Source organism: Zosterops lateralis, assembly GCF_965231275.1.
Source record: "Zosterops lateralis genome assembly, contig: HAP1_HAP1_SCAFFOLD_64, whole genome shotgun sequence".
Lineage (NCBI taxonomy): Eukaryota > Metazoa > Chordata > Aves > Passeriformes > Zosteropidae > Zosterops > Zosterops lateralis.
In genome coordinates this window covers 28,636-100,724 of record NW_028154604.1, presented here as the reverse complement: position 1 = coordinate 100,724, position 72,089 = coordinate 28,636, and positions in this window count along the sequence as shown.

The window sequence follows — 72,089 nt, the reverse complement described above, 5'->3', positions numbered from 1 at the left end:
GGGCCGGGAATGGCGGGTCAGGGTCCCGGGGCCGGGGGTCCCACTCCCCCTGGCCCCCCCAGGAGCGCCCCCAGCCCCAGCCCTGGAGCCATCCCGCTGCTCCTGCTCACTCCCAGCAGGATCCCAGTAGGATCCCAGTACAGCCCAGTCACTCCCACTCCTGGCATTCCCCCCGAGCCCCCGGGGATCCGGGGGATTCCTGGTGCCCACGGCGCTGCCCAGGTCACCAAGAGGCGCCGGGAACAGGAGGAGATCCAGGCTGAGGAACTGACAAATGCCCTGGGGCACTCCTGCCTGGAATGGCTCCGGAAATGTGTCAGATATGGGCGGGAGGCACTGGAGCATAAAGAGGGGGAGGGCAGAATTCCCGTGGGAATGTGGGACTGGGAAATGTGGGATTTGGGAGGGAAAAATTTGGGAACATGGGAATTCCCGTGGGGCCTCCAAGGATGGACCCCACTGCTGTCCCATTCCCATGGGAATTCTGTAGCTGGATCTCACTGCCATCCCATTCTCATGGGAATTCCATGGGCAGATCCCATCCCCATCCCACTGCCAGGGAAGCTCCAGTCCAGATCCCCCCCAAACCCATCCTGGGGGTCGCCCTGTTCTTTGCCCTCCCCACCCCCCACAAGACTCCTGGGGGTCCCCCCATGACCCCCCCGGCCCCCCCAAACTCCTCCTGGGTCCCCCCTCATCCCCCCACGGGGATTCCTGGGAGTCCCCCCGTGTCCCCTCCCCCAGGACTTTGGGGGTCCCCCCGACCTGTCCGTGCCCCTCCCCCGTTTCTGCCCCCCTGTGATGGTGGGGGGTGGGGGCCGAGTGCTGGTGCCCCCCTGCCTGCAGCAGATCCAGCGCTGGGGGCACTGCAGGGGCTCCCTGGCCATTTGGGCTCCCCTGGGATTTGGGGTGACCCCCCGGGCCCCAGGATCTCCCTGAACACGCTGACGCTGCCCGGGCACAGTGAGAAGGTTCAGACCCGGCTCGGGGTCCCAGCTCTGTCACCGGCCCCGCCCAGGGACCCCCAAACCCTCCCGGGACCCCCAAATCCCCCCTGGGACCCCCAAACCCTCCCGGGACCCCCAAACCCTCCCGGGACCCCCAAATCCCCCCTGGGACCCCCAAACCCTCCTGGGACCCCCAAACCCTCCCGGGACCCCCAAATCCCCCCTGGGACCCCCAAATCCCCCCTGGGACCCCCAAACCCTCCCGGGACCCCCAAATTCCCCCTGGGACCCCCAAATCCCCCCTGGGACCCCCAAACCCTCCCGGGACCCCCAAATCCCCCCTGGGACCCCCAAATCCCCCCTGGGACCCCCAGCCCCCCCCGGGGCTCCGCTGCCGGAATCACCGGGAGTGGTGTTGCCCTTTGAACGGGAGTTTTCCTGGGAACCCAAAACAGGCACCTCTTCAAGCGGCCATGGCAGAGAGAATCCCAAAAATCCACCCCGGGGGGGCGGGGGGCAAAACATCCCCCAGAGGGGCTTGGAATGGGGGTCCCCTATAAAATGTCACCTGCCGGGGGTGATGAGGTGCTCCCAGCACAGCCCAGTCACTGCCAGTCCTGGCCTCCCCCTGGGCCCTCTCTGCCTTCCGACCTTTCCCGGCTCCATCCCCGCTCGTCCCGCGGGCTGCGAGGGGTTCGGGAACGGGGCAGGAGGAGGAGGGAGGGAGGAAGAGGCGGAGCGGCCGCGGGAAGCGGGAGGAAGAAGAGCAGAGGAGGGAGCGGGCGGCTCCAGCGCTCCCTGAAGCCGCAGCAGCCCCGGGACCATCGGCCCCATCCCGCAGGTGCCCGGGGAGGGGGAGCTCGCCCCAAATATCCCGGGTTTGGGCTCCCTGGGCTTGGGGTTTTTGCGGGGATGTTTGGAGCTGGCAGGGCTCCAAAGGCGAGGCGCAGATGGCCCTCGGGGGGACATGGGGGGGTCCCCGGGAGGTGGTTTTGTTTGTTTGTTTGTTTGTTTTGGTTTTGTTTTGGTTTGGTTTTTTTTTGGGTTTGTTTGTTTGTTTGGGTTGGGTTGTTGTTTTTTGGGGAGGAAGGAGGTTTATTAGTAACCACACACCCCCGTGTGGTTCCAGTTTCCTTGGCACTCCCAGTATGAGCCAAATCATTCCCAATTATTCCCCAGTATGGTACAATTTGCCCCCAGCAGGGTCCCAATTGCTCCCAGTTCCTCCTTCTTTCGTCTGCTGTGTTCCCAGTTCTCCCAGTTACCCCTAGAAAACCCCCATCACTCCCAGTATGATGCCAGTCTCTCCCAGCAGGGCCCCAGTCACTCACAATTGCTCCCAGTTCCCACCAGCACATTCCCAGTGGCTCCCAGTGTGATCCCAGTCACCACCTGCATGGTCTCAGGCACTCCCAGTATATCCCAGTTGCCCTTGTAGTCATTGCCAGGCACTCCCAGTTCCCTCAGCATGGTTCAGTTGCCCCCAGTTTTATCCCAGTCCCTGCCAGAACCTCCCAGTTGTCACCAGTATGCATCCTGTCATTCCCAGTTTTTCCCAGTGTGTTCCCAGTTGACTCTCAGTATGGCTCTGGTGGCTCCCAGTAACCCCAGTCAGGGTCCCATCACAGAATCACAGAATGTGTAGGTTGGAAGAGACCTTCAAGATCATCGAGTCCAACCCAGCCCTGACACCTCAACTGGATCAGGGCATCGAGTGCCACATCCAGTCTCTTCTTAAACACATCCAGGGATGGTGACTCCACCACCTCCCCGGGCAGACTATTCCAGTATTTAATCACTCTTTCTGTGAAAAACTTCTTCCTACTATCCAACCTATATTTCCCTTGTCACAGCTGAAGACTGTGTCCTGTCCTTCTGTCAGTTGCTGCCTGGACAAAGAGACCAACCCCCAGCTGTCTGCAACCCCCCTTCAGGAAGTTGTAGAGAGTGATAAGGTCACCTCTGAGTCTCCTTTTCTCCAGGCTAAACACCCCCAGCTCCCTCAGTCGTTCTTCCTCTGGCTTGTTTTCCAAGCCCCTCACCAGCCTCGTTGCCTCCTCTGGACACGTTCAAGCGTCTCAAGGTCCTTCCTAAACTGAGGGGCCAGAACTGGACACAGCACTCAAGGTGTGGCCTCACCAGTGCTGAGTCCAGGGGAAGAATGAGCTCCCTGCTCCTGCTGGCCACACCATTCCTGATCCAGGCCAGGTGCCATTGGCCCTCTTGGCCACCTGGGCACACTGCAGGCTCATGTTCAGCCGCTGCTGAGCAGAACCCCCAGGTCCCTTTCTGCCTGGGCACTGTCCAGCCACACCATCCCCAGCCTAGAGCACTGCAGGGGTTATTGTGGCCAAAGTGCAGGACTTGGCACTTGGACTCATTAAACTCCATCTTGTTGCACTCTGCCCACCCATCCAACCATTCCAGGTCTCTCTGCAGAGCCCTCCCACCTGCCAACAGATCAACAAATGTTCCCAGCTTAGTGTCATCTGCAAATTTACTAATGAAAGACTCAATACCCTCATCCATGTTGTCAATACAAATACTGAACAGAGCTGGCCCCAGCACAGACCCCTGAGGAACACCCCTGGTGACTGTCCCCAGCTGGATGCAGCACCATTCCCCACCACTCTCTGGGCCTGGCCATGCAGCCAGTTCCTAACCCAGCAAAGAGGGCTCCTGTCCAAGCCCCGGGCTGCCAGCTTATCCAGGAGTGTGCTGTGGGAGACAGTGTCAAAGGCGTTGCTGAAGTCCAGACAGACATCCAGAGCCCTTCCTGCATCCACCAGGCAGGTCACCTGGTCATCAAAGGAGACCAGGTTGGTCAAACACGACCCACCTCTCCTAAACCCGTGCTGGCTGGCTCTGACACCCTGGCCATCCTGTAGGTGCTGTGTGATGACACTCAATATAAACTGCTCCATTACCTTTACCAGGTACTGAGGTCAGCCTGACTGGGCTATAATTACTGGGATCCTCCTTCCCACCCTTCTTGTGAATGGGTGTCACATTGGCAGCTTCCAGTCACCTGGAACCTCAGCAGTGAGCCAGGACTGTTGGTAAATGATGGAGTTGAATAATGTTTTAATGTTTGGGAAAGTTGTATCACAACTGTGACCAAATTCGAAGTTTTAAGAACAAAAACCAAATCTCATTATGTTGATTTGTTAACATGATGATGGAATTCTGATACCATGACAACTTTTGTTGCATGCAATATTAATCCAGATAACAGTTAAAAAACACTACTATAAGATTAAAAAAAACACCTGACAAACTCTACTATATCAATGACTCAGATGTAAAACATCAGATACCTTTCCATCCAGCAATGACCCAAATTATTCAAAATGTCATTCTGACTCCTTTTTACACAGCTTCTTACTTTTGCATGCCACCTGATAATGAGCTACTCAGGAAAGCAAGGAGGTAGCTCAAAGAATGTGTTGCAGAAAGAATAAAGATGTCATTAGCCATGAAAAAGCAACAGAAATTATATTAGTGCTCTAAGATGTCTCAAGATGACCTGTATTTTAGCCTTGACTCACTGCACCAAATCCTGAATTCCAGCTATTGATCTGGGAAAATGAAATTAAAACCACTAAAGACAAATCCTCTCTTCTCCAAAAAGGAAACAACCAAGCCCAAACCCTAACACATAATAACACTCCAACACTCACCTTAAATTTTCTGTAGTATCAACAGACAGAGTTAAGTTATTTAACATTCTCTTAACTTAGTTAATGTTCTGTTAATTCCTGTCCTGTTCATCCAAAACTGATACGATTATTTATTCCTCTTCTACCTACCCAATAAAAAATGCAAGTTATGGACTGAGTTGCCTTTGTCCCCTATTTCTTACTGATTTATTCAGCATTCTTAAAGCTTTCTGTCACACTTCAGAAGAGTTTGACACATATTTGGAATTTCTTGGGTGTATTTTGTCTTTCCACTAGGATATTTCTAGTCCACATATTATGTGTGTTCAACACATCTCATGTATCTGAGACACAACAGTATCACTGTTAACTGTAAATATATGAATGTGTACTTATTTCCAGCCAAGAAATCCCAAAGAACAACATGCCATCTTAGGGAATTAGGAATGGGATGATATTTTTCTGGCTACAAAGCACCATATACACAGAGCAACATATTACACTTTATCTCAAAATAACAGTGGCAGAGAACTGAACCATTTGTGCCAAGCAACTCTCCAGCTGAGTAGAGTTAGAGAGAGTGAAGACAGCCATGTAAATCTCTACCCAGAAAGCCTTCAGAGAGGAGCACAGGTATAGGTTGCACTAATTGCTAAGGTTCCTGAGGTTCCAAGTAACAAGGCACAACACGGTGAGAGAACAGACAGGGTGGAAAGAAAGTCTGTCATAAAGTCAGTTCAGTGATGCTCAAGAGTAGTCTTGGGCTACATGTATATGCATTTGTCTGTCTGTACCTTGCGTGTGATCCTCTCTGTTGTGAAAAAAGTAATAACTCCACCAGCCCTAGGGAAGATTAGTCAAACAATAAGAGAAAGACAATCACTTTTCCCCACTATAGGTGGCACCATCAGCTTGAAGGAAGGCAATATTTTTGTCATTGCTTCTGCAGAATCCAAATTTTCCTCTGACACTCTGTATGGTCAGCAATTGCCTTATTATCAGTGCTCAAAGAGTAGAAGAGAAGCTGTAGAACTGTTGAAAATACATGAGCCATAGACAGGGACCAAATGAATGAATGCTATGTATAAAGCATGAGATTTGACAGATCTGTAGACACTGCTGCTAAATGATTCACAACCTTAAGAGAACCAAACTGACAACTTCAGCAGTCTTTCTGAGAAATACTACTTTTGTCAGCCAAATTTCAAGAATTTCTAAAGCCTTTCTAAAAAAAAAAGAGTAGAGTTCCTCAAGACCAAACAATAGTAAGAGCTACATGAGTAATACTTCAGGATTAAAAAGGTAAAAAAACAAATTTAAAGGTAAAACCTTAAACATGACAGATTTAAATCCACTTAGCCAATAACCAGAGGGCGATAATAAACATAAACAGAAAAACATAAATAAAAAAGCTCCATCCCTCTGGCTCTTTGGGTTAAGGCTTAATAAAACTGAGATGACAGCAGAACTAGAACAGTTACTCATCGCTAAAGGCAAAGTTATGTATGTTAAAACAACAGTCAAAATGCCATCACCTAAAACGTGTCACAAGCAATGTTCCTCAGCAACTGGTTTTATAATCCACTCTACTGAAAGGGGCTTCTCTGAGTGCAGCAATGCATAAAACATCTCCTAAATTGTGAGCTAGCATGACAGCTTTGTTACCACGGGCAGTATTTGCTTGCATATGAGGGTAAGGGCTGTAGATACTGGGAGCACGTGGTTCTTTAGATACCTGCTTTTGAAAGAGTGTCTCAGTCTGTTGTCTCTAGGCAGAAAGGCTTATGAATATATTTGCCAAGACTAATAAAAGAAAAAAAGGAAATAGTCTTTCATTCCATGTTTAACTACTGATACCTTTCCCTAAAACAGAATATTAACATGTAAGAGTCCCAGCTAATCTTGTATTTAGAAATGTGCATGGAAATATGCATGCCTTTGAAATCCACATTGCCTCTCCTTCCTTCAACATCAAAAGCAGAAACAGAGCCCCAATTTAGCATTGGATTTGGTGCATTTATATGCATTATTTATACTTGCTATCTCTGGGAATCAATATGTCACTCCTTCAGCCAATCAAACATCCAGATCACTTTTCAATGAACCCTTCCTGCCATGATTCAGCTGACAAGAACACAGCTGCATTCAAATTTAAGGGACATCCTAGGTAAATGCTTGCTTGAAGACCTATGCAGAGAACTGGGGAAATTATGCTAATTGCACTCACAGCAATCACTTCTGCCCATCTTCAACTTTAGGTAAAACAGTCAAATATTTCCATTTTTAATGAAAAAAAGAGTAAACAAGGCAAGTGAACAGAATAACAAGAATTAATTCCTAGAATATAACTAAACCCACTCTAAACCCATTTCAGAGTCTTTCCCTCTGGAGAAGCAAATGTTCATCCAGCTCGTTGCTTTCCCTTCACCCCAGTAACCACCATTCAAAGTTTGACACAAAAGTGTTCTAGAGATAGCAAGGTCTGACTTCAGCAGAATTGATCTGTTGATGCAACTCACCTCAGCCACTTGCCCATAATTTTTTGCAAGCCATCCTCACGCCACCATTGCCATTAGCAGCTTCCATCAGTTATGCCTTGCATCCAAAGCTTGTCCAAACCTTGCAGAGTCCCATCTGAATTTCTTCTTTCTTTTCTAGACTGTTTCCTTTCCACATTTAGATGAGTGGCCTACAGTTTTTCATTTTTCTTTTTGCTAGAAACGCATCTTAAATATGTCACTGCATCTTGAGCAATGCAGTAACGTTTCAGGCCTTTTGCCAATCCTTTCACTGCATCTCCTCCTCTTCCCTAGATACATCAACTGTATCTTCCATCACCACTTCTCTTCCAGTCTCCTTGGGAGAGCTGAAGACAAATTTTGCTTTTTGCTCCATCAGCTTGGTTCCAAGTCTTTCAGCCATTGCTCTTAAAACATTTATCCCTCCTTTTGTCATCCAGGGCTTCCACATGAAGGAGACCAATGTGCTGCAGAGAAAGCATCTGGTTCAACAATCCATGTGCATTTGCATTCATATCCAGATTCCTAAATATTTTTTCTAAAACAAAAAGACTATTTTTATTAGGTATGAACAGACTAATCCCTGCCTGGCTCATTATGAACTTGGAATGACCCTCTTTCACCCATTAAGTCTTCTTCATTTTTACATTGGTCAAAATAAAATAGGTATACAAAAGCGTCTTCAAGAATTCAGATAACTTGTTTGGTGTGATAACTGGTTAAAACGCTGACACCCGTTTCTGTCACTAATATGATAATTCCTGTTTTATTGAGGAAACAGAAATACAATTCTTTAAAGCCTGTTTCAAAAGGTAGTGAAGTTGTGAAAGGTAAAGAAGAAGCACTGTATAATCTGTAAAAGCATTTAGGAATGGAAGAACATGCTCTTTTGCATAATAGAATTCCTATTCAGTATTAGGAAAAAGCAACTATTTCTATGAACTTTTAAATTTTTCATTCATCAGTATTTCCCAGTTATCACATAAACAGGCTAGCAAGATTTCTAATTGAGAAAATTATGTATTAATTACCATTAGTTACACATTTCAAAGACATGTGTAACTACTGGTAATTAGTTATTATTAGTTATTATTAGTTATAGTTAATGGTAATTAAAGACAAAAGTAAATATTTTGGCTTATTTTAAGTTCCTGAAATGGCAATGGGATAGAGGAAACACTGGAGAAAAAAAAAACAAAACCAAAAACTTAAGCCAAAAAGGAGGGTTTGAGGGCAGGGGGAAAGGGTAAGATCATTGCAACCCAAACTGCCATCAAAAACAAGCCAACTTTGCCAGTTGTTGGCAATGGTATGGAATAACCAGTTTAGTAACCATTATTTGATGTTTATCATCAGAGACTCAAAGGAAAATTCACCATGGATATTTGAATCTCCTTTTGTTTCTCTTAAACTTGTCAGTGAAGAAACATACCTCACATTTTTAGCCACCATCAACACAAAGATAAAATTGAATACATCCAGCTCACTCCTAGCAAATGCAATCTTGAGAACAAATGTTCCTTCTCTTCCATACATGTACATTTATCCCTGGTGACAGCAATACAAAAAAACGCATTTGAGCATGCTTACGGAAGCAAGAACAAATTATTTAGTAAGCAAAGTTAAAAGCTATCTAATATGCAAAATTGCCTTGTCTGAATCACATACAAAAGCCATTTTAAAAACTAGCAATATAAAATATGCCTAGGTTTCCACACATAAGCACAAACAGGAGCACTGGCTAATTGTACATATACATATTTATCTTTGCATGTGGAAGTTTGTTGAGAGTTTTCTTTTTCTGCAATAAATTTAAATATATGACACAATATTCAATTATGATATACTTGGTTACAAGGACTACAGTAGAATTGTGCCTTGTACATTGAAGTTATGAGACACACAAGATACCAATTCGGTAAGCTGAAAAAGATATAACAAAAATTGGCGCTTTTTTTTTTTTTTTTTTTTTTTTTTAACAGCTGTGTGAAGGAAGCAGCAAACAGATTTATTTGCTAATAAATAAATTATCTACTGATGGTGGGGGAAAGAGTATTGACTTAAAGAACAACATCACTAACAGCAGTCATTTCTTCTAGACAAAAACAGAATTTCAAACCCTTATTATTGCAAAGAGTCCAGGAAGCAAGCCTGTTCCCAAAATTATTTATGCCAAATAGAAAACTATTCCACTACAGCCAAATTTCATAAAAATGGAAATTTAAAAATCACAATTTGAGATGTACATTTTTCAATAAAATAACCTGACATGTTTAAAAATACCTTCCTTTTAAAAATATAAGGACATAAACATTCATTTGGTTACAAAAATGCAAGACAAAATAAGGACCGGTTCACATTTCCCCAGCTAGAGAACTACAAGCAAAAAACACAAGTATGTGTCTGTGAAAGGTTGACAGGTGTTTCCCATTTTCTAGTTCAATTTAAGACAAATTTTTTGCACAAAGCTCTCTCCACCAGTTTATTCTTTCATTTTTCACCCTCATATATAAACCAACATCCTTGACCTTACTGGTTATGTTCTGTCCAATTTCCTAAGCCAGTGGTCTGGAACTGGGGAGCTGGATCCTTACTTCTGTAATAAGTTTCTAACAAATAGGTGAATCAAGTAATAGTAACTCATTAGGTGAATTAATCCCACACTTTACAGAAATCTATTAGAAGAACTCTGTAAATTTTGTTGCCATGTAAATTAATACATATCATCCTGGGCTTAATCCTTGTCAGCTGAGAAACAGGAATATGGGCTGGACTTTGGAGCAACACCATTCCAGTGGTCATGCAGGACTAAATGCTCTTCACATTTCCTTCTTTCTAGAAGGATTTAATCTGAGAGGCATGCACAATGGATGTTTCATGCACACTTCAAGAATTAAGCATTTTAAAACTTTTCAGACACAAATGCTTCTGTTTCCCAGGGGCTGGAGTACTTCTTTTATCCAATAGCCCAGTGGCTAAATCACTTTTTTGGGAAAGCACTGAACAATGTTGTCTCTTCAGCCTGAGGAGGCTGAAATATACAAATTTCCCTGCTGAAAGTACATCCCTGGCATACACAGAGTGTCTAGTGTGACATAATTCACCTTCCTGCTAAAGCCACACCACTGAGCAAACCATGATTTGTCATTTACTGGACCAGAAACAGAACTGATTCATGGCATGACTGTAACCCTCTCCCCCTGGGGATAAAGGTGTCCTCTTGGGAAAATACCTCAACCTCTTCACCCAGATTTTCTGCAGAATCTCATTCAAATGAGCAAGCATATGACAGCAGTGTGCTGTCAACATATACTAGATCTTACTTAGGTCTGTATGAGGTCAAGAGCTAACTAAGCTTGATCTTAACAGTCAAAAATATAAGCTGAGTGTGTAATACTACAGCTAATAATACAGTTACAAGAAAGAAAAATGAAGGATTCATAAAGTGATACTGACCACTAAATGTAAAAGAGCCCTCAATAGTCTCATTCTCAAATCACAGTGCTTGTGGTAGGTTGACCACAGCTGCCAGGTAAATCACTTAACCCCCAAGAGAAAAGGGGGAGAGAATTGGAAGGGCAAAAAGTACATAAAGGGTCAAGATACAGACAGTTGAATAAGTGATGAAAAAGAAAGGAAGAAAAGCAACTTCTCACTAGTGGATTCATGCCCAGCCAGAGTGATGCCCCAGAAACAGCTATCCTGGAAAAAACTCTCCCCCTCTTCCTACACCCCTCACCCAAACTCACACATTTTATTGCTAAGCATAACATCATATGCCATGAGACATCCATTTGGTCAGCTGGGGTCAGCTGTCCCAGCTCCATCCCCTCCTAGCATCTTGCCCACGCCCAGAGTTCTCACTGAGGTGGCAAAGTGAGAAAGAGAGAAAGCCTTGATGCTGTGCAAGGACTGTTCATCAATAGCAAAAACAGTGATTTGTTACCAACATTGGTTTGGTCACCAGCCTAAAATACAGCACTGTGTGGACTGCCATGAAGAAAATCAGCCAAAGTTTCCACTCTCAGCTGAACCCAGTACATGCTGAATCAGCTCAGACTTCCTTCACACTCCTTTTAATTTCCAGGCCTCTCCATTTGTCTTCTTTCACAGAACTAAATGTGCAAACAAGCAGAAACACCTTAGCATCCTCAGCTCAGGAAACAGATTTTTCTCTCCCACTTATGAAGATTTGGATGTTTAGGAGCTGGCTTGAGATGCTGCATCCAGCTGCTATAAATCAAGATTTCCTTTTAGTAATTTCCCCTGTTATTCAGCCAGTACCCGTGGGAGCACAGGGATGCCATGAGATGAGAAATACTAACATGTGGAAAAGTTAAAGGTGTATTAGCACACCTGCTGCTATCACGACAGCACACGGAGAGCAAATGAACTCATTTCTTCACTTTCCATATGGGTATAAATAGTCCATTCGGGGGGAAAAGTATATATCTCTAAACAGAAGATTAATATGTTCTAGGAAGGCTATACTTTATAGGAGGGACAAGGAAAGGTCTCATTCTGAACTAAATGAATACCTATAGAAAAATCACTTGTCTCCAAACCCTGAGAGTATTTACAGTTGGAAACAACACTGCACCTTCCAACATTCAACTTACTTGTAGGGTACCCCAAGACCTTGCTAAGTGCATCCTACAGCTGCAAAACATGACAAGTTATTTACACCGTTACAAAATGTTCCACAACAGTTGCAGCTTAACAGCAGTGACTCAAATCTGTCAGCACAGGCTGCAGAACAAATGCTCACCCCAGCTCGGTTCCTTCAGAGGCATTTTGGCACTGCCACCAGGCTGACAGCTGCTCTGGCTGGGGGTTTGTAGCACATAAGGAAGCCTTGCGTGGCACCAGCACATCCCAATGGGAGCAGGGACAGCCCTCCTCCCTGGAGGAGGAAGGAGAGAGCATTGTCACACACAGCTGATCTCTGCTTGCTCCACCAGCCCTAAGGCGTTTTTAATACCAGAGGGAAAGGCACCCCAGCCTGTGACACAGAGTTATTTACAGTGGTAACTTCCCATGGCTGCAGCCAGCCAGACAAGCATGGCACAGATCTGCTGTTTGCTTGTCATTCCTAAGCAAGCTATGGCTGGATTAGATCTACAAGTGTATTCTAACTCCATAAACAATAAGCCCCCTTTCACCTCTTGCCAAAGAGGAGAACCAGGAAGACTGCAGTTAGTAATCATTCTGGCATACATCTGCAGAAGGGACTTCCTCTTTCAACCTAGAAATCTTTCCTGGATTTCAGTATCTTTTTATAGAAGATATGACATAGACTTCAACCCATGTGATGCTACTGTGCTATTCAAGCGAATTTGAATTTTTCAAGTATGATTTCCTGCTACAAGCTACCATGTATTTCAAGATATATTGAGGATGTACCCATCATTCCTTGTTGCTGTCATCAGTAAAACTAATTTTTTTCTTGGCAAAAATTTTCTGCCTATATTATAGAGCATGTTGATTAAATACATCATGTAGAAAATTAAATGGGCAGTGAAAATATAGATGGCTCTTTTCTAGAACAAAATGTTTTCAAAAGACATTATTTTATGCTGATTTAACTTAGTTACAAAGACAAACATTTGCAAATTTACTTGATTGGTACCTCCTAAGCTACGTTAGTAAAGACATTTTTTCATCATTACTTATGGGATGCATCTATGAACATAAGGTGGGATGCATCTATGAACATAAGGTAGGATGCACAGAACACCCTCTGTGAGATGATACACTCCTAGCTGAGTGAAGTTTTAGTAAAGGATACTGGATTTTTCCAATTACAGAAGCAAGATGGGTTTCTTGAGCACAGGAATGCTAATACTACTGACTAGATCCAGCCCAGCCTCATATTTTTGTTGGATTTCTGTACCAGGTGCCCTGGTATCTCTCTGCCCCAGAATCTCTCCTGTAACCCTTTTCGAAGTGAATACCAGCTGCCTATACTTTGCACACAGGAGGAGAGGAGACAGAGGTGCCCAGCCTGCAGAGGTGTTTGTGAAGAGAGCACGGAGTTCCTTTTATGCTTCTTGCCCCAAAGCAGGAGGCAGAGCTGACTGTGCAGCCACCATCCCTAGGGCCTGATTGTCCACTCCATTTCACATGTCATGGCTGTGCAGTGGAAATCAATGAAGTTATACAGCCAGAAAATTGCTGAAACAGAGACTGGCCCTCACCCCCTGAAGGGCTTTCAGTTCACTGGTGGGAGAAACAATCCTCGTACATACATTTGTCAATCTGGTCCCATTTATGTCAATTAAAAGTATTGCTTTTGACTTCAAGGGAGTCTAGTCACACTTGTGTACTGTTCAGAACGTGCTCTGGAGACTTTTCAAGAGAAAGGCCTTTTTTCAGGTAGAGGTTAAAACCTGTACACACTAATAATGAATGGTATTTAAATAAAGTTAGCAATATTCTTGAAATTTGAAGATGCAAGGTATTCAAGTGTTCAATATAAACCAGCAGATTTCTGCTCAATAACATTTTTTGAATGGCTATCATTAATCCTCTACATCTGACAGAAATAAAGAGAAGACCTTTAATCTAAGGTTGATAATTTATACAGGGTGAAATTATAGGTTGTGTGCAAATTTACACATTCTCTTTTAGAAAAATTCATAAATTCACATTAAAAAAAAAAAAAAAAAAAATGCCATGCGTGAACTGCAGTTTAACAGCAGGGAGTAAGATCCAATGAAATGATGGCTACTGACCCACACAGTGACCTTTGCTTACAGTCTCACCAAACAATCACTGCTGATGTCTGTTACATAAAGAACAGAAGAGTAACAGGGTACACCCGAGGCAAGATGGCAACATCTCCCGCCACTTAAAGTTGTTTTCAAGTTTTTCACACTGATGTAATCAAAAAGTTAATAAACTGTGGACTTTTTTTAATGCAAAACAGGAAATGTCTATAACTTTAATAAAGAAGATGATAATAACACTATTTTTTTCCCTCTTGACTTAAAATAGAAAAGATCATGTGCCAGGCATGTAAACTCAACCTAGGAGCTCAGTTAACTGAGGAATGCAGCATAGGAGTAACATTAAAAACACATCATGTGATTCACCCTAAAACAAACAACAAAGAAGTTAAACATTTTGCAACAAAAATAAAAAAGAGAGATGGATGTAGAATAAAATTAAGTTTTGGATTAGGAAAGGGTATGAAAACTTCCACAACAGGCATAGTATACACATATAAGAACCAAAACAAATACACACTGAGTGTTTTTCATTATGTCATTATTTCAGGTTCTTCCTAAAAGGAGAATCAGTCCTGCCAGAAGAAATACCTGGTGGGTTTTTATTCAGGGGAAAAAAACCTGTTAAAAAAGCATCTCAACTCTTTTAAGCATAGAAATATGGTAATTATAATGCGTGCTTTTGATTTCCAAAAATAACTATTTCACTAGCCTGGAGAGTTTTAAAATTAAGTACTACAGCATTCTCATTTTGAAAAGAAATCCTTCTATGTCAAAACATAAGACTCCATTCTATCTTTATGAAGTCTTAGTCCATGGTTTTTCTGTGTATTAAATAAGACTTTAAAGTTATAAGAGTACAGGGAACATTGTGTGGGTTTTTTACACTCACCTGTGATGGTTTAGGAATGGTATCCCTCAATTTAGTACTCCCACTAAAAAGAAAACCACAAGCCACTTCCCTCTTCTTCCCCTAAGAAACACAAAGGGAAGAGATTGCAGGTTGAAAGAAGACAACTCCTGGAAACAGGATTAAATAAGGAGAACATCATTTTTTTTAAGGTGCCTCAGATTAGAAAGGTTACTTCAGTAAAAACTGAGTGTTCAGACCCCTGCCAGCCAAAGTTGTATCCCCTATCAGCCATGTCCAGCCTGAAGCAAAGTTACACTAAAATAGAGAGCTTGAGAAGTTAAAATGGTTTTAAATGGGAAGTGATTCTCTTTTTTTTAAAAAGTGTATATATATTTTGCAAGACTCCAGCATATTACAGAAGTTCTCAGAAATAAACCTTTAACAGCTAATTAACCACTGAAGTTTATACTTTTCAGGAGGATGGAGCATCTGCTGAGCATGTAGCTTACAAAGATCGTGATGAAAATTAAAAATACCATAGAATGCAGTATGTGAAGAGAAGCCACATACACTTAAACAAATTAGCATATATAACAGCTCAATTTTCTTCTTTTTTTTTTTTTTTTTTTTTTTTTTTTAGGAAGAGCACTGCACACGTGCCACATGGCAGCATACACTTGTCTGTGTACCAAACGCCTTCTGCTTCCCCTGACTGGAACATCAGCAGCACCCAGGCTGCATCCCAAAAGAGAGCTCAGTGCAGGTCTGAGTGCCCAGTGAATTACTGTCTTCATCTAATGAAGCACAACCACTTCATATCCTGTTTACAGGCACAACATGGTGATGTATAGACCTTGCTAAAGCCAGAATTATATAGTAACACTCTTTAAAAAAACTCAGATGAAAATATAGCTCTTATAACAAATTAGGCTGCTATTTCCTTGTGATTCTTCCACTGGTTCAACTAAGCATGACAGAATTTTATTAAAATATTAAATCTTTATATAAATCTTTACACATTTCTCTCTATCCAGCTTCATAAATGAAAGAAAGATTTTGATTAAATGTAAGAAATAAGTTACATAAGACAGCTTCTGGTCTCTCTCACACAGAAAGGATTACAAACAAGTAGTGTCTGAGCTTGCACTGTAACCTCCCACCTCTGAGCACCACCCCAGGAGACCTGCTCATCAATATAACCACTGCCCTCCTCTGAGCACAAAGGGAGATCATGGCTAGCTTGCCACAGGCAGCCTTCTCCTATGATCATTGAACTCAAAATGTTTTAGTCAGACACGAAAGAGGGAAAGATGGATAAAAACCAGCCTGACCTCCTCAGCATTCATGGGGAGACTCAGAAGCTCCATGTCATCAGCGTGAGGCAGGACTGTGATACAGATGCTGTAATGAGACTGCACAGTGGGTGGCACAGTATCAGCCTGATTTTTGACGCAGAAAAGCCCCACTGTCTGGAAAAGAAAAAACAGAGGTGACTAGAGTTGGTGAAGTCATGTACTCCTTCACATTTTACCAGGGCAAAGAGGACAATCTCTTTTCACTACTGATGCAATCCTAGAAACTGAGAGGATAAAAGGTTGTGTAGGATTCACTGTCATTGTCAACAAGGCAAAGGGATTCGGTTTTATTTTCACTATAATTAAGTACAATTTTTCTTGATAAGAATTCTGAAAAAGTACCAATGACCTGATAAAGTCCACTCTCTATGCTAGGAAATGCATCCTTGTCAGAGTTGGGATTTATTCATGGGTGCACCGATTTCAGTTTATGGGAAGAGACTTGCTGTGCACTGGCTCTGTGCTAATGTGAAAGAAAACCACCTTAAAACCTGAACTTTCTGACAACTCACAGAACTTCTGAAAACTTTTCTAACTACACTACAGTGAAAAAAAATTTAAACCTATGAAAAAGTTTAGAACATGGAGTATTGCCAATATGCCTGACACTTTATGCAGTGGGTTCCAGCTTTAGTGAAGGTATATGCATCCCAGCTTCCTTCCACCATGGAGAGAGCAAAGCTGAGATTTTTCACACAACATCTCTCTTTTTTCCTTACCAAATAAAGCACTCCTATTCAAAACACTGATTAACACTCTCCTTTTAAACAATAAAAAAAACCACTACCTGGAAGCAATCCAGTGTTTTATCTTGTAGATCTATCACTCATCTCATTCTTTGAGCCTCTTTGCTCTGAGGCATTTCAGAAGTGCTTAGATAAAACCTAGTCCAGCATAAAGATGCTACCACAATAAATGGTAGGCAGGCAGCATCAGCACCTGGGCACCAACACCACAGCAAGCCCTATGCTCCTTTGGAACAAGGAGCCCAGGTTGCAGAAGATGATTTTACCAACTGGTGTTTTGAATGCTTACTTTTGAGTGCTTGAAAATAGTGACAATTCCAAGAGTATATGTGCTTTATTAATATGCTCTTACAAGCATTTTTATATTCTTTTTCTCTCCATGCAGCCTTACAATCACTTACCAATTGCACCACTCCAGGGGCACGGTCTAGTGCTGTCTCAGTGGGAATTAGTGTTGATTGCCCCACTGTACATCACCTATGTTAGCTTTTCTTTAAAAGGTTCTCACTTTGATCCTGCTGTTTAATAGTTCAACTTAGGTCCTGCTGTTTTGTAATTCAGATATAGCACACAGAAGGGTTTGGGTTTACCCCAGGATATGTTTTACAGAATTGCATTTAAAACCAACTTTCACTTTTATTGAAATCATTTATGCTGTAAGTTTTAGTCAGCTTGAGTGAAAAAGAACATAATATTTATACAGTGATGAAATACAGGATCTTTTTCTATGCAGGAAAAAAAAAGTTGCTCCACAATAAAAAAAAAAAAAATTACTTAAATGCTTGTTCAATTTTTTTCTCTTTGTAAATGTAGAGTACATCCCTTTTCTGAGGTTCAATAGACACAGCATACACTTCGTAAAAATTAATTCTTACTGAAACTGTCCACACACAGATTAATGTTACTGAACAGCCTCACTTGGAGAGTGGAGGATTTGCTTTGTTCAACAGGCACCAGACACTGGAATCTCATTTCAAGCATGGCACTCGCTACAGAAAATTAGGAGCTGTGAAAAAAAAAAAAAAAAAATCAGTGGGCTATTATCGCATTTCACCCCGTGTTCTTACAGCATTTCATCCAATCCTTTTGCGACCCAAGATATTTTGATCCACAGCCTTCTGCCAGTCAGCTTAACACTTAACACGGTCTGCATCAACCCAGGCTCAGCTGGCCCACAGAGGTGAGCTGCAGCTGGCCCTGGGAACCCCATGCTGTATTGCACTGTTCTTCTAGTGCTATCTAATTCTCTGCCAAGAAAAAGCCATTTGAGGGAAATTTAAATGCCTTCTGCTATTTCTGGCACAGGGAAGGACTGCAAGGCATTGTTGAACCCATCTGCATTTTCAGCACTGAACAGCATGTTGTTTATTTCATGTCAAGCATCAGATTTCCCCACATGAAATGCAGGAAATACCTGTGCAGTCACAGAGACCCTTTTAGACTGGGGGAAATCTCAATAAGAGAATAAGAGTAAGACAAAATCTCAATAAGAACTCAGAGAGGAACCACGCTGGGTTGCATCTCTTTACAGATGTCTACAATGATCACAGAGTGGCTGCCATTGCTGACAGCAGGAGAGTTACCATAGCAAATTCTATAAAAATAAAGAAACAAAACAACAATTACAGTAACGCTGATAAATCCATTAGTGTCTTACCGATACATTATGCCTATGGAGCACTGAGGTACTTGATAAAGGTGCTGTCACTGCCGGAAAGATTTTCTCTCTGAGATAAAGCACGAATTAATTCATGAGATTCAACAAAAATAGACATAGCTTTTGCCAACTCGTAAAACTTCACCAAATCTATGACTGTATTTCAGCTCCTTCTAACTTCTGGGTGACTGCTTCTCATGTGTTTTTAACATATTTTGCAAAACCTTATTTTCCAAAATCCTGAACGTCTACACAAAACATCAATATAGGAGTACCGACATTAAATTAGACTTTCTAGTCTTGAGTTAGTAGATTGTACTCTACAGATTCAAAATTAAACTCACTATATGTGTTTTAGTTTCCTACCTAGGAAACTACACAGAATTACTTGGACACCTTAAATACCCTATATCCTACTACCTGAATCTGAAAGAGCTGGTATTTAACACATATTAAATTTACACATTTAGAGATCATATACATGCAATTCACGTTTTGTACATATGTGTGTGCATATACACACTGAACATATGTATGCAGTAAATGTCAGCTCAGTGCACAACTTACTTATAGAGAAATTACAGAAAAATATTTTACTGCTCCTTTACAATTATTAAGCCATATCCATGAAATTCCAGAGCCTAAAAAGAACTAGTGTGGACCTCATGCAGAGATGGCTGAGCCAAAATCCATTCAACCACTTCACCCCCCTGTCAATTCTCCCTTCATTGACATTGATTGATACATAAACAGGGAGGATGTATCCAAGCAAAGTGGCACATTACTAATTGCACCGTTTCATTAATACTGCATTATTTCTCTCTGTAGAGAATTGACAATGCAAAAAGATGTCAAGAGTTTATCAAAATGTGCATATAAATATTTGGTCCAATTTTTAACATGAACATACTAGGCAGTCTCTGCTTCAACAGCCCAAACTGGAGAAAGGGTGGTTTATCAGCTGCTAACCAGGAACAAAGGGCAAATAACCTTAATTTCCCAAACACTCAGAGCTATTTGCATCTTTCCTGTGCCCTTTGGATAACTAGGCATCACTGCAGAATAAGAAATACTCACTGTGCTGCAGAGATCTGTCTGTAAACAGAACGCTTCCATTTGTAAAAAAAAAAAAATTCTTAACAAAAAGTCAGATAAGGAAAGGTCTTTATCAGAGTCACACAGAACTTCAGGAAAATCACTGCATAAGGACCAGTCAGAAGGAAGATTTCTAGACAGGAAATACCAAAATAAATAGAAAGCCATCTTTTTGCCCAAGCGTCAGAGAAAGACTGCATCTTATATTTGGGTTGTTTGTAACTGCTTAAAAATATCTAAATAAACATCCAACCTCAGTCAGAGTGACAATAGTGTGTATTTAAATAAAAACATTTGTGGACTGTTTTCACAAGGGCAGGAGATCAGGATTAAATAAAGAGGTATTGCAGCAACTGTGAGTGCTGCAGAGTCTGCAAAGGATCACTCATTTCAGCAAGTGCAAAATGGCAAGTTCCTCACTCATGTACTGATTAACACTTTTCATCTCTGAGCAAAGCTTTATGTTTTTAGCAACGAATTACTGCAAAAAGGATAAATACAAGGAGAACGTGCAGAATCTCTTTTGTTCTTTCCACCTTTCGCTGCTTTTCTTGGAGACTAAAAATTTGGGCACTTGAGCACTGGCAGAACATATACTATTACAAGTAACACGTAAAATTGTGACCAGCCACAATATACCAAATAAATAAATATGATATTAAGTACAGTATTTTTCATCCAAGTTTAACTCTACAACTGTTTCAAAACAGAACCAGCTGCTCCTAGAACAGGAATGAAGAGCTTTCTCAGAGTCAGGATTTTTTTCTGCCTGTACTTCAAGCCTTTCTTCACTTTCCCACTTTGGCAGAAGCCTCACTGAGCACTTCTTACACAGAACTGAGATCCCAGATGGCATCCTACCATAATTTGGGTAATATTTTTTTTGTCAGAAGTACAGTTATTAATAATTAGAAATTAATAACTCAAGGGACATATTTTCCTGAGAAACCTGTCAAGCTATCTTTTAATCTTGTAATTAAAGTTCAAACACTTTCTGTCATGTAAAAATCTATGCATTCTAAGAAATATTTCAGTCATTACTGTATAATTTCAGTCATTTACAGACAGCAGTATACTAATTAAAGTCAGCATGGAATCTGGAGGTTGCCTAGTAGATTTTTTTCCCTTTTCTTCACTTATCTCTGATGGTTATCTTTTATGCTGCTAAAATGCAAATACAGATTCATGCAATCAAAGTTTCCAAAAACCTGTTTATTTTTACTGAGTTTTCTTGGAGCAAAAGTAACTTTCTTCATAGCAGCCTGTGTAAGCTGTTCCCTAGATTTGAAGGTGAAACAGTGTTTGTACCACATGAACATTTTGGCTATTGCTGAACAGTTCTTGCCAAGGCAAGAACCAAGGTTTTCTCTCCAACCTCACATACACTCAGAGGTCAGCACTTCAAGGGTGGGCAAAAGGCTAGGAGACATAGCTGGGACAAGCTGCCTCCACTTACTAAGCAGACATTCCATTCCATACAATGCCATGCTTAGCAATAAAATCTCAGGGAAATGGATAGGATGTGGGGATGTTCATGATGGCTTTCGTCTTCCCAAGAAATCATTACACATATTTGATAGGAGAGGGAGAGATGATTAGGGCAGGAGTTTTGCTGTGGGCTGGGGTCAGCCCACCACATCACTCCTGAATGTTTTCTGTAGCTATTATCTATCCTGCCTCCTGTGCATTTCGCTCACTGCATTCAAATCACCACTTAAGTGATCCAGCAAGGGCAATACCCTGCATACCTTCCACAGTGAAAATAGGTCATCTCTCCGTTCAAGTTCAGCTTGGTAACCAAGCAAAGTCATCAAAATCTCAAAACTTGGCAAATAATCTGGAACAAGGAATACATTTAATTTGATAGTCATAGAATATTCTCTGTTAGAAGGATGATCTACAAGGATCACCAACGTCCAGCTCCCAACCCTGCACAGTTAGTGCATTCCCAAAAATCACACCATGTGCTGCTTGTGAGTATTGTCCAAACCCTTCTTGAGTTCTGTAAGGCTTGGTGATGTGACCACTTCCCTGAGGAGCCTGTTCCAGCGTCCATTCAACTTCTGGGCAAAAAACCTTTTTCTAATATCCAGCCTCCTAAACCTGCCCTGACACAGCTTCAGGCCATTTCCTCAGGTCCTATCTCTGGTCACCACAGAGAAGAGATCAGTCCTGCCCCTCTGTTTCCCTGTGAGGGAGCTGTAGACCTCTTTATCTATATAAATATAGAAAAAAAATGTTTTTCAAATATTGAGCTTTTGGCATTTTTATTTTTAAGCAAATATTACATAGGAAAAATTGTGTATTTCTATTGAGGGTACCAATATCACCTTGCAATTTTGGTGCAAACTGCAAATTCTCCTGCTCATAACTAATTGATCAATATTTACTAGAAGAGTATGAAGAACTACTGAACAATTTCTGTAATACTAAACAATTTGAAGGACTACCAAAGAATGTTTTTCTGCATAGACAAGGCTTTCACAGTAGAACACTTTAATATTCCAGAAATACACAGGCAGTGATAATTCTGTTTAAACATTTACATAAGTGAGGACCCTGCTCCATCAGAGCACAACGCATTTGGAAACAAAGCTTCTCACATGATAATAGTCTTCTGCCCTACATCCCTCCGGCACAGAAGCAACAGCTTTCTTAATTGACAAGGCACCCAAGTAACTAGGCAAGATCTTGAACCCCAGTGCCTACTCTTGCAATTTTGATAGGCAGACTGTAAGGAGGGAGCAACCGATTTCCATCAGAACACAAGCAAACAGGCTGAAGAGCAGAATGTTCATAACTAAGTAAAATGCGCCAAATACTGAGCTATCATTAGTTGAAGGCAAACCTTCAAATGCTTTGAAATCCCAAGCCTTCCACATCAACAGCTGCAAGTAAGCCATTTTCTCTCAATTCCACAACAAATCCAACACCAGTGAAAAATCAATACGTGTGTTTCAGTAGTCAGAGTTACAAATTCTCACAGAAAGAAGTAGTATTATTATAAAGTCCTTGTGCAAAGCAAACAAGTGGGTCAGAAACTATTTAATCACCAAACATACAACAATTATTGAGGAAAACTGACAGCACAGGAAATGTTTCTTTGAAATTGAAGTGAGGTACTGGAAAAGAGAGTTGTGCAAAACAAATGGTTTGATCAGTCTTTGCCATTGGGGCTCAGTTTTCCTCCTCTATACTTCAGGTGTCAAAGCCTAAACAAAGAATAATAAAATCTATTTGATGGGTTCCCATCAGAGCCACAGAAATACTTGTGACTAGCATTGCCCATTATTGTTCTCTATCAGAATTGTAGTATGCTAAATCCAATGCATGCAAACAATAGGGTGGATTCTATTTCCATGCAAAAAACCCCAATTCATTATGCTGACTGCACACCGTGTGAGATGGAGGGGAGTGAGAATCAATGAAAAGCAGGGATGTTTGATTATATGCAGAGATTTAACTGCTGACACAAACACGTATCTCTTCTAAATCAGAAGCATGTTAAAAATCAGGTGTACAAAAGGCTTCAATTTATCTTTTGAATCTTTCCTGTAGTGACGAATAACAATAGAAGTGACAGTGTCTGGCAACATATAGATTATAAAGGAGCAACTACAAACACTAACATTTCAAGAGCAAAGAACAGGTTTTCAGTGTTTCTTTACTAGCAAAGAACACAGGAAAACAAAATTACAAAGACCTTTATATAACCGAACTGTATTACACTTGATGGCAATAGCTTCCACCTTTACCATATTTTCAACACATCCCAGAGGTGAGAAGTAGTGATCTAACACCTAAAATATGGAATAGAGACAAGTAATAGACACTTGTCTGCTGCATCCATTTATTGTTGCAGTAATATAATAGACAACACCACAGAAACCATAAAATTGCAAGATCTCCTCCAGGAAAAGATGCATAATGCCATAGGAAAACTCATTCACAGTATTTTATTTACCTCCCAGTTATTCCTAGAATCCCCAAATACCACTAGTTCAGGCACATGCAGAAGTGCATAACTGGACCCCAATTCACCTGGTGGATGGTGGAAAGGGGGAAGTAACACCTATATGGCCTTTTCCCAGTGAAAAAGAGTCTTCATCCTTAAAAATATCCTAAAAATAGTCCATTCTCTTCCAGCATATCTAATCCTGCCTAGACAGGGAAAACTTCAAACTGAAATTTCTGCAGTCTAAATAACATCTCACATCTTCCATCATAGTCCTACAATCTGCAGCAGAGATATGAAGTCAACCAACCAGGAGAGTGCAGACATAAAATCCCAAATTGCACATTTATCAAATATCACCCCTACTCTTCCTTTGTCTTTCATGTGGAGAATAGTTAAAAGCCCATACTAACAAAATTATGCGATTTTTCTTGAAAGTATGAGGTGAAGGGGTTAAATATGGCTTCATTTTTTTTCGTCATGTCTGCCCCTCAAACAGGAACAGAGACTCCTTACTAAGGAACAATCATCATTTTGCAAGCAGAGACAAATAGATATTGTAAAGGTTACTTTGGAGGCTGGTCCCTTTTGGAAGAAAAAATTTTTAAAAAAATCCAGAAAACTCAGTGTCTCATTCACATTTCTTAATATTCTGTATCTAATAGTGAAAAAGCTTCCATCCCTTTAAAATCTGAATAAAACCATATTAAACAAACCAGCCTCATATGTGTTTTCTAGCACAGCTGAAGTGTTTTCACATTGGCTTCAGCTCAACAGAAACACATCAAAAGTGAAGAAGCCAAACAGAGTAGTAATACATTGAGCAATTTCCAGTAATAAATAATCCCACAGTGGTTTGGTTTTGGGGTGTTCAGAGACAAGCAATTGACAAGAACTGAGAAATATCTTATTCAAACCAACAGGATTTCTAGGCTGAGCTAGATCTGGGCTAAGCTCTGACTACAGCCCTGCTTCTCAGGGTCCTTGGGTCTAATCCTTTGCTCACTTTATCTTTGTTGGCTCAGATTTGCTAGCAGTTTGCTGCTTTGTTCTGGTTTTAAAAGACTTTGAAGCTGGAACAAGCACTAATTAGAACATTTCCAGTGAAACGGGTTAAAGTTTTCACCTGGAAGATATCCAAGATACAGTGGGATAAGTTTCTAGCTAAAGCAGCTGAAATTAAAATCTTGGCTTTTCAAAATTGAAAATGGGCAACTTCTGTGCAATTTTGTCGTGTAGTATCATCAAAACACTCCAGTCTTGTTCTAATATGAAAAAAAAAAAATAAAAGGACAAAACCTGCAAACCCAAAAAACTGCTGAGAATCAGAACTGTTCCCTCTGTTCATTTTTTGAAAAATACTCAAGATACTCAAGAGTGTATGAAAATAAACTGCCTTGTTATTATAATTTTGAGGGGGTAAAGAAATGAAGGAACCCATTAAATCATTACTTAGACACTTGTTCTGCACTGCAAGTACAGAAACTGAAAGCTACTTTCAACAGCTCTTGAATTCTAAATCCTTAGCTAACACTTTGAAGTAGGACCTCCAGGACTACATTGTTTGATGTCATCCGAAAGCATGGCAGCAGCATGTTGTGAGGATGTAGCAGAGAGGGCCTCACACCAGCACACAGATGTTCTTATGCCAGAGACATCACCAGACACATGTGCTGTATCAAAATAAGGATAAAAGGAAGTATTAACTTGGGACCTTTCTTTGTTTCTTTCCTGCTTTATATCTTCCTCTATAATTTGCATAGAACTAGTTATGGGCTTTTTGAAGTAAAAGATCTTTTTGAATCAGGTCTTATGGGCTTTGCCATATATCCATTTCTTCGGACTTTAAGCCAGGCTCCACATTAGCTCAGTCACCACTTAAATATAATTGCCTAACAATCTGGAAAAGTACCAACTATATGCAATAAAAGCACAAGCATAAGAAATATTATTACTTTCAAACATAAATCAAATACCAGAGATCATTCCCCATAGTGCTGGAAGAGTATGTGTAAGAAAAGAATGATACATCCCTCAAAAATTACTGTCCTCATTTATTAAATCCTCCAGACATATGTCATAGACCTTGTCTGTCACTAATCATCTTCTTTTATGTTCCTTAATGTAACATTGCCAGATAGTCAAAGTTTCCAGTGGAGACACTGGCATGCTTTTGTTCCTGGTGTACCAAACCACATGTCCATCAGAAATTCACAAATCCCATGGAAGTGCTTACATTTGAAAACCAAACTCAGAGTCTGGAGATCAAAACAAATAATGAGCACATATGACAGTGTCTTTGCCACATTAAGTGATTTTATCATATCCTTTGATTGAAAAAGAACAGTGAGATCTGACACTGCGGGTATTTTGTAGCACATCACCTGCGAAACACGGTTTAAAAAGCTGCATTTAGAAAAACACTCCAGATTTTGCAACTTCTTTGAATTAATGCTGCATCTAGAAATTCTCTATAATCTATACATACTGCTAGTACCATAGACATGGGTAGGAATGGATCATAATATACCGAGACTTGCAATAAAAAGACCAAAGACACAACTTCAATTTGACACAGGAAGAAGAAAAAAAAAATCCATAGCACTGCCAGTGCCTTAGTCCTGCAGGAGTGCCAAGAACTTATTAATTGGGATCCCCAGGTGCTCCCAAGCAGCTGCCCATGCTGTACATTACAACACAAACTACAGCTCCCCCATGGTCTCTGCCAGACTTGGCAAATAGAACAGAAAAGGAGAAAGGATTTTGTCTCCTGATCTCAAGATCTGTACAGCAGGTTAACTCAGCAATACACCCAACCATTCCCACAAACAAACCAACCTCTATTAATTGCTAAATTTGAAACTTCACAAAAAGATTAACACTGTCATCCTGGCCGTCACTGTGGCTGAAGGCAGACACCCTTGCTCTGTATGGCTACAGGTGATAGAACTCTTACACTTTTATTCCATTACTGACTTGTGATATGATGAACACAGACTATCAGAGTTCAGGTCAGGATTTCACTGCTTTTCACCTCCCATTTCCCCTCAAGTCCTCATCTTCTCAGAACACTGTAACTGCTGACAAGACTTTGTTCTGCAGTTTCTACTACACATATATAGTTCAGTAAATACTTGTATATTCTCAGACCTTTATTCTCCTGTTTGTACTTATTGATTTCAATTCTGCTCTATTAGTGTTGTCTTGCAACTGAGTTATTGGTATGAAGTATTTTAAACTCATCTGTGTTAAAGAACCATAGAAAAGTAAACTACACTCCCTTAAAAGTTGGATGGTTTTATGTATTCACAAATGAATTTTCTGCTAAATAAAATATGAAAAGCATCCAGTAAAAGTAATGCTGGGAAAATTAATCCCATTCCACCAAAAATAACATATTCAAAAGTTAAAAATAAAGTCTTTCAAGAAAAATAATCTAACTGGGGGTACATCTTCCCCCCTTTGTATTCATGAAGTTCGAACTTTCTCTGTAGGTTTAAATCTCTTCCCACTCGTCTTTTCTTTTTCAGCCAGAAAACCAACAGCACTAATGTCCCAGTGAAGAGGAATGACTCACCAGCAAGTGCTGAGTCACAATCACACCAAATACACTCTTACATCTTGATGGAGCATCAAATTCAATAGCTTTGCTTAGTCACTTGAGCTTGCCCTAATTCCTATGATTCACTCAATTTCAAAATTTTGATTTCTGATTTCTTGTTTTTGCTTGCAAGATATATTCAGTTGTCTAACTCTTATACAACTCTTAAAGCAGAATTGTAGCAAGCCATCGCTAACCCTCAGGTCCTGGGCTTCAGACACAAGGTGTGTCATCAAATCCAAGCGGCCAATATGCCACAGGGCACATTGGATTAATTTGGAAGTGCTGATCTCCCACTCCTTGCACATCTACAAAGAATTCCAGCTGACATCGGAAGATACATGCATTAGGATTTCATCCTGCCATGACTCATGCCAGCAACAACCTACCGTCAGCTAAAAGTGTGACCTTTCTCTGGGAGGGCTCCTCAGCCTGACAAGGTAAGACACAAGAAGCGAGTGCTCAGCAGTTTATGCAGAGGGTGAGGTATTTCACCCTGATTAAACGAGCCAGTGTTGGACTGACAGATTTCCGATTCCTTAGTCATTTCGGTTTGTTACCTTTTGTTCTGTCTGAAGGTAGATAAAGCAAAATTACTTTATCCAAGTGTTTATCTTTTCATCCAACTACTTATATATAGAAGAAGCAAAGTTTGGCCTGAATTCAACTAAAGTAATAAATTTATTTCTCTTCACAGAAACTGACAACAGTGTTTTATCTAATTACTCCAAGCATTTCAGCCATAATCCAGAGAAGTTCTCTAAAAGGTTGCAGGCAGGCTAGCGTGGGGGGATGAAGAAAACTCATCACGGAGAGAGGGAAGGGCAGACTGAATAGGCTTCTGATGACTACCACGCTGCAGTACCTACAGGAGGCAATTATCACTACACTGTTATTTATTCTTCTGTCTTCAGGCACAGTTTTTGTGCTTCTTCACTGTGCATTTCTGCAGCAGCTGCACTCATAATTGTTGTGCTGGATTAGTGGTTAATAAGCCTGTTAGCACTGAAGGCATTCAGCCAGTTAGGCACATTCAGAAAAGTTTCCCTTATGAAAAGATACAGTGAGGAAGGCAGGGGTCGTTTCTGGGAATAAAACAGACCACACAAAATCATATGGAGTTCACAAAAATCCTACAATAAAGGTTACATGTTGTTGGGCATCCGTGGACGGCAGGGACAAGGAACTCTGCAGACCTGAGATATTCTAGAAACACGTGGTTTTATTGCAAGGGCTTTGCCTTCAGCCACCAGCCTCAGCTAAAGGGATGCCCCAAAGAGAGAGGGAGAGAGAGGTAAGGGAGGTAAAAAAGCTAAGAGGGGTAAGAAGAGTGCAGGAGTCAGAGCGGTAAGAGAGCACGAGGACCTTATTACCATACATGATATCTTTTTTTGTGTTGAATATTCTAATTTACAGTGACCAACCAGCGTGAGATATAAAACCTACAAACTTTGCATGCAGCCTATGAGAACTACTATATTACCATATCATCCTGTATTCTAAACTCTAAACACTACTTTTCTCATCTACTTTTTCCCTGATGCCTTGGCAGAGTGGAGAGGGGGTACGCTCCTGGGTCCTTTTGTTTTCTGTCCTTCAACCTATCTCCAGCTAATCACTGTCTTCCTGCCTGCCATGATCACATCTCAAAGCTGGCCTTCATTTCTATTTCACTCACAGGTTTTACATCTCCAGTATTTCTTACCAGGCAATCATATTCACAAGCCCTTCCTGTCCCATTTTTCCCAACAATGTCTTTACCCTTGCTGAAGGAACTACAGCTTTGAAGCTTCTTTGGCCAGTTATTCTGACTTTAAGAATAGTCAGTAGTGGTATGAAAAAAGAAAAAAAAAAAAAAAAAAAAAAAACAAAACACCAAGGAAAAAAAATTTAACATTCTGTCATAAAAATGAAGTGTAGGTCATATGTTCTCCATAGGCTGCGAGCTCCCAAGTCCTCCTCCAGGTATTTACTATGATACTACATTTTTTAAAGGCGTTCACCCTAGGTGCAAGTTCTTTTCTCTAAAAATATTGTCCTTCTCCATTATGTATTCTAATGTAAGTAAATTAAAGGCATATCTCAAACAGTCTAAAGAACTCTGCAAAAACTGCCTTTCCTACAGGTACCTGAGATTCATAAAACTATTTTGACACTATTGCTCCAGACGTCCAAGATCAAACCTAAACAGAAAGCAAAGACTGCCATGACAAAATTAATTCTAACTCTTCCACCTCCACCAAGGCTGAATTACTGAATGTCTATATCAGTGTGAGCATGAAACAAAATGCTTCAAGAGAAGAAACAGGAGATCCACCCCAAAGCAAATCATGGCTTGGTGTCTTAGCACTCACCTGATTCTGGTGACTGGTCTAATGTAGGTAGGGGATAAGCTTGAATCCAGGCCTCACACTAAAGAAAGAATGCTGTGATAGGTATAGTAAAAGCAACCTTGGCAGCTGCATGTCCTTTTAAAATTCTACTTTACTCAAAAGCTGAAAAAGTTTCATTCAAACATGACTATCTTGAAGCTTTAGACAAAAAGAACTAAATTTTTGACATAATGATTTTGTTTCTGCTTAGAACAATAATTCACCAGGAAAATACCAAGCAACTTTATCAAAAACTTCCACCTGCTTTGAATAGAAGTACACAACACCACCCTGGCCAAAGGATATGAACTTGTATTTCTAATTATCAGTGCCAGCAATGATGGGGCAGCCAATACCTCTATTCTTTTCAGAGCTTTGACATGATAAATGTTGGAGAGCTACTGCTGATATCAGAAGTGACCAGCAGGACCACAACTGGAGGGAAGAAGAGGCAGAAAATCAGGACAAAAGTAGTAAATACTATATGGATGGCGTGCTTTTATATGCCTTATTCAGGCTGTAAAAAGACACCTTCTAAAATCCTCAAATCCTATTTTTAACACTGCTGTCTGCTCATGCAGCTCAGTGACCTTGGTGCACAGCAAAAACCAATACAGTTACTGAAGACTGATTTCAATAACTTTCTGGAAAAGGTCCAAAGCAGGTTCTGCAGTCTGCATCAAAAACACCACAGAAAAAGAAAGACAGAAAGCAGCTGCTCTTAAATCTGGCATAAGACTTGCACAGTTTTCTGCAACAATTTAATTACTATATATTTTCTGTGGGCAGGTGTCCTGGTTCCAGCCAGGACAGGGTTATTTTTTTCCAGTATGCAGGAGGGGGCATGGCCAGGTTATTCTGTACCACCTCACATCACTGCCAGGGCACAGAAAAAACTCTCTTCCAGGGAGAAGTGGTTCCTTCCCTGGCACAAGTATTTTCTATTATTGATTGTATTTTCCATTGTTTCTTTTCTTGCACCCTCTGTCATTAGTACTGTTGCTGTTACTGTTTATTTTCTTGTCCCATTCCTGTTTCCAGTAAATTGTTCATATCTCAACCAATGATCTTTGCCTTTGGGCCTCCAATTCTGCTCTCCATCCCAAAGCGAGGAAGGCAAGGGCAAAAGTGGGGGGAACATGCAGCAGCTGGTTGTGGTGGGAGCACTTAATTGGGGAATACCATTCCTGAACCATGACAAGACTGAGACTGTCAGGCAACTACACCCCACCTGCTACTTACCATGGCTACAACTGGGGTTAGCAAAGAACTACCACATTTCTATTCTTGCATCAAACAGTACAATGTTTGCTTAACTACAATTTATTCTAATCAATGGAAGGGCTTTATTTCTGAGTTGTGGCATTTTTACCATTATTGTCAAGGGAAAGTTCTGCAATGCTAGTGTTTTGTTTTTTAAAACACTCCATTACTAAGTATTCGCTGGTTTAAATATAGTTATCCATTCAGCTACCAAAATATTTTATTCTACCACTGGACCCATGAAAGCAAAGAAAAAAAGAAACAACTCACACCAACCAACACTGATAATCTATGCAGTAGCCAAGTGTACCAGGATATTAGTTTATACACAGAAATGAGGATCTTCTTATTCAGAATACAAATCTCTTCAAGCCTTAAGCGCTCCATCAGGAGTCTTGGACTGCACCTCTCTGCACACAATTTAAACTGTTTTCTGCTGGATGCCAAATATATATTCACAGAGACAGAGCATAACTAAAACAAATATCAAGGCACAAACAAAACCAGACTTTAACCAATGATTGAACAGAGCCAGTTCAGTCTCTTCAGTGATAGAAATGGTCACGATGTCTCTTCATATCCCATTGGAAGCTATTCAAACAACGGTCTTTTCATATCTTTATTCACCCAGATCTTTCTGTGAAATATTTACCCATGACCAAGTGGACTATATCGCTTATTTGCGATTGGTCAAGTAGTGCTTTTTGTGTTCACTAGATGCGCAATGTTTGCAATGAGCTTGAGGTAAAGAAGCTTCTCAAAATTCTAGAGAATAAAATCTGGAAAGATCAAGGTTCACCAGTCCATTAGCAGGGGGAGAAGGAAAATTTATAAAAAAAATACAAAACAACACAGCTATTTAAGATTTCAGGCCTGGCTTCAGAGCAAACTCCTTCAGAAAGATGGACCAACAAGACTTTAGAACAAGTCCGAGAGATGTGACAAATCAAGACTTCATTATGATGCTCACGTCAGACCCTTATCAGATGTGGCCATCTAGGAGAAAAGGCACCATTACAGATAAGGTCTAAAACCTGTAGTTCATTCCCTTTAAAACTGTCAGAATTACAATACTAAGTACTCATCATTATTACTGGGGGCTTTCTGTACTGCATTTATTTTAAAAGACAAACAAAACAAGTAAACACCAAGGGGGAAAAATATAACAACAACCAAACAGAAAAACCCAAATCAAAGAAAATAACTTAAATAGGAACTCGTATTTCTGAATCAAATCACAACTTTAAATGGTGTAAAAAGGAATCTCTTTCTTTCTATATGGCCTTTTAATGAGTTTCCAAATTTTATCTTTTTGTCATCAGACTTTTCTTTTCAGGCTTTCGTGGGCCAGAGGAAAAAAGACATTTCTCAAGCAGAGACAGAGTGATGTCTAACCATGTCAGCTGATTGGCAGAATTCTGACAGATGTCACATACATATTAGCAGGTAGGAGATAGGAATTAGGGGGGAAACAAAAGTCAGGATGTTCTTTTTGAAGTAATTACCAAGAATATTGCAGCCAAAACTAACATTTTTTTTTATCTGCCCATTTATCACCTCCCTCAAGTTTTCTGTCAAGAGAGACTGCTGCGCATTTTGCAAATTTGCAGTTTGGTTTATTTTACTTAAATGGGAAGCAAATGCTACACTTAAAGAGATATCACAGAAAAATAGACAAGATGTCCCTACTCTTTTATTCTTGAAGTTGTATCTTGACTATGTCCTTTCTCTTGACCTGTCAATATCCACAGAATTCACAGAGTAACTAGGCTGGAAAAGACCTTCAAGATCATTGAGTTCAACCCATGCCCTAAAAACAAATATCAGGCAGAGAAGAGTAATCTGCGAAGGAAGCATTGCTGCAAAACTGAGGTCTTCTTGAAATAGTTACTGTAAGTGAATTGCTGGTTAGAAAAGTTTTATCAGTTCTGAGTCCACAGCTTCTCTTCCCCCCCGTTTTATTTTTCCAAATAATAATGAAGAGTAGCTAATTATAAATTGCTACATGTCTTGCATAACAACAAAGAAAATAATAATAAAAAAATCTTAAATAAAAATATGCTTAATGACGTGCTGTAAGCAGAATGTAGCCCAAGGCCAGGAGTTTCATCATGATTTTACTTTGCAAGTATAAGATCACTTATATTTTTCCACACATTTGCCCATGCATGCTCATCTTTCCCATGTTTTGAGATCAGCATTTATCACAAAAATTCAAACGTTACTGCATCTTCCAGCATGGACTCCATTGTTTCACCTTATATTAAAACAATATTAAAACAACATCCTGCCATCCTTCTTTAGGATAAAATAACATAATATTGCTCTTGCTTTCTGCAACAATGATAAAACCCTTTTTTCTTTTGATTCTGTGCTTGTTCCCTTTTATGCTCCAGATAACTCATTAAAACTTAACATGTTCTGTACTCAGTATAAACCTAACAGTCCAACTTTTCTTATTTCTCTACCTTCACTGTAGGTTAAAATATTACACAGTTAAACTCCTAAATACACTCTAGGCACCACCTAACTCATTTTTACAACAGTGCCAATGAATCCAAGTGCAACCACACTACAAATTCAGAATCCTTCCAATCCAGCAAATAAGAAGGGTGTTTTTCCACAAACAGTTCTAGACAAGAGGCAAAGGATCCCAAATCTTGCATCTTCAGCATCATGAAATAATTTTTTCCAGAATCAACATAAAGGTCCTTAAATATCTAGAGGGCACTTGATTTTTTTTTTTTCCTCCCCACAATTAAAGTTTTCCACTGAGAGGGAAAGAGAGAAAATCTTAGTTTAGGACTAAAACTTTAGGACTAAAAAACCTAAACAAATAGAAAAAAAACCCCAAAAAAAAAAAAAAAAAAAAAAAAAAAAAAAAAAAAACACAAAACAAAACCAACAACCAGCAAAAGTGACTATCTTTTGTAATAGAAAAAGTCCTAGAAAGAGTGAAGCACTACTTGAATACTTTTCCCAGTGCTGAAGATGCAACAAAAAACAAATACAGCCACAACAAACCAAACCCACAGGGGGAAAAGAAAAATAGATAGGAACATTCTTCCCAGAATTTTGAAATTAGAGAGGCATAACACAGGCTTTATTTTTCTGGCCCAACTGGAAGCAAGAAATACAAGAAGAAATTTTGAGTTAGGTAGTTTGTGTGAAACACCCAACTCAGTTTGGTACATGTTAAAGAAAAAGGTATTTATGTGAATATTGAAAATAAAACCAATAAAAAACACTTATGGGCTAATTGCACTGCTTCTATCACCCTAGAAGGATCCATTGCTGTTTATGTCACTACATTATTGCTCTCAACATGAAAGAGCAGCAACTCTTCGAGCCACCACCTAAAGCTGCGGTGGATACATTTTGTAAGTAACCAGGACAAAATCTGATGAATAGCCAAGTTACAGCAGCCTGAAAGAAGAGCAGTAATGATGACAATTCTGATGACAAGGAGACATCACTGGCAGGAGGAAATGTGCCATCATGTCACTTTCCAGCTGGGCTCTTCAGACAGTGATGCTCCTAGATTTTCTCTTGTACACAAGGTGCCATTGAGTTCTCTGATCTAATTGCTCAACCTAAGTAAAAAAGCTGATGGAGTATTTCAGCTTTTCTGTTCTCCAAGTTATTATAGAAGCATTTCAATATGCTTCAATAACAGAAGGCTATTTGCATTATTCCTGTTTCTTGTTCACCCCCAGATTTAACTGTTATTCTGATAAATCTGTTCTGCAGCTATAACAAATGGCCCAGTTACAAAAACTCCTACTTTACTGCAGGGGGCAAAACATGGCCTCTTATTCAGAAGTTGCTGTAAACACACCAGTACAGCATGTAAAACATTCATAAAATCATAGAATTATGACAGCTGTAAAAGACCTTTAGGTTCATCGAGTCAAATTGTTAACTCAGCACTACCAACTCCACCACTAAACAATGTCTCCAAGTACCACACCTAGATATTATTGAAACGCTCCCAGGGATGGTGATTCCACCACTTCCAAAGCCTGACCAATATCCCATCCAAAACTCCCCTGGAACAACTATATGTTTGAGACCTCTTTAGATAAAGATATACATCACCCTCACATAACTTTCACTTCCAACTTTCACACTTTTTACTTTTCTTCAGCAGATCATCCATCAGTCAGTCATAGCAGGTAGCAAAAGTCCTTGATCTTTCATGAACAAGGTAAGATAGCAGCAGTCAGTAAGTTTTGGGCAGAAGAAACTGATATCAAAAACAAGCTTTCTTTTTTTTTTTTTTTCAAAAGAAAAACCTATGAACTACATTGTATAAAGAAAAACCTGATAGTGTTTTCTCATGTCCACAACAGAAACAAAGTGCTGGAAATTTTTCCAGAGACCATCTAGCCTGTCTTAAACATGGATTATTTATAGCTAGAGCAGTATGTACCAAATGGCTAGTTCAACCCACTTACAGGAAGTAACCATTTCATATAATTCAGAATATATTTATACAGTATGAATGACAATGAGAAGAAGGCAACAAAGCTCTAAAAGAAATGGGGTCTTCAGAGTTAGACCATCAGGTGATATTCAGGGACAGAATTAATGCTTGCATTTCTGGAGGCTGAAGAGAAGAGCTGACAGAGTTGACAGGTATTTTCCATTCCAAAACAGACCCATTTTTTTTCTCCTCCAGTGCGGCTCCTTTATTCTCTAACTTACTCATTGGAAAAACAGAACTTTCTGAGGTGACTAAGATGTCAGTCTGATACTTCTGGCACTCCAGCCCCCTCTTAAGTTTTATCTGGAGTGGGAGGAGCAGCTTGGGATGGTGATAAGGAAGACAAGCAGTAGCAAATTAGGTATAGAAAACTAAATGTTCTGCTAAAATACCAAAGTCTGTGCACAAAACCTTTTTCAAGGAAAACCAGAAAATCTACTTACTCTAGAAGGACTTGAAATTCTTGGGTTTATTTTTCATTTACAAGCAAGAATCATAGAAGGCAATATTATTTGAAAATACACAGATTTCATAAAGCTGGTAGGGAAAGAGACAAAAGGGAGTGGATTTTCCCTTCTTACAAAATTTTCCCTCATTTTCCCCATCCCAGTCAAAAACTCTACAGCAGCCAAGCCACTTGGATTTCCATCAGCTCTAACATTGCCACATGCAACAAAGCAAGAGGCTTGGACTGGCCCAAGAGCTTAGAGAGGTACATTAGGACACTCAGCTTTCCTCAGTGGCATAGAGATATCATGCAGCAAAAACAGAAAGTGGGACTGACTTTGGAGAAGAATTAAACCAGTGGAAACTTTCCTACATAAATGCAGCTGCAGATGAACTTTCGTCAGCACCACCAAAGGGGCACTCTCACAGCTGCTAAAAGAAAATGGATCTCTCCTCATTTTGTGTCACAGAAGAAGCAGCTGTTGAAAGACAGCCTATGCCAGTCAAGCCCATCTGCTCACCACTCACTGCAGAAGGGCACACACAGTGAAATACAGAGAGAGAAATCAAGGGATCCACACAGGCCATCCTTTGCTGCAGTTATCACAGAGACTCTTGTCTCTAGACCACAGAGCAGGTCAGAAATCACTTTGGATCCTTTACTTACAACTATTGCCATACAGGGCATTATGTTCTTACAGAGATCTTGCTGTCCATACAACCCCAGACTAAAGGAAATCCTCAGCAAACAGCTCTTGTCCTACAAGGTAGCATCTGAGCTCAGGAGAGAGCACAGCAAGTGAAAACAGGTTTTTCTGCTGTCACCTTCCCAAGGCTATCTGTACCTCTCACCAGGAGCAGCAGGGTCCTTCATCCACACTAAGTACTGTTTGAGAAAATCCACACACAGTTCTGGATCCTGAGCAGCCTCTCCCCCAGCTCCTCCTTTAGGCTCTGCCACCATCCAGCATCTCTCCTGAGGTGTGTAGCAAACATCCACACAGAGTGACCCCATCACACAGAGTGACCCCATTCTCAGGAGACTCTGAGGAGCCAACTGGGTCCACGGGATGACAATCCAACCTTCCCCCCAGGAAGGTAATATTGAGTACACTTCTCCAGTGAGACAACAAATTATGGTTTTCACTGGAGATGATGATTCTGGAGACACGACCCCATGCTACAGTGAATGACTTTGCACAAGCTTTCATGCAAGCTGTCCAGAGGCTTAGTTTGCAGATGAATGCACTAGTATAAATGCATAATTAAGTCTCCTGTATACATAAAGAATTAACTCTTCCCATAGGCAAGTAGCCCAAAACTCCTAAAGAACAAACATGATTTACTTCATGAAGCTGCCTTGCTTCTTTTCTCACGCCTCTCTCAGAAATGCTGGGGTTCCTTCAAACTTTACTTCTAAAATGCACAAACTACTTTGTAAACCAAAACTAATATATTTTCCTCTCCCCATCCCCAATGAATTTAGCCTCTATCAGATAACAAGGACTCTGAAAAGAGTCCTATCTTCCAGTCTGAGCAATTAATCATCTTAGTAACAGCAGACTGGAGAAAGTCAAAGAACACATTGCATAAAGGAAAATCCTATATTTTACCATTTCTCCCTTTGGAAAACAAAGAAAAAGAGCTAAAAAACCAAAACCCAAGCCAAACCAATGAACTCTGAAACAATGCATCTTCAAAGGTTTTCTCAGCTATCAAAATAGCAAAATGTACTGAATGATTAATAAATGTGTTCTGCGGCCAGAAGGATGAACTGCTAAAGGCAGCTCCCATTTTGTGCACTAGTTTCTTATAAAGCCTTATTTAACTTATGTTAAGTAAGGACATCTTTTTATACACTTACATAAACATACTGAGGCATTGAAGACTGTAGTCAAAATAGATAGTGCTGAGATAATGTAGCTAGGACTTCCCTTTTGCTAACAGAAGCCAGACTGAAGGAACTGATAAGGAACTGATAAATCATGAGAACTGTCAAACTAGGGCTTCTGCATCCTGAATAATCAATAGACCCTATGAACACAATACAATCATAAATCAAACAGTCCTGGGAAAAACAGGATTTAGCTGTCACAAACACTAAAGGTTAAAAAGTCAGAGCTGAGGAAGACAATCTTACTTCATCATTTTGGGACCCCACCCCATTAAAAAGACCACCGACCCATTTCAAAGAACAAACTACGCATGCTTGATGGCTTTTTGGGTTAATTACCATACGAAGCGGAGAATGGGAGGTGTCAGAGCTATGAATATGCATTTGTAGTTTGTGTATTCAATACTCCTGAAGATAAAAGGCCCTGTGATGATCTGTAAATTGCGCGTGTGTTTCTGGGAGCTATCCCACACGCTGCCCGGCGTCGTAATAAACACACACTTTCTAACTTTAAACTGTTAGAGAGTCTTTGTCCGTCATAGTTGGATATTGGTATTAGATCAATGTCCATAGTTTTTTAATAAATCATTTTGGCGAGCCAGCCAGGAGAACTGCTCTTTCTGGCCGTGGGGCCGGTGGGGTCTAGGACCCCTCAGGGCGCCCACCCGGAAGTTTTCGGAGTGAGGGCTCCTCAGACCTTACCGTCCACCCGGGGAAAGACCGGAACCTCCTGGAACTACGGACAAAAGGTATGTTTAAAGAAAAATGTATTGAATGAAGGTACCTTTGAATAGAGGCGGCTTATAAGTCATAAGAGACGTCTTATGCAAAGCAGAGGCCTGGGTTTTGGAATCTCCGAGGAGTATTGTTGTTGTGTTGTTGTGTTCCAGGTAAAGCTGGTCACTTGTTGGCTGCATTCCAGGGGAGGAAAGCAGCAGCAGCATAGAGATGCTGGTATTGGGGGCGTAGTGGCTCCATCTTTGGTTTGTCCAGGTAAAGCTGGTCACTGTGGGCTGCATTCAAAGAGGAAAGCAGCGGCAGCACAGAGCTATTGATGTCGGGAGCGTAGTAGCTCCATCTTTGGTTTGTCCAGGTAACGCTGGTCACTGTAGGCTGCATTCAAGGGGGAAAGCAGCAGCAGCACAGAGCTATTGTATTGGTTCCAATTTGGCTTGTAGTTTAAAGGTGCACTTTGGTGATTCATAATCTGAGAGGCTAGCCTGAATTTTTAAGGTGAACAGGGTCCCGTTTTGAGTTGCGGTCGCGAACGCTGGATGTGTGTGTATTCGTGTCTGTTTGGGTTTTCTTTGTGATTGAGTGACTGTATGTGTGTGAATTGTGAAAGTTTGTGTTGTAAGTGTTTTTGTTTTTAAGTTTGTGTTGTGTTTTTGTTTTTAAGAGATTTTAAAACCCCCGCCGATCCACGGAAGGATATCTCTGCTGAAAAGCAGAGGAATTCAGGGGGGATGTGCTTGGGCCGTGACTGGAGGGTGTCACGGAGAGCGCTGTAATTTCTGACCGCATAACTGATAGTGTGATTTTAATCAGTGTGCTGTTCAATAGAAAAACATCTGTGGGTGAATAGGCTGTTTGTTGTTTATAAGAAAAAAAAAAAAAAAAAAAAAAAGTTTTGGGTGGTTTTTTGTGACATATCACAGTGATCAGGCAGGAATCTGGGTTGTCCCGGTAACCGGCAGGGAGCCGGGATCTGTCGCCTCCGGCTGTATCTTTGAAATTCTGAAAAGCCTGACGTGTTTGTTTTAACTATTGTTTGTTTGTGGAATACAGTTTTAATTGTAAAAAGAGCCAAAACTGCCTGACCGAGGAACCCCCCGCTTTTTCCTCAGTGCAAAAATTTGTGGAGTGTTTTTGAACCCATTGTTTTGTGAGCCTAAAAAAAAAATTGCTATCACATAAACAGGTTTTGGTGAAGGGGGACAGTGTATAAGAAGTTGATTGCAAATTTTCTTCAATTGTTAACTTTTTGTTTTAAGCACAAGAATTGAAAAGCTGGTTCAAAGAGTTCCCCTCCCCAGGGATGGAATTTCAGAAAACCTAAAAATTAATAACCAGTAATTTGAATTATGTGTCTGGGTAATCGCGTGGGTTTTTCTTTTAAATAAAAAGAATTTTTCCTTTTTTATGTAAACACAAATTCTTTCTTCAACAGCTGGTGCTTCGAGCCTTGTTTTAAAGAATACATATTGCTAACTTTTTGTTTTAAGAATAGAAGGAACAAGAATTGAAAAGCTGGTTCAAAGAGTTCCCCTGCCCAGAAACGGAATTTCAGAAACCCTAAAAATTAATAACCAGTAATTTGGATTAAGTGTCTAGGCAATTGTATGGGGTTTTTCTTTTAAGTAAAAAGAATTTTTCCTTTAAAAAAAAAAAATAAAATTCTTTCTTCAACAGCTGGTGCTTCGACAAGGAATGACCTCTAATGGAGAGTGATTTAGAGATTTGGGAAAAGGGTGCTAAAGGCTATCGAAGTGATCCAATAGGGGTTGCTAAGAAAATGAAGTTTGTAATCAAGCAGCATTTACCAGATCCCAATTGCTGCTTGATGCCATAACAGAGAAAAAGAAATAAAATTCTTGATAAGACATCGGGGCAATAAAACCCTAACACCTGTAACCAGTAACTATGTAATAGTAAAAGAAGCAGCTGGCCAACCTAAAAAAGGCTTACATTTACAAACCATTGAAGTTTAAATTGGGGAAACAATAGAGAATCCATCGATTTTATATATGCCTAATGCTCCATCTGCACTTTTGGGCAGAAATCTGCTAGAGCAGCTGGAGGCAAAAGTAATATTTAAAAATAGAAAAATTATTTTGGAGGTAAAGAATGTAAAACTGTTAAGTTTAATGTAAAAAAAAAAAAAAAATAATAATAATAATAAAAAAAGAAAATAGATTAGGTGTTTCCTGGAGTGTAGGCTCCTGACATGCCGGCAGGGCAAAGAAAACTTTTTAAAGATAAAACTACTGAAGGAGTGTCAGTTTAATTTCAACACTCCTATCGTGCCAGTAAAGAAGCCTGACAAGTCATAACTTAGCTGTTGACAAGATAACTGAAGGCTTGTATTCAGTAGTTGCTAACCCTTATATCTTGTTAACTCATTTACTGTTTTAGATGTGCAGATGCTTTCTTTTGCCTCCCTCTCCATAAAGCCAGCCAGAAAATCTTTTCATTTGAGTCTTCTGAGGTGGTCCTCGCACAGGAGAACCTCAAACTGGATAGAAGATATTTGGGGAGCAGTTTGCAAACAGTTGCTCCAGTATGCAGAAGACCTCCTAATAGCTACCCAGATCCAGAGAACATGAGTGGACCGGACGGTAAGCCTCCTAAACTTTTTGGGCTTGCAGATCCCAGAAGAAAGCCCAGCTGATGAGGCAAACAGTCATTTACCTGGGTTAAAAAAGCTATTCAGGCCTTTAACCAGCTAAAGAAGGCCGTCATGTCAGCTCCAGCCCTCGGACTTCCAGATGTGAGTACACGGCTCCTAAAGGATGGCCAGAGTGCCTCAGAATTCACTCTAGGCCAGAAGATGCCTGTGCTAGTGTCCCATACAATGTCTGCAGTCCTTGAAGAAAAGGAGGACATTAAATCTCCCCACAGAGATTCCTAATGTACCAAGCTAAGATTGTGGTAACTAACATTGTGAACCCAGCTTCCTTCCTCAGCGGGAGTATAGGAGAACCAGTGATCCACGACCGCCTGGAGACCATCAAAACCACCTACTCCAGTCACCCGGATCTGAAGGACACTCCGATTGAGGATGCTGAGACCTGGTTTACTGACAGAAGCAGCTACGTGGTTAGTGGAAAGAGGCATGCTGGGTATGCAGTTACCATCAGCAGAGAGGTAATAGAGTCTGGACCATTGCCCACCAACACCTCTGCACAGAAGGCTGGACATTTACTCAAGGTATGCCTTTGAGGTAGTCCTTGCACACGGAGCCATTTGGAAAAATCCTAAAGCTGCTAGATGCTGTGTAGCTACTTGAGAGGATGGCACAGATCGCATCAAAAAGTGAGCTCTAATTGAAAGAATATGCTGGCGGACAGAGAGGCAAAAGACGCAGCTAAAGGTGAGGTACCCGATGAGACAATTGAGGCAGCACTTATGGATTAAAGGTAAGCCAGTATATAATATAAAGGGTAAGAAACTTATTAAAGCAGAAAAAGCAAATTATAATCAGGAAGGGTGGGCCATGACAGAGAAAGAGAAGCTTGTAGTACCATCCTATTTGTTATGGCCATTAGTGCAAAGAGAACATGGGAAAACACACTGGGGAATAGACATCTTGTATAGTTATTTGAAAGAAAGAATTGTGGCCAGAAAGTTACAAGGTACAGTGATACAGGTAACCCGTCAGTATAGTCTTTACCTCCAAACTAATCCCAAAAATACACCAAAGCCTAAAATGAGACAAATTGGGAAAGGCTGTGGACCTGGGCAACAATAACAAATTGATTTTACAGAGCTGCCCGGGAAGGGAGGATATCGTTACCTATTGGTGTTAACTGATACCTTTTCAGGATGGCCAGAAGCCTTGCCTACTAGAACGGCTAAAGCCCGAGAAGTAACCAAAGCACGGTTGCAAAAATAATACCGGGGGTAGAGTTCCAGCCACCATATCCCCAGATAGAGAGCCACAAGTATATGGTGGCCCTAAATAGACAATTTAAGAAATATGTCGCTGGAGCTCAAAACAAAAAAATTAGACAACCTAGAAATTAAGTCTTTTGCAGAAAGGTTCTTGGAACCACAGTGAGAAGGAGCATTCCAGATGCTTCTTACTACTTTCACTGCAATCAAGATCAAAGAACAGAAGGCCTGGATCCATCACTCCCGAGTGAGGAAAGGCCCAGAAGGAATCTGGAAGATCACACCAGGCAAAAAGACCACCGTGAAACTCACTCGGAACCACAAATAGATGGACTAATAGCTACTATAGACACTATGTGGAAAGTTGTAATTATTGCTGTAATGTGACTGAGATAAACAGGTGCCAAAGAAAAGCTTATGATGCTTACTCTCGTAAGGCTTTAAATAAGATGCTAAGGGTTATGGGAAGGAAATGTCCTCCATTTAGACTCAAAATAGAGGGGTGTGCAATAAAAAAGTATGACTCAAATACCTGTAATAGAAAGGCTGTGATCCCCAGGTGCCATCTAGAGATCTCTCACTGGGGTGCTAGAAACAGGGTTGGGAGTATTTCACCTATAACCCTGTGACTAGTACAGTGACAGCCTTTGTTTTAACTATACATGCCAATAGTCCCCTAAAGATTAAATCATGAGGGAACTGTATTGTACCCTTCTGAACACCGAATGTGAGCACAAGAAATTGAAAGAAAATAGCAAACTGTTAATCTAGAGCCCTGTACTGCAAGAAGACAGTTAGGATCTGTCACTTTGAGACAAATAGAAAACTTCACTGGTGTATACAGGGCAAGGTTGTGTCTGTCCAAAGACAGCATGCTGCATTATAGAAATAGACAACCAAGTTGTAACCCAATTCAATTTGTGTGTTTGCAATTTTGTTAGAATTAAGGGATGTGATTTTTCCTATCAGGCTCCTGTAAGATACTGCCTGTACCCATAGGAACATCCCAGATTGAAAGAAATCATCAAAGGAAATTAAGAAAGAAGGACATTAATTACAATTAACTGTAACACAGAAACCATCAAAAGAGTATTTAAGAGGCTTGAGGAACATTTATCCCATCATTAGTGGAATGTGCCTTTTGGGTGGTCTCCAACAGCAACTGGTACTAAATGCCTTAGTCCACCCTATAGTTGTGTTGATCTGTTGTGATGCTTGTTTGGAACTGAGGGATGCTACGACGAATAGCAGCCTTAACCTCATTATCAAAAGCGTATGGCTTGGTCTTAAGAGACACTAGCTGTACAGATTGAATTGATGAGAAAGACTCTTTTGAGTAAAAGAATTTACTCACTTTAAAAAGAGAAGTGGGGAAAATGAGGCATTGAAGACGGTAGTCAAAATAGATAGTGCTGAGATAATGTAGCTAGGACTTCCCTTTTGCTAACAGAAGCCAGACTGAAGGAACTGATAAGGAACTGATAAATCATGAGAACTGTCAAACTAGGGCTTCTGCATCCTGAATAATCAATAGGCCCTATGAACACAATACAATCATAAATCAAACCGTCCTGGGAAAAACAGGATTTAGCTGTCACGAACACTAAAGGTTAAAAAGTCAGAGCTGAGGAAGACAATCTTACTTCATCATTTTGGGACCCCACCCCATTAAAAAGACCACCGACCCATTTCAAAGAACAAACTACGCATGCTTGATGGCTTTTTGGGCTAATTACCATACGAAGCGGGGAATGCGAGGTGTCAGAGCTATGAATATGCATTTGTAGTTTGTGTATTCAATACTCCTGAAGATAAAAGACCCTGTGATGATCTGTAAATTGCGCGTGTGTTTCTGGGAGCTATCCCGCACGCTGCCCGGCGTCGTAATAAACACACACTTTCTAACTTTAAACTGTTAGAGAGTCTTTGTCCGTCATAGTTGGATATTGGTATTAGATCAATGTCCATAGTTTTTTAATAAATCAGTCCCTGTTTAAATACATTCTTACTTAGAAATTATTGTAATAAAAAATTGTAGTTTGAGATTAGAAGTATTTTGAAAGTGTGCCAGTGAGTATTTGTAGGATTAAAAGATTTGATTGAGGCCTCTTTGGTGTCACACTTAATAGGCTTTCATACCATATTGATAGATCAGTAACTGTTGTAAATACAGTTGAAAAAATCCTGTCTAGTTAGTGTGGGCATTTATTGCACTTTAAGTGTAAAAATTTGAGACACCTGAAGAGATTTAACAGTGATAAGATGTGGTATGACGTGCCATCCCACTCATACCAGTTGGCTCTCCAAGCCAGAAAGAGACGGCCACAGCCTGGAGAGGGTGTGCAGGTCAGTGGAGAACACCTGAAGGAACAGCACCAAAGAATTCCAGCCACTCCAGGCAGAAAATCAGCTTCACCAGGAGCCCAGCTTAAATCCTCTATTCCAAAAATATCAGGTAGGATGGGAAGGAAGTAAACAGGAGAAACTAGAGACATGTGGAAGCCTGCAAGGCTAAGACCTTATTGGCATCCTGAGAGGTGGTGGGATGGCTCCTCTGTCTGGAGTGCTGGAATGGAAGGGCAAAGACACTTCATGAGGGAAAGGCAGGGGAGACAAATGGTGTCACCCTCTCTGTTGACCAGCTGGAGTGCATGGATGAGGAGCTGACTGAGAGCTTATGGGTAAGGATTAAAGGGAGGGCAGGAACAGGGGTCATTATTAGTGGGGAACTGCTACAGGCACCTGGCCAGAAAGACCGAGTCTGTGAGGCCCACTACAGACAAGTAGGAGCAGCCTCATGTTCACAAGCCCTGGTCCTCATGAGGGACTTCAACCACCCTTACACCTGTTGAAGGGACAACACAGCAGGACACAGGCAGTTCAGGAGGTTCCAGAAATGCATTGATGATAACTTCCTTCTCAAGTGACACTGACCATGAACAACCTCCAGGACAAGGATTCCGGCTCCTATTTCTGTGCCAAGAGGACTCGTACTGTTGGTGATGCTGCGAACTATAGTGACAATGCCAGTGATTATCTCACCCCCATCTCGGTGTCCCCAGGTGTCCCCACAGCCCAGACCCTTCCCCCAAACCTCAGCCCCTGGCCCAGCTCTTGGCCCTTTGCCCCAGATCTCCCCCGGCTGCCCCAATGCTGGACTGCTTGGGCTGCTTTGGCCCCAAACCCCAACCCTGGGCCCCAAACCCCAACCCTTGGCCCCAAACCCCAACCCTTGAACCCAAATTGGAAACATTCTCACCCTGAGCTCAACCTTGTCCCTCCATTCCCAACCATTTGACCCAAGACTTGTCAACTCCCACCCGAAATTTCCACTGCTCACAACAAGTCACAGCCAGAGACCCAAATCTGCCCCATTGGCCTCACATTGGGACTTCTGTCCTAAAATTAAAATTCTTGACCCTTTACCTCAATCTTGTGCCCAAAATCTTCACAGATTCAGGGAAACTTTGGGCAACAGGAGTCCCAAGTGTGACCCAGAGGTGACATTTGGGGCTGAACCAGTGCAGGGTTGGGGGAAAGGGTGAAGGGCTGGGCCAGGGGCTGAGGTTTGAGGGAAGGGTCTGGGCTGTGGAGACACTTGGGGACACCGAGATGGGGATAGCACTGCTATCATCACCATGAGCAGCAGGACCACCACCACCAGCAGATTTCCCGCAGAAATAGGAGCCGGAATCCTCGTCCTGGAGGTTGTTCATGGTCAGTGTCACCGAGCTCTGCCCGTTGTCCCTGGAGATCCTGAACCCACCCTGCACTGATGGGCCGTAACTGGTGGCACCATCACTGTTCCTGATCCCTGCAATCCATTCCAGCCCCTTTCTGGAGCTCTGTTGAACCCAGTTAATTCTATAAGTCCCGAAATCAAACCCGGATCCGCGGCAGAGCAGAGTCGGGGACCCCCCCGGGGGGCTGGAGGTCGCCCCCGGACTCCAGCAGGGTCAGGGTCATTTTTTAAGCTGATCATTAATAATTACAAAATAAAAATAATATTATAATAAAAAATAATAATTAATTATTCTTTTTCAATTTAAGTTTTATGTCCAAGGATTTGATTGGTCAGGGTTTTGTGTCAGTGGTTGATCTTTTCCCATCCCCATCTCCCCTTTTTCCCGCAGGGCTCCGGGCGGCCGTGACCCTGCTGGAGTCCGGGGGGGCCGAGCAGACCCCGGGGGGTCCCTGACTCTGCTCTGCCGCGGATCCGGGTTCGATTTTGGGAGGTTCTCCTATTATTGGGTACGACAGAGCCCCGGGCAGTCACTGGAATGGCTCGCAGGGATCAGCAATGGTGGCCACATCTACTACGCGCCGTCAGTGAAGGGCCGGGGCTCAATTTCCCGGGACAACGGGCAGAGCTCGGTGACACTGACCATGGACAACCTCAAAGGAGATGATTCGGGCACCTATTTCTGCGCCAAATCTCTTTATGGTGGTGGCAATTACGCCAATACTGCCTATGGTTTTGGCCCCGCCCCCATGGCCGTGTCCCCAGCTGTCCCCAGCTGTCCCCTGACCCTTCCCCCAGGCCTTTCCCTTCAAGGTGTCCCAGGTTGGGCTGGAAGTGTCACCGAGGGATGGGGACAATGTGGGGCCCGGGCACGGCCTCGGCTGGTTGGGCCAATGCCAAAGTTGGGATCAGAATCAGCAGCACCAAACACGGAGCCAAAAGTTTTACAAATGAAATCAGGTCTGGGTTTAAATAGACATTGACCCCACAATCCCAGGTTTGAACCCACACTGACCCCACAAACCACATTTAAATAAACATTAAACACACAAATTCAGGTTTAAACCCACACTGACCCCACAAACCCAGGGTTAAACCCACACTTGTTGCTGAATTTCTTAGGCAAAGAAACCATGATTTATCTATGGATATTGAACTACCCTGACTGAGGCCTGGCCTGTGACACTCAAGAAAATTCCCAGTGAGCTGTGGCGCAGCCAGAATTCGATATTCAGGTGTTTTTGGGAAAGATAACGGGGTGTTCAAGGTCATTCAATAGAATTGTTGGTGTGCAGGTGTGAGCCCCCTGAAGGGCAAACCAAACAATGTGTGTTTACATTCTTTCCTCTGCCCTGGGCCAATGGAAACGTGTCTGCATTTGTCAACTGTCTGGAGGAGTCTGTGACCTGCCATTGGAGATGGAACAGAGGGGCTTTGTAGAATTACCCACACTGGTCGTGTCCACGGCTGTCTCGGTCCAACCCTCTCTTATTAGATAGAAGGGCCGATAGGAGCGGGGAATGTCGCGACAGAGCCGCGCGACAGGCGGGGACAGAGGGGGGGCGGCCCCCGGGGAGGAGCCGAAGGTCGTGGGGGGACAAAGAGTAGGGACAGGGGGGGACACCTGGGGACACCTGGGGACAGGGGGGGACATTTGGGGACACTGAGGGACAATTGGGGACATTTGGGGGAGTTTTGGGAGTTTTGGGACATTCAGGGGGGTCTGGGGACATTTGGGACACTTGGGGACAGGGATTGGGGACATTCGGGGGTTTGGGGACATTTGGGGACAGGAATTGTGGTTTAGGGACATTTGGGGACAAGAACTGGGGTCTGGGGACATTTGGGGACATTTAGAGGGGTCTGGGGACACTTGGGGACAGGGATTTGGGACATTTGGGGGTGTTTTGGGGGCTTGGGGACAAGATTTGGGGGGATTTGGGGACAATTTGGGGGTGTCAGGACAGGAATTTGGGGCATTTGGGGACAATTTGGGGGTTTGGGGACAAGGATTTGGGGGGTTTGGGGACACTGGGGACATTTGGGGACAGGATTTGGAGGGATTTGGGGACATTTTGGGGGTGTCAGGACAGGAATTTGGGGGGTTTTGGGACATCTGGGGGAGATTTGGGGACATTTGGGGACATTCAGAGGGGTCTGGGGACACTTGGGGACAAGAATTGGGGGCATTTGGGGACATTTGAGGGCTTTGGGGACAGGAATTGGGGTCTGGGGACACTTGGGGACATTCAGAGGGGTCTGGGGACATTCGGGGCCGTTTGGAGGGTGGTGGTGACATTTGGGGACAGGAATTTGTCCTTGGGGACACTTGGGGACACTCAGAGGGGTCTGGTGACGTTTGGGGACAATTGAGGCGATTTGGGGACATTTGGGGACGGGAAATGTGGGGACTTGGGGACATTTGGGGACAGTTTGGGGACACTCGGGGACGTTTCGGGGGCGTTGGGGACATTTGGGGACAGTTTGGGGACATTTGGGGACGTTTGGGGGCTCTGGGGGTCACCTGGGGACACCTGGGGACATGTGGGGTGGCCCAGGTGTCACCAAGGGTGTCCCCAGGTGTGTCCTGGATGTCCCCAGGTGTGTCCAGGTGTGTCCAGGTGTCCCCAGGTGTGTCCTCGATGTCACCAAGAGTGTCCTCCATGTCCCCAAAGGTGTCCTGGATGTCCCCAGGTGTGTCCAGGTGCTCCCAGGTGTCCCCAGGTGTGTCTTCAGTGTCCCCAGGTGTGTCCTGGATGTCCCCAAGTCCATTCTTGATGTCCCCAGGTGCGTCCAGGTGTCCCCAGGTGTCTTCAGGTGTGTCCTCAATGTCCCCAGGTGTGTCCAGTTGGTCCCAGGTGTCCCCAAAGGTGTCCTGGTTGTCCCCAGGTGTCCCCAGGTGTGTCCAGGTGTCCCCCAGGTCCCTGTTGGTGTCACCGCTGTTCCCGTAGTCGTTCACCTGTGGGGACACAACATCCCCAGGTGTGTCCCCAATGTCCCCTCACCTGTCCCAGGTGTCCCCAGGTGTGTCCCCAGGTGTGTCCCAGGTGTCTCAGGTGTGTCCCCAGGTGTCCCCAGGTGTGTCCCCAGGTGTGTCCCCAGGTGTCCCCAGCTGTCCCCAATGTCCCCAGGTGTGTCCCCAGGTGTGTCCCCAGGTGTCCCCAATGTCCCCAGGTGTATCTGGGTGTGTCACTCACCTGTCCCAGGTGTATTTAGGGTGTTCCCAATGTCCCCAGGTGTGTCCCCAGGTGTCCCCAGGTGTGTCCCTCACCTGTCCCAGGTGTCCCCAATGTCCCCAAGTGTATTTGGGTGTCCCCAGGTGTCCCCAGGTGTATTTTAGGTGTCCCCAGGTGTGTCCCAGGTGTGTCCCCAATGTCCCCAGGTGTGTCCCAGGTGTCCCCAGGTGTGTCCCAGGTGTCCCCAGGTGTCCCCAGGTGTGTCCCCAGGTGTGTCCCCAGGTGTGTCCCAGGTGTCCCCAATGTCCCCAGGTGTATCTGGGTGTGTCACTCACCTGTCCCAGGTGTATTTAGGGTGTTCCCAATGTCCCCAGGTGTGTCCCCAGGTGTCCCCAGGTGTGTCCCTCACCTGTCCCAGGTGTCCCCAATGTCCCCAAGTGTATTTGGGTGTCCCCAGGTGTCCCCAGGTGTATTTTAGGTGTCCCCAGGTGTGTCCCAGGTGTGTCCCCAATGTCCCCAGGTGTGTCCCAGGTGTCCCCAGGTGTGTCCCAGGTGTCCCCAGGTGTCCCCAGGTGTGTCCCCAGGTGTGTCCCAGGTGTCCCCAATGTCCCCAGGTGTATCTGGGTGTGTCCCTCACCTGTCCCAGGTGTGTCCCCAATGTCCCCAGGTGTGTCCCCAGGTGTGTCCCAGGTGTCCCCAGGTGTATTTTAGGTGTCCCCAATGTCCCCAGGTGTCCCCAGGTGTGTTTTAGGTGTCCCCAGGTATGTGTAGGTGACTCACCTGTCCCAGGTGTCCCCAGGTATATCTAGGGTGTCCCCAGGTGTATTTGGGTGTGTCCCTCACCTGTCCCAGGTGCATTTGGGTCACTCACCTGTCCCAGGTGTTCTCTCACTCTCGTAGAGCAGGAAGGGGGGAGGGGCGGCCCCTCCCCCCCCGCGGGCGGCCGCGCCCAGGAGCAGCGGCAGCGCCCCTCCCCCACCCCACAGCAGGGGCCACAGGGGGGAGCCCGGCCTGGGGGGAGGGGCACAGTCACGATATGTCGCGATATGGCCACGCCCCCACCCTCCTATCGCGACATATCGGGACCCCGCCCCTCCCCCACCCTTATATCGGAATATATCGCGACCCCGCCCCTCCCCCACCCCAGAGCAACGGCCACAGGGGGGAGCCCGGCCAGGGGGGAGGGGCCACGTCACTATATATCGCGATAGAGCCACGCCCCCACCCTCCTGTCGTGATATGACCCTGACCCCGCCCCTCCCCCACCCTCCTATCGCGATATATCGGGAGGTTTTGGGACAATTTTGAGGCAATTTTGGGTCAATTTTGGGGCCATTTGGGGCAATTTTGGGCTGATTTTCATCAGGATTTTCCAGCACATTCTGGGCTGGATTTTGGGGTGAATTTTGGGTGTTTTGGGATGAATTTTGGGGCAATTTTGGGACAATTTTAGTGCTATTTTTATCAGGGTTTTTTGGGACATTTTACACAGGATTTTGGGGTGAATTTTGGGTGTTTTTTGGGGGATTTTGGGGTGAATTTTGGGGTTTTTTTGGAGGAATTTGAGGCAATTTTGGTGCAATTTTTATCAGGGTTTTTCGGGCCATTCTGGGCTGGATTTTTTTGGGAATTTTGGGTATTTTGAGATAAATTTTGGGTTAAAACTGACCTGGCCATGAGGGTGAGGGCGGTGGCGCAGGCCAGCCGGGCCCGGGGGCTCCCACACCTCAGGCCGTGGCTCAGCAGCCCCGGCCCAAAGGGGGACGAGGCCGGGGAGCCCAAAATCCGCAGCAGGTTCTCACCTGGGGAGGGAAAAAATACAAATTTTGGGGGGTTTAGGGGGTGCTGGGAGTGCCCAGGGGGGGTTTGGGGTGTGGCAAAATGGAGAATTAAAAAAATTTAGGATTTGTAAAAATTCGTGGGAAATTTGTGTGAAAATTGGCCACAAAAAAGGGATTTTTTTCTCCCAAATACCCTCAAAATTCCCCAATTTTATCCAAATTTCCTGAAATTTCTCAAAATTTCCCACAAATCTCCCTCAAAACTCCCATTTTCCCCCAAATCCCCCAATTTTTCCCCAAAATCCCCCCAAATTCTTCCCCAAACCCCCAAAATTTACCTCAAACTCCCCCCAAATCCCCCAATTCTCCCTCCAAAATCCCCCAAATTCCTCCCAAATGCCCCCAAAATCCTCCAATTTTCCCCAAAACTCCCCCAAATTTGCCCAAAATCCCCCAAATCACCCCCAAATCCACCCGAAATCCCCCAAATTCCCCAATTCTCCCCCAAATTCCTCCAAATCCCCCAAAATTCCTCCAATTTTCCCAATTCTCCCCCAAATTTTGCCCAAAATTCCCCAATTTTCCCCAAAATCCCCCAATTTTCCCTAAAATCCCCCAAATTTTGCCCAAAACTCCCCCAAAATCCCCCAAATCCCCCTAAAATCCTCCAAATTTTGCCCAAAATCCCCCAAATCCTCCAATTTTCCCCAAATTTTCCCCAAATTTTCCCCAAAATTCCCCAATTTTTCCCAAATTTGCCCCAAATTTTGCCCAAAATTCCCCAAATTTCCCCCAAAATCCCCCAAATTTCCCCAAAACTCCCCAAAAATCCTCCAATTTTCCCCCAAAATCCCCCCAAAATCCCCCAAATTTCCCCCAAAACCCCTTGAAATTTTCCCAAATTTTCCCCGAAATCCCTGTAAAATCACCCAAATTTCCCCAAAATCCCCCAAATTCTCCCCCAAAATCCCCCAACCCCCCCAAAATCCCCCCAAAATCCCCCAAATTCCTCCAATTTCCCCAAAAATCCCCCAAATTTTCCCCAAAATCCCCCGAAATCTCCCCAAAATCCCCCAAATTTTGCCCAAAATTCCCCAAAAATCCCCCAATTTTCCCCCAAAAATCCCCCAAATTTCCCCCAAATCCCCCCAAAACCCCCAAAATTCCCCTAAAATTTCCCAAAATTTCCCCAAAATTCCCCAAAAATCCTCCAATTTTCCTCCAAATTTCCCAAAAACCCCCAAAAAATCCCCAATTCCCCCCCCAAAAACTCACCCATTTCCCTGAGCGCGTCCCTCCTGTCCCGGGGGGGTCCCGGGGGGGGATTCAGGGGGGGGTCTCTCCCCTCCCCCACCCCCCTGACCCACATTTGGGGCGGGACCCCCAAGACCAGCCAGGAATGGACCAGGGAGGGCACAAAACCCCCAATCAAAGCCCCCAAAAACTGGGGGTTCCCCAAAAGGAGCCGCAGGAGGCGGGGGGCGCGGGGGGAGGGGCGGGGGGACCCCCCCAGATACCCCAAAAGGGCGGAAATGAGGGTGGGGGAGGGGAGGGAGGGGCAGGGCTCGGGGGTCTCGGCCAAACGCTGCAGGAGGAGCAGGACGGGGGCCTCGGGCATTTGGGGGTCCCCGGAAATGTGGGGAGGGGTCTGCGGGAGGGCCAGGGTGGTGAGAGAAAGGGGGAGGGGCTGGGGGGGGTTGGGAGGGGGAGGGGGGAGGGGAGATGGGGGTGGGGGAGGTGCTGCACAGCCACGACCTGGGTTTGGAGAGAAAAAAATAAAATAAAATAAACATCAAAATTACTTTTTTAAAAATTATTTTAAAAATTGTGAAATTGGATAAACTATTGTGTTAAATAAGAAAAAAAAAATAATTCTTTTTCTTGGAATTTTGGTAAATAAACACCCAAATCCCCCCCCAAAAATCCCTCAAAACCTCCCCCCAAAATCTCCCCAAAATCCCCAAAATCCCCCCAAAAGCCCCTCAAAATTCCCCCAAACCCCCCAAAACCCCTCCAGAACGCCCCAAATTCACCCCCAATCCTCCCAAGACCCCTCCCCAATATCCCAAACCCCCCAAAAATCCCCCCATATCCCTCCAAGACCCCTCCCCAATATCCCAAATACCCCCCAGGACCCTCCAATATCCCTCCAAGACCCCTCCCCAATATCCTAAATCCCCAAAAATCCCCCCAGAATCCCCCCCAGATCCCTCCAGGACCCCCCAAATCCCCCCAAAACTCCTCTAGAACACCCTAAATCCACCCCCAATCCCCCCCAAAACCCCCCAAGACCCCTCCCCAATATCCCAAATCCCCCCAGGATCCCCAAAAACCCCCTGAAACCCCCAAATTTCCCAAAAATCTCTCCCCATGGCTCCCCAGCCCCAAACCCCTCCCCAGGACCCCCAAAATCCCCCCAAATCCCCTCCCCAATATCCCAAATACCCCCAAAAGCCCCTCAAAATTCCCCCAAATCCCCTCCAAAGTACCCCCAGGACCCCCAAACCTCCCCAAAACCCCACCAGGACCCCTCCCCAATATCCCAAATCCCCCAAATCTCACCCAAATCCCCCTCCCCAATATCCCAAATCCCCAAAAATCTCCCCAGGACCCCCAAAATTCCCCCCAAATCCCCCTCCCCAATATCCCAAATCCCCCAAAAATCTGCCAAAAATCCCTTTAAATGCCCCCAAATCCCCAAAATCCCCCCAAACCCCCCCAAGACCCCTCCCCAATGTCCCAAATCCCCCCAGGACCCCTCAAAACTCCCCCAAACCCCACAAAAATCCCCCCAATTCTCCCCAGGACCCCTTAAATCCCCCCAAAACTCCTCTAGAACAGCCTAAACCCCCCCAAAAATCCCCTTAAATTCCCCCAAATCCCACAAAAATCCCCCCCAAAATTCCCCCAGATCCCCCCAGGACCCCCCCCAATCTCTCACCTGAGCCCCCTCCTGCTCCCTGTCGCCGCCCGTCCTTTGCCCCCCGGGCTCTCCCGAGGCCAATCCGCCGAGGCCGCCCCCTCCTCCTCCTCCTCCTGCGCCCCCTCCCCAATTGGGGGGTCCCCCCAGAGCCCCCTGGCCAGCAGCGGGACCACCCCCCAGGTCTCCATGTCCCTCAGGGCCGGGGGGTCCCAGGCGAAGGCGGCCAGGGCCAGCAGCACCCTTGGGTGCCAGCGGCGGGCGCGGGGCTCCCGCAGGACCCCCAGCAGAGCCCCCAGACCCCCGGAGTGACGGAGCCGGGCCCGGGTCACGGCCTCGCGGCACAGCAGGCACAGGGACCGCAGGGCGGGCTCAAAGTGCGGGCCCAACGGGGGGCTCCCGACCCCAGACCCAATTCGGGGAGACCCAGATACAGGTTTGGGGACCCCAGACCCAATTTGGGGAGACTCAGAGTCTGATTTGGGGACCCCAGACCCAATTCGGGGACACCCAGGGTGGGGTTTGGGATCTTTGGAAATGGGTTTGGGACCCCCAGAACCAGATTTGGGGACCCCAGACTCAATTTGGGGGACATAAGGGTGGGGTTTGGGGACCCCAGACTCAATTTGGGGACACCCGGAGCCTGATTTGGGGGTTTTGTCAAGTTTGGGACCCCCAGAGTGGGATTTGAGACCCCTGGGGTGGGATTTGGGATCCCCAGGGTGGGCACGGGGACCCCCAGACTCAATTTGAGGACACCCAGACACAGGTTTGGGGACCCCAGACTCAATTTGGGGACACCCAGGGTGGGATTTGGGATCTTTGGAAATGGGTTTGGGACCCCCAGAACCAGACTGGGGACACCCAGAGTGGGATTTGGGACCCCCAGACCCAGATTTGGGGGTTTTGTCAAGTTTGGGACCCTCAGAACCTGATCTGGGATCTTTGGAAATGGGTTTGGGGACCCCGGACTCAATTTGGGGACACCCAGACACAGATTTGGGACCCCTAGGGTGGGGGGATTCGAGTTTGGAACCCCCAGACTCCAATTTGGGACCCCCGGGGTGGGAATGGGGACCCCCAGACCCAGATTGGTGCCCCCCATTCCAATGGGGACCCCCACCCAATTTGGGACCCCCGTTCATTTGGGGGCCACCCCCCTCAAATAGGGGGGATTTGGGACCCCCAGACCCAAATTCAGGACCCCCACCCTTTAATTTGGGACTCTCACCCAATTTGGGACCCCCACAATTAACTTGGGGACCACCACCCTTTAATTTGGGACCCCCAGACCCAAAATTGGGACCCCCACCCTTCAATTTAGGACCCTCACCCTCAAATTTAGGACCCTCAGACCCAAATTTAAGCCCCCCAGACCCAAATTTGCCAAATTTGTGACCCCCAGACCCAAATTTGGGACCCTCAGACCCAATTTCGGCCCCCCCAGACCCAATTTCATCACCCCCAGACCCAATTTCATCCCCCCCAGACCCAAATTCGTCCCCCCCAGACCCCAATTTGCCAAATTTGTGACCCCCAGCCCCAATTTTTTGACCCCCAGCCCCCAGTTGTGGACCCTCGGCCGGGATTTGGGTGGGGGTCTGCAGGCCCAGCCCCCTGAGCACCGCGGCCACAGTGACCTCCACGGCTCCGGCCGCTCCCAGGGCCGGCCGCAGCCACCCCCGGCCACAGAGCGCGGCCAGCACGGCCAGCGCTGACCCCTGCGCGTCCTGAGTGACCCGAGTGACCACAGGGCTGGCCTGAGTGACCCGAGTGACCACAGGGCTGGCCTGAGGGGTCTGAGTGACCACGGCCTTGGGCTGAGTGACCCGAGTGACCACAGGGCTGGTCTGAGTGACCTGAGTGACCCGAGTGACCACAGGGCTGGCCTGAGGGGTCTGAGTGACCACGGCCTTGGGCTGAGTGACCCGAGTGACCACAGGGCTGGTCTGAGTGACCCGAGTGACCACAGGGCTGGGCTGAGTGATCTGAGTGACCACGGCCTTGGGCTGAGTGACCCGAGTGACCACAGGGCTGGTCTGAGTGACCTGAGTGACCCGAGTGACCACAGGGCTGGCCTGAGGGGTCTGAGTGACCACGGCCTTGGGCTGAGTGACCCGAGTGACCACAGGGCTGGTCTGAGTGACCCGAGTGACCACAGGGCTGGCCTGAGGGGTCTGAGTGACCACGGCCTTGGGCTGAGTGACCCGAGTGACCACAGGGCTGGTCTGAGTGACCTGAGTGACCCGAGTGACCACAGGGCTGGGCTGAGTGATCTGAGTGACCACAGGGCTGGCCTGAGGGGTCTGAGTGACCCGAGTGACCATGGGGCTGGACCGAGTGACCACAGGGCTGGGCTGAGGGGTCCGAGTGACCACAGCGCCGGGCTGAGGGGTCTGAGTGACCACAGGGCTGTCCTGAGTGACCCCAGGTGTGTCCTGAGTGACCCCAGGTGTGTCCTGAGTGACCCCAGGCCCGGCCAGAGTGACCAGAGCCCCCAGGGCAGGGGTCACGGCCTCGGCCACGCCGGCCGGACACGGAGTGACCAGCAGCCCCCGCAGGGCCCTGAGCAGGGCCGGACACGAGGGGTCAGCGGGGCCCAGCTCGGCCAAACGTCCGGCCAGGGCTGCGGCCGCCTGGACACGCAGCTCGGGGGGCAGCGCGGGGTCCTGCAGGGGGGGCTTCGGGCGGTTTGGGGAATTTTGGGGGTCCCAGGGACGTTTTTTGGAAGAATTTTGGGGGTTTTGGGGATGAATTTTGGAGGAATTTTGGGGATTTTGAGGATTTGGGGGGGTTTGGGGGTGATTTTTGGAAGAATTTTGGGGGTTTTGGGGATTTTGGGGGTCCCAGGTGTGGATTTTGGGGGAATTTTGGGGGTCCTGGGGGTCCCAGGGGCGTTTTTTGGGGGGATTTTGGGGGTGCCGGAGGTGAAATTTGGAAGAATTTTGGGGGTTTTGGGGATTTTGGGGGTCCCAGGGGCGTTTTTTGGGGAGATTTTGGGAGTTTTGGGGGTCCTGGGGGTGAAATTTGGAAGAATTTTGGGAGTTTTGGGGGTCCCGGGGATGAATTTTGGAGGAATTTTGGGGGTCCTGAGGGTGAAATTTGGAAGAATTTTGGGGATTTTGGGGGTCCTGGGGGTCCCAGGGGCGTTTTTTGGGGAGATTTTGGGGGTCCTGGGGGTGGATTTTGGGGGAATTTTGAAGATTTTGAGGATTTTGGGGGTCCCAGGGGCGTTTTTTGGAGAGATTTTGGGGGTTTTGGGGGTCTCGGGGGTGGTTTTTGGGGGAATTTTAGAGGCAGTTTTTGTGTGGATTTTGGGGGTGGGTTTGGGGGAAATTTTGGGGACTTTGGGGTCGATTTTTGGGGGGATTTTGGGGGTCCCAGGGAGAGGTTCCAGGGGGGTTTTGGGGGCTGGTTTTGGGAGGATTTTGGGGGCAGATTTTGTGGGAATTTTGGGGTCGATTTTTGTGCGAATTTTCAGGATTTTGTGGCCGATTTTTGTGGGAATTTTGGGGACTTTGGGGTCGATTTTGTGGCCGATTTTTGTGGGAATTTTCAGGAATTTGGGGTCGATTTTGGGGGTGATTTTTGTGTGAATTTTCAGGATTTTCTGGCCAATTTTTGTGGGAATTTTCAGGATTTTGTGGTCGATTTTGGGGTCGATTTTTGTAGGAATTTTCAGGATTTTCTGGCCAATTTTTCTGGAAATTTTGTGAATTTTGGGGTCGATTTTGGGGTCGATTTTTGTAGGAATTTTCAGGATTTTGGGGTTGATTTTGGGGGTGATTTTTGTGGGTATTTTGGGGACTTTGGGGTCGATTTTGAGGATGATTTTTGTGGGAATTTTCAGGATTTTGTGCCTGATTTTTGTGGGAATTTTCAGGATTTTCTGGCCGATTTTTATGGGAATTTTCAGGATTTTGGGGTCGATTTTGGGGATGATTTTTGTGGGAATTTTCAGGATTTTGTGGCCGATTTTTGTGGGAATTTTCAGGATTTTCTGGCTGATTTTTTTGGTAATTTTCAGGATTTTGTGGCCAATTTTTGTGCGAATTTTCGGGATTTTGGGGTCGATTTTGTGGCTGATTTTTGTGGTAATTTTGGGTATTTTGGGGGTGATTTTTGGGGCTATTCGGGGCGTTTTGGGGCTCCCGGGGGGTGCCCAGGATGCGCAGGGCTCGGGCAGCGCTCAGCAAACAGCCCGAGGTCACACAGCTCGACGTCAGAGAGATCAACAGGGGGGCGGCACCTGGGGGGAAAATTTTGGGGGGTTTTTGGTGATTTTGGGGGTTTTGGGGGATTTTGGGGGTTGTCAGAAATTTGGGGATTTTTGGGGGGATTTTTCGGGGTTTTTTGGGGGGTTTTTTGGGGATTTTTGGGGATTTTTTGGGAAAAATTTGGAGATTTTTTCCAGGATTTTTGGGGAAATTTGGGGATTTTTCAGGATTTTTTGGGGGATTTTTTGGGTTTTTTTGGGGGGAAATTTGGGGATTTTTCGGGGTTTTTTTGGGGATTTTTTGGGTTTTTTTGGGGGGAAATTTGGGGATTTTTCGGGGTTTTTTTGGGGATTTTTGGGGGTTTTTTTGGGGGAAATTTGGAGATTTTTTGGGGTTTTTTTGGGATTTTTTGGGGGTTTTTGGGGGAAATTTGGAGATTTTTTCCAGGATTTTTGGGGGTTTTTTTGGGGTTTTTTTTGGAGGGTTTTGGGGAGATTTGGGAGATTTTTGGGGAAAATTTGGGGGGTTTGGGGGAAATTTGGGGGGTTTTTTTGGAGGATTTGGGGGGGATTTGGGGGGTTTGGGGTTTTTTTGGGGGGGGGAAATTTCCCCAAAATTTCTCCAAAATTTCCCCAAAAAATCCCCCAAATCCCTCAAAATTCCCTAAAAAAATCCCCCAAAATTCCCTTAAAAATCCCCTAAAAATCCCTAAAAAATCCCCAAAATTCCCTTTAAAATCCCAAAAAAAATCCCCCAAAAATCTCTCAAACCCCCATTAAAAATCCAAAAAAAATCCCAAAAATTCCCCCCAAAAAAAACCCCAAAAATCCCCCAAATGTCATTGAAACTACCCCAAGTTCTCCCAAAATCTCTCCAAACCCCCCAAAAAATCCCCTCAAATTCCCCCCAAAAAACCAAAAAAATTCCCAAAATTCCCTTAAAAATCCCCTAAAAAAATCTCCCCAAACCCCCCAAAAATCCCCCCAAAAATCCCCTCAAAATTCCTCTAAAAAATCTCCCAAACCTCCCGAAAAACCCCCAAAAATCCCCCCCAAAAAAACCCTCAAAAATGCCAAAAATCCCCAAAAAATCCCCCAAAAAATCCCCAAAAAATCCCAAAAAAATCCTCAAAAATCCCCAAACCCCCCAAAAAAACCCCCCAAAATTCCCAAAAAAATCCCAAAAAAATCCCAAAAAATCTCCAAACCCCCCAAAAAAACCCCCAAAAATCCCCAAAAATATCCCAAAAAAATCCCCAAAAATTCCCAAACCCCCCAAATCCCCCCAAAAAACCCAAATTTCATCTCACCAGCCTCGATGACGTCGCGGGCTCCGTCGGGCTCCAGGGCCAGGTTGGCCAAAGTGCGAGCGGCGCGATTGCGAACGCCCTCGGGGGCCACGGGCAGCCCCAGGATGGACACTGGGGGCAAAGGGCAAAGGTCAGGGGTCAGCAAAGGTCAGGGGTCAGGGATGGACGCCCTCGGGGGCCACGGGCAGCCCCAGGATGGACACTGCAATGGTCAGGGGTCAAAGGGCAAAGGTCAGGGGTCAGCAAAGGTCAGGGGTCAGCGATGGACATCTTTCTTTTGTTTAAGGGTAACCACTGACTAAACAGATTTCCTGAACAGTTTGGCTTGGTATATACTTAACGTTGAACTGCAAGAATGCATCCTCAGAGATGGATGTGCAATTACAAAAAATAATTTATTATTTCTCATTGACCAAGCAATAAAAATGTGGTTATTAGAACAATGAAGTTTTAAAGTGCAGTACCTAGTTAATTCTAAATGTTCACATACAGCTCTGTAATGTAAAATATAACCATATTTTATATGCCATATATCCTGAATTCATATGTACTAGTAACACTTCTCATGGGGTGACCATGATAACCGAAATAACCGTGCCTGAATTGACACCATTCTTCCATCTAATCTTGCTCAGACTACAAAAGAACTAAAAAGAAAGGAGAAAAGTGGGAATCTCCTTCAGTACATTATAAGTCCTTGGCCATCCTGGAAGTTTTATTTTTTTAGTGAACTGTCAGAATGAAACACGACCTAATGTTACTTACGCTATAGCTATTATACTCACAGTCAGATTGATGACGGCCAAAATAAAAAGAACAACAATCACACATATGGCCAAGTTGCCTTTCCTGCCACGTAACCCTGTCTTATGGAGACGGTCTTCATCAATTGGAATGTATCCTGCTTTGAAGTTGCTGTTGTGCTCCTTATTAACGTTCCTGCGTTCCACAGCCTTCTCTCGCATAGACTTCTTCACCGGGCCGTTAGAGCTTTGCTGTAACACAGGGCATGGGTTAGCTTCAAAAGGCACGTAAATTAGCTACAATGACACACACATATGTATGCAAACAATGTAAACTGACTGGTGGAATATACTGGATATTATGTTGAGAATAATTTTTCCGTCTGCCACCCTGCTGTCAGAATACACACTTAGAACCACAGCAACCTCTGCTAACATAATGACTAAATTTAAAATCCAGATACTTTCAGACAATATATGACTTTAATATTTATCATGGCAGATGGGAATTATTAATTATATTGTTACAGTTAAAAACCTAAAACCAGCTACCAAGAAATTCATCAAGTTTTTACCTCTCAGAGATGATACAGGACATAATCCTGCACGTCATCTGCCAGTACACAGGATTTTAGTTCCCTCCGTGCTCATATGTGATAGACTCTCAGTGACTATTCAAGAAGAGCATGGTGGATACAGTTTTTAAATTAGTTTGACAGTACAGGGTTTGCATTCAACTCCTGTTGCTTGCATGCAGCATCGAGAAAGATACTGTGAGGCTTCACACCTGGCATGGGGAACTTGGCCGGAGTGGCTTTCGTGTAATAATCTGAAGTTATGACATTGTAAGGGATTTCCTCTCAATGTAACAAATTAATAGAGGAAACTCTTGTACATATTCGTAGTGAAAATAAATCTTTAATGTATTTTTGTAGCTGTCCAAAACGGAACGGTTTGTTATTTAGGGATTCACATGTTCAAAGAAGAAGCTTGATCTTTTGGACGGAATTAAGTTTGTTCACTTGAATCCTAAAGCTACACTTAAGTGACTGCACTTGCACGTCTACGCTGAAGTAGCAACACCGTGTTTTCTGCTGCTGAAGAGCTAAGAGATAGTACTGAGAAAGGTGCTTGACCTGACAAGTTTATGGAGATGTTCGGGCCCCGTGTGGCCCTGCAGAGCACACACGACCTGCGGGCCCCGGGGCACCCGCCGCCTCCCGCCCCGGCCAGAACCCTGCGCCTCAGTGCAGTGCCGGGCACGCACCATTGCCGGGCACGCACCATTGCCGTCTGTGGCACACCCACGCCTCCGGCAGCACGGCGCCGCTGCGGGCCGCCCCGCCCCGCCCCGCCCGGACAGCAGCCTCGGGCCGCCTCTCCCCTCCCCGGCCGAGCGGGTCCCGCCCGCTCACCGCGGGCCCGGTCCCCCCTGACCCCGGCGGGGACGGCGCCGCCGCCCTCCCGTGCCCGTGTCCCGCCGCGTACGGACCTGCTCGGGGCCGGCCGCCGCCATCTTGCCCCGCCGCCGCCGCGCGGGGCCCGCGGGCGCCCCCTGGTGCCGCTCCGCGCGGCGGGTCCCCGCGCCCGCTGCCGTTACCCGGCAGCGTCACCTGGCGGCCACGGGCCGTACCCGCTCCTCGCTGCCCCTCTCCGTTACCGTGGCACCGCCGCCGCCGCCGGCCGTACATCACCATCGCGGCCGTACGGGCCCGGGGCAGGGGCACCGGGCCGGCTGTACCATCGCTGGTAGACCCGCGCCGCCCGAGGAGCGCTCCCGGAGCGACATCGAGTCAACGCAACACCCCCAAGAGCGAGCTAACATCCTGCCATGGCCAGAGACTTAAAGAGTTTGGTGGGCGCGGGGAGCGCCCGGGAGCTGCAGGAGAAGCTGGAGAACTGGCATCAGGACTACGAGGTGGGTGCTGGCGCTCCCGGGCCGGGGCGGCCGGCGCCGGGCGTTGCAGCGGCCGGTTTGGGCCCCGTCCCGCGCCCCTGCGGTTGGCGCCCCTCACACACCTCTGAGTGCCAGCCCCGGCTTTTTGCCTCTTTGCCCATGGCGAGGCTCCCTGAAAACAAGGGCCGGAGGTTGAAAGTGAGGTTTGAGGCACACTGGCTCTAAACAGGAGAGAGCGTTGGAGTAAAAGAGCGGCAGGTGAAAAGGACCCGGGGCAGGCTTGTGCTCAGGAGAAACCGGCCGTGGGCCAGAAACGGGCAGGAGAACGGGGGGGAAAGAGGTGCTGAGGCGGAGAACGGGCTATCCAGCACCCCAGCCCTTCTGGGAGGGGAAAGAGGCTGCTGCAAGGCCACACGGCCCCGAGGGGTCAGAACGGGACTGAGGGAAGAGTTTCGGCTGCAGAGGGAATGTAGTGGAATCCAGGGAGTGACAGGAAACTGAGGAGGTGAAACAGTGGAAGAAATAGAGAAGGTGTGAAATTAGGGAAAGATGAGGCAGAGGAACATGAAACTTGTCAGGTGTGACTTTGCTCAGTGGAAAATTGTGACAGAGTTTTCACTCCTGCATCCCCAGGTTTCTGTACCTTCAGGATGTAGATGGGGCTTGTGCTCAGGTCAGGAGCCTGTAACCACCTGCTGTGTGCTGTGCTTGGTGAGGAAAGAGATGCAGCGTTTCCAGGGAAAATCAGCTATTTTCTTTTACTTTATGGTTGGATAGGAGTTACAGTTACATAGCCAGTGTAACTCTCTGCAGGATTCATGACAAAGGACAATTTTAGGGAGTTTGAGAGTAGCTGGTAAAGCTACCACAGAGGAGGAACAGTGCCGTGCATTTCAAAATCTTGCAAATGGATGGTGAGGTAGACCTTAGGAGGGCTGAGCAGCAGTGGGGGCTGACCCCTCCATCATGAGTTGGTTGGGAATAGTCTTTCAGGTCTTGGAAAATGAAGATGAACAGTTTCAGGCTGCTGTTGCAGGAAAAGAGGAGCTGGCAGATGGAAACACTGTGTTATGTTGCTGTAATGAGCTGGAAAAATGCACTTTTGTAGCTGTGTTCTTGTGAAGGTGAGCAGGTTGACAGTGCTCCCCCAAGGCCCGAGGAAAGCATATTGCAGCGATCAAAACACAAGCTGATGGGCACATGGGTGGGATTTTCAGCTCTTTTGGAAGCTTGTAAAAACCATACGGAGTCATTAAAACCTGAAGACCTAGAGAGTGATCTATGTGGAAGGTGATACACAGGTTACAGATAAAGATTAAGGAAGGAAGTAAAAAAGTGTGTATTCTTCTGGCAGGTGTAGTTTAAATTGCAAAATTTTCAAAACTGCATTTGCTGAACGTGATGTAGTTTTGTTGTTTCCTAGGCATAGTTCTGGGTTTTGCTCCTTCAGTAGTATATGTTTCAGTTTGTAACTCTTAAAAATCAGGTGAAATTGCGTGGAGACTTCATGTGACTGCTGACAAAGCAAGATAAGAGCCTTTTCCTTGTATGTGTTATTTCAGCTAATATGGAAAACCAGATTTTGTTTTTTTTCTTTTAATCCGACAATCTGCTAGATTATTATTTTAATAACTGTTGAAAGATTTTAACCCAGATTCATAATTTCTATGATTCTTCTTTTAGAGATACTTGTGGTTGCAGCATCTTTATAATTGAAAAGGAGTATGTTTTCTCAAGTAGTGAATTATCTGAGTGATAGAAGTCCTGATGCATTGTTCATTTGCCTATTAAAAATGTGAACCTTAAAAAATGAGTATTCTAATGCATTCAGTAAGGAAAGGTTGGAAAGATGTAATTACAGGGGGGAAAACGTCGTGATTGTAGCTTTAAGTAAGAAAGCCCACACAGATGTAGTAATGCATGTTGGGGTTTGTAAAGTTTTATGTACATTTGTCTGTGTTTTATGTACATTTCAGTTTAGTGTACCCCAGTTTTATGTACCCAAAATGGCTTCCCTGGGCCCTGTTCCCCTGACTCCATCTTGTTGTTTACCACTTAAGTTATATAACCCTCTGCCTACCCTCCCTGGAGACAGTCCCTGATTGGCCCGTCCTTCCCGCCACAGGCCCTGTCCATCACCCTTACCCCCCATGCCAATCTCCCTGAGGCCTGGGCCTAGGGATTGGCTGGGTCCCTTCCCGCCTTTTCCCTGGTCACTCCTGGTTGGATCACCCCTCACCCTTGCCACTCCCTGGTTCCTGCTCATTGGTTGTTCTGCGCTTTCCCCACACCCACTCTGTGTTGTATTTAAGCCGGTGCATTTGTTTGCTCGGGGCTCTCCCTGGAGTGCCCGGGCAGGAATAAACTTCTCTGACCCCAAGCTCCCGGAGAGTCCTTCTCTCATTTATCACCGGCTTCGTGGCTGCAGCTCAGGTCGTTGGCCTAGGTGGAGGACCACAAATATCAGGTGTACTGCTACGTGCGCTCCGGGCTAGCCACACAGGGCAAGCGCACGGCGGCAGGGGTGGCGCCCAACGTGGGGCCCCTCAGTGTCAGCACCTGATTCCTGCAGCGGCGCAGGAAGCGACAAGCGAACCATCGGGTTCGTTGCGGATTACAGTTCCAGGCTGTTTCGCAGTCTGCGCACCTTTCGTAGAGCAGCAGCTTAGGCTGAGCGCTCCGAAAGGGTGAAGAAGGTAGCTCCCTGCACCCGGGAGTCTTCTTCGAGGCCGGTCTACCCTCAAGCCTTTTTCCGAAGACCCTTGGACGGGTAAGTATCCCCAAAAGCCCTTCGCTCCCAGGGGGGAGGAGGTTTCGGGAGGAAGCTTACCCGTGGGAAGGAAAGGGGATACCGCCACCCGGGGGGAGGTGGTCCTTTCCGCAATAGGGGGAGGGAGTCTCGGGGTGACACCCGAGATTCCTAGGCTGCGCAGCCCCCGGGGGAGTGGGGAGGGAGCCTGCCGCGTTTTGGGTCCTTTCTCTCGCTTTTCTCGGGTTTTGGTTTCCAAGGGCTCTTCGCTTTTCAGTTAAGTTTTGTGATTTTCGTTGTTTGTGTTGTGGCCTTGGTGGCTTTGGTCTTTCGTTGATCCCGCCCCGGTTCAGAGGTTCGTGGCCTTGCCGGTTTTTAGTGCGGACGGTGTTGGTTTTTGAGTTGTCTTGTGTTTTGAGGCTTGTTGGTTGTGGTGTGGGCGCAATTGATATCGGATAGCCATGGGTGCACGGCTGAGCGCGCCACAGAGAGAAGTGCGTTGTAAAGTTAAGAGTTTGTTGGTTGCTACAAATTTCAGGTTTTCTAAGGGAGATTTAAATAAGTTTGTAAGATTTCTCTTCCTGCATTTCCCTAAGACAGTTGCCCGATCCGTGGACACTGCCGTGTTTTGGGCTGCAGTGTTCGTCAAATTTGCTAATCTGGCCAAGTCGGGCGACAAAAATGCACTTAAATTCCTTTATTGGGTTCGACAGCTACGAGCTGCATGTAATAGTTTAGAGGGAATGCAGAAAGGGAGCTCCCGGGGTTCGTTGACAAGTTTATGTTCTTCCCGTCCTAATCCCCCTGCCCGTCCTCCCTCTCCCCGGCCAGGAATCCTCAAGGGGTCCTCTAGCCCCGGCCCCTTGAGGGACGGCAAATCCCCCCGCCTGGGCTGTCCCGGCCAGACGGCTCAGGACTCTCGGAGCCGGTGTACCCCGCCGGTAACGACATCTTTCCTACCCCAGATGTCCCCTAAGCCTCGTGTTAGATTTTCCTTTGCAGAGCCGGATTCCCCTGGTGTCCAAAATGGCGCCCTGAACCCCTCTCCACAAAATGGCGGCGGGCGCCTTGCCCGCTCGTCGTCCCTCTCTTCGTTTTTCCCCTCCCACCCTCGTCCCCCCACCCTCAGGACGTCATCTAGGAACACCAACCCCTTTTTAGATACTCCTCCCCTTTCCCACAAAGAGTTTCCTCCCCTTTCTCCTCCCATTTCCCCACCTTCCTACTCCGCCCACTCTCCGCCCACAGAAAACACGCCCCTTCCCTCAGCACCGCCCACCGACTGGTCCCGCCCCTCTTCCGGTTCCCACGCCTACCCTTCCGGTTCCCACGGTTGGAGCCCAGAGGGGGAGGGCCTGGAAACCGGAAGCCCCGAACCAAGTGGTCTTCCCATGGTCGCCCCTGTCACCTATCGCGGCCGGGGTGGGGCAGCCACTTGGAGACCGTTTCCGCAGGCGGCTATCAAGGATCTCATGAAAACCCTGAAGGAGTACGGACGAGAGAGTCCGTACTTCCAGGGCATGTTGGAGTCAACACTTGCGGGGCATGTGGTCGTCCCTTGGGATCTTAAGCAGCTCTTCCGGTGCCTCAATAATAAAACAGAGTACAAGCTCTGGCAGGGCACTTGGAAAGACCTGCTAGGACGAGCACTCCCTAGCTTGTTAAGAGATCCGATAACTGCCACGGATAACGGTGGGGACCCCATCACCTTAGAACACCTGATGGGGGAGGGTGATTGGAAATCTGCTTCCGATCAGGCAGAAAACATACCAGAGGGGGTGCTGACGGTAATCAAGGAAAAAGCGGTGCAAGCCTTCTGTGAGATGCGGCCCACGGGACCTCTAACATCCTATAGTGAGATTTTCCAGGGTCCGGCGGAACCGTTTGTGGCTTTTGTCGAGCGGCTGACGGCGGCTATTGAGCAAAAGGTCAATAGGGTGGGTGCGAGGGAAGACCTCCTCGAGGAGATGGCATTCAAGAATGCTAACGAGGAGTGTCGCGAGGCCATCCTCAGGATCCCGAAGTTACCTGGGGAGCAGCCCACCCTAGATGAGATGCTCAAGGCCGTCAGTGCTAGAGTCGCCGCTGGAAAACCACGGACCCTACAGAAGAGGCCGTCTGGTCCCCGAGTCGCCGCAGTCTCGCAGAAGGAAGAACAAAAAACGCCCAAGACGCCAAGAACATCTAAGAAACCACCGGACAATCGCCCGTGCTTTCTGTGCGGCCAGAAAGGGCATTGGTCTAGCCAATGCCCCCAAAGGGCACAGTTCCAAACATTTTTGAAAAAGGGGGGAGGTGGGAAGGGGGGACATCCCTCCTCAAAAAACTAGATGAGGAGCGCGGCGCCCCCCGGCGTGCGGATACCAACAGGGAGGGCAACACTGCCGGGAAGGGTGACGTTCATGAAAATAATGATCTTTCTGTTTCTGCCCTCCACAGAAGGATGGTTGTGCCCTGCATGACCGAGACACCTACAATGACTGAAATACCGGACATGACACTTCAACTTGCTGAGACCGAAAGAGCTCCTCTCCAGGACGCTGAGCCGGAAACTAAGACCTTCGTCCGGGAACCCGAGGGAACCCTGACGACCGACTCAAGGTATGAGCCCTTTAGGCTCAAGTTGGCGCAGCCTCTTCACTTGCGGGATCGCGATTGGCACACAGTCGTGGTCTCGAAGGACAGGGGCTCCTGGGACGAAATAGGATGCAAATTTGCCGTGGTGGGAGACTGTAAACATACACCACCTGACATACACATAGCCCCCGGGGTCATCACCACCGACCCCAGGAGGTTCGAATTGTGGCTGCACACAGACCACCCACCCACATTCCTACCGAAAGGCCAAGTTATCGCGCAGCTCATCCCAGAACCCCTTCTCGCCATCTGCCAGGAAATAGGGGACGAAAATGAGACAACGGGGATGAGCTGCACCGAAGATGAAGAAATGAGCATCCTTTCGGTAAGGAAGATCACGCGCAGCAAACCAACAGACACATGCAGGATCAGTGTGGGTGGGGACAGTACAAACATCAAAGGGGTCTGGGACACGGGGGCGGATGTGACGGTCATACCGGAGAGTTTGTGGCCGTCACATTGGGAACTGCAATCCGTGGGAAAGCACGTCTCGGGTGTAGGCGGGCTTCAATTGGCGAAACAATCGAAGGACGTGGTCCAAATTGAGGGGCCAAACGGGCAATTGGCTTCACTGCGCCCGTTTGTTTTGAACTACGAGACACCCCTGTGGGGTAGAGACCTCATGCAGCAGTGGGGGGTCACAATTGGCTTTCCAGACCCCCCCAAGGTTAACACAGTGGCCATCGACGAGCGCCCTACCTTGAAGCTGAATTGGCTGTCTAACGAACCAGTCTGGGTAGAGCAATGGCCACTGTCTCAACAGAAATTAAAGGCGCTCAACGAGCTCGTGGGAGAGCAGCTGGCCAAAGGCCACATAGTGGAGTCCACCTCTCCGTGGAACTCCCCGGTCTTTGTCATTCAAAAATCAGACAAGACCAGATGGCGGCTCCTCCACGACCTCAGAAAAATTAATGAAGTGATTGAAGATATGGGGTCACTTCAACCAGGGATGCCTTCCCCGACCATGCTCCCCCAAAATTGGAAATTGGCCGTCATAGATATAAAAGATTGTTTCTTTCAAATTCCGCTGCATCCGGACGATGCCCCACGATTTGCCTTCTCGGTTCCTACCACTAACCGAGAAGCCCCGAGGAAGAGGTATCACTGGCGGGTTTTACCCCAAGGAATGAAGAACTCTCCAGTTATTTGCCAGTGGTACGTCTCTTCCTTGCTCGCTCCTGTGCGTGCAGCCACGCACCAAGCCGTCATTCATCATTACATGGATGACGTCTTGGTGTGCGCTCCCACCGACGACCTGCTGGCCCACGTGCTTGACCTTACAGTGGCTTCACTGGCTGCTGCAGGGTTCGAGTTACAGGAAAATAAGATTCAGAAGATGCCCCCCTGGAGGTACCTGGGACTCGTCATCAGTCAGCGGACCATTGTGCCGCAGCAATTGGAAATAAGAACCAAAATTGAGACATTGGCGGATGTCCAACAGCTGTGTGGGACGTTAAATTGGGTGAGGCCTTGGCTGGGTCTCTCTACGGAGGACCTGGCCCCCCTTTTCAGTTTACTGAAAGGGGGAGAAGAGGGACTCAGTTCCCCTAGGTCCCTTACCCCAGAGGCGGAACAGGCTCTGGAAAAGGTCCAGGAGGTAATGTCCACCAGGCAGGCCCACAGGTGCAGACCTGACCTGCCCTTCCGATTCGCAATCTTCGGAAGGCTGCCCCACCTCCAGGGACTGATATTTCAGTGGGACAATGTCATCCAGAAACTCCCTAAGAGGGACCGTGATGGCAACGACCCGCTCCTCGTCATCGAGTGGGTCTTCCTAGGCCATCACCGGTCCAAACGGATGACAAGGCCACAGGAGTTGATGGCTGACCTTATCCGGAAGGCTAGGCTCCGAATTCGGGACCTAGCCGGCTGTGATTTCGAGTGCATTCACATGCCAATTAGGCTATCATCGGGCCAAATTACAAAGGCAATGTTGGAACACCTTCTTATGGAGAATGAGTCACTCCAATTCGCGCTGGACAGTTACTCTGGGCAAATTTCAATAACTCGGCCTGCCCACAAAATTTTTAATTCGGATTCTACATTCCAATTGGAATTAAAATCAATTCAGAGTAAAAAACCCCTCGATGCCTTGACAGTTTTCACTGACGCGTCCGGGAGGACTCACAAGTCAGTCATGACTTGGAGGAATCCAGAAACTCAGCAGTGGGAGTCAGATGTTGCGGAGGTGAAGGGATCGCCTCAAGTTGCTGAGTTGGCCGCAGTCGTCAGGGCGTTTGAGAGGTTCTCTGAACCTATTAACATTGTAACAGATTCGGCATACGTAGCTGGGGTAGTATCCAGAGCGGAGAACTCCATACTGCAAGAGGTGGACAACCTTGCCCTGTTCGAGCTGCTTTCGAAACTTGTAAAACTGATCTCCCACCGAAAGCAGCCATTTTATGTGATGCACATCAGATCACACACGGACCTGCCAGGAGTCATCGCCGAGGGAAACAGAAGGGCAGATGCCCTTGCTGCCCCTGTGGAGGTGATTCCATTGCCTAACACCTTTGAGCAGGCAAAGCTCAGCCACCAACTCCATCACCAGAACGCCCCGGGCTTGGTCCGGGAGTTCCACCTTACCCGTGACCAGGCCAAGGCGATTGTGGCCTCTTGTCCCACTTGCCACCGAAATTCAGTCCCTTCGATGGCCACGGGGGTTAACCCCCGAGGGTTGTCGAGTTGTGAGGTGTGGCCAAGTGACGTCACACACTATGCCCCCTTCTAAGAAAGAAAAATAATCCCAGATGCTGATACTGACCTAGGAACTGATAGTAGGTGATGATGAAAAGAGACACAAGCATAGTAAAGTAAATTTGAAAAAGAAGAAAAGAAGGGAGAACTCGGTGAGCAGTGAAGAGGGAGGTTAAACATCACAAAAGCCAGAGGCATTCCAGGTCACCAAGCTCATCCAGCGTGGAGGAAGAGCCACGCAGCAAAGACTGGCATCCCTTATTCCCCAACGGGCCAAGCAATTGTGGAAAGGACCCATCAAAACATCAAGAGGGTCCTTAGCCAGCAGTCTAGCATCCTAAGAAACGAACCTCCATCTATCAGGTTGTCCCGGGCCCTCTTTACAATCAATTTTCTAAACTGTTCCTTCGAGACCATGAACCCGCCAGTGACGAGGCACTTTCGTGGGAGTGCACAGTTAGCGCCCCACGAAAGGCCAAAAGTCCTCGTCAGGGATCCAGAAACCTTGAGAACATTAGGACCTCACGATTTAATTACCTGGGGACGCGGGTACGCCTGCGTCTCCACTGACACCGGACTTCGGTGGGTTCCATCCCGCAATGTGAGACCTTATGTCCCCAAGGTTTCCAAGGAGGGTTCCAGGCCGGCTCAAGTGACAGTTGCCTCCTGGAGAAGGAGGAAGAGGTCCGGTACCGAGGGCAGTAAACAGAAAGACGATCCGGCAAGAGGGGCAGAAATTACAGCTGCAGTTACCTTGCCCCACTGGATGTTTCCCCCCGAGGGAGAGGAGGAAGACTCCTTCCCTTTTTCAGTTTCTGTCAATGATCCCGAACCAGGAACCCTGGAGTGGCTCTTTAATTGACTTAAAGTATGTGTTCTTAGTTCTCCCCCCAGGGAAGCCGCGGACCAGACCACCCAATCCTTCGCTAGAGGATTGCCCCCAAGCATCATCATTGCCATCTGGATGATGCTCCTAGCCAGCCTCGCGGGACCAGCGACCACCTGGATGGTCCCCCAGCCCAAGGCAAACGTATGGAGGACCTTGGCCAAGTCTCTAAAGCAGGACCATATCTGTCTGTCCTCCGCCTCAGCAGGAGATCCCCTGTCATCGTGCCTCGTGGGGATCCCGTCCGTAGAGAGTGAGTTCCCCCCTCAACTCTTGCGGTTCAGAGCAAGTTATAATCGTAAGCCCATCCAGGTTAATCATTGGAAGGAAATAGGCCACGATTCCCATCTAATCAAAAATCCCTTGGCGCTCTGGAAGGAGTGGACCTCCCACCTCCCTGTCGTTACCCAAGAACCCCAGGAGCTGGATCTCCTGGGGTCTTCCCCTGCAACCTTTTGCATCCACTTTTCCTTCCAGCCCGCGGCCAACGTCCGAAAGCACTATCGCGAAATCAAGCAGGTATCAGATAACTACTGGGCCAGTCGGTGGTGCTCTGCCCTGGCCCACGTAGCAACAATCTCCAGCACCCAACCCCTTGCACTTCCCCCGAAAACGTTTTTGATTTGTGGAGATAGGGCTTACAGCGGCATCCCCTCTCTTGTGTACGGAGGCCCATGTACACTCGGGCAGTTAGGGCTGTTTACCCCCAACAAAACTCAAATTATTCATTGGATCAAGAAAAATTCTACTCAGCATGCATCAATCAAAAAGAGAGGCCTGGCAAACCTCCACCCTGATTGTGAATCGGAGATATTGCATTGGTCCAGGGCCAAGGCTACGGCCGTCACGATTTTTCTGCCCTGGGTTTCAATTGCAAAAAACATGGGGGAATTGGCCGAATTGGAGTGTTGGGTGGCAAAACAAGCGAATTTGACGTCTAACGCGCTATCGGACCTCCTTGCAGAGGAGAAAATAACGAGGCAGGCCACCCTGCAAAACAGGGCGGCCATTGATTATCTCCTGCTGCTTCATCAACACACTTGCGAAGAGTTCGAGGGGTTGTGTTGCTTCAACCTCTCGAGCAGGGCGGAGGACATACACAAGTCCATCGTTAAAATCCGAGATATGGTCGGAGAGATCAAAA